The sequence below is a fragment of the Leucoraja erinacea genome, chromosome 4 (genome assembly GCF_028641065.1).
Source record: "Leucoraja erinacea ecotype New England chromosome 4, Leri_hhj_1, whole genome shotgun sequence".
Classification (NCBI taxonomy): Eukaryota; Metazoa; Chordata; class Chondrichthyes; order Rajiformes; family Rajidae; genus Leucoraja; species Leucoraja erinaceus.
Genome location: NC_073380.1, coordinates 21478365 through 21550453, shown reverse-complemented (window position 1 = coordinate 21550453; position 72089 = coordinate 21478365). Strand labels below are relative to the sequence as shown.

General features: G+C 44.1%; 1 pseudogene; it reads left to right on the top strand.

Moving 5' to 3' along the window:
* Positions 1 to 35518: 35518 nt before the first annotated feature.
* LOC129696829 (U1 spliceosomal RNA) lies at positions 35519 to 35672 on the top strand (annotated as a pseudogene).
* The last annotated feature ends 36417 nt before the right edge of the window (positions 35673 to 72089 follow it).

Here is a 72089-nt window from a genome sequence, read left to right as displayed (position 1 = left end):
TGGAGATGTTGCATTCAATTCCCTCGCCCAAATCATATATTGTAAATAGATGGGGTCCCAGCACCGAGCCGTGCGGTACCTCACTTGCCACTGCCTGCCATTGTGAAAAGGACCCGTTTATCCCTACTCTTTACTTCCTGTCTGCCAGCCAGTTCTCTATCCACATCAATACTGAACCCTCAATACCGTGTGCTTTAAGTTTGCATCGATGTTTTGTCAGTGGCAGGAACTGGGAAACTAGTCAACATCAAGGGTAAGATGAATGGAGGAAAGTACAGAGAAATCCTTGATGAAAACCTGCTCCAGATCGTTCTAGACCCCAGACTGGGGTGGAGGTTCACCTTCCAACAGGACAACGACCCTAAGCACACAACCAAGATAATGCAGGAGTGGCTTGGTGTCAAGTCTGTGAATGTCCTTGACTGGCCCAGCCAAAGCCTGGACATGAACCCAATCAAACATCTTTGGAGGGTCCTAAAATAGCTGTGCATCAACGCTCCCCATCCAACATGACAGAGCTTGAGAGGATCTGCAGAGAAGAATGGGAGAAATTACCCAAATGCAGGTGTGTCAAGCTTGTAGCGTCATAGCCAAGAAAACATGAGGCTGTAATCGCTGCCATAGGTGCCTCAACAAAGTACTGAGTAAAGGATCTGAATATTTATGTAAATGTGATATTTCAGTTATTTCTTTGTAATTACTTTGCAAAAATCTCTAAACGCCTGTTTCCGCTCTTTTATTATTAATGGGTATTGTGTATAGATTGATGTTTAAAAAAAATGAATTTAATCCATTTTAGAATAAAGCTGAAGTAACAAAATGTGGAAAAATTGAAGGAGTCTGAATACTTTCTGAATGCACTGTATGTGCTAGAAAATGACTGAAAAAAGACCAGCATGTCCTGATGGTCAGATGTTGGCACAACACTCTATGGCTGTGTCCTGTGTTGGTGTAATTACCTGCTGAAGACAAAGGTCCACTTGGATCGCATTAGATCCAGTACCATAGCTTCATGTCAAGTAGACTGCCATACAAATACTGCCGCTATTTGTTGTCAATGCCTGTGCGTGCATGTGTGGTGTATATGCATGTGCTTTTTTAAAGCATCATCTTTACAAGCCATTTTTAAATTGAAAAGAAAACTGTTGGTCTTTAGACTTTACTTTAGGCTTTAAAGATACAGGATGGAAACGTGTCCGTGCCGACCAGCGATCACCCCATATCCTAGCACCATCCTATACACTAGGGCAATTTACAACGACACTAAAGCCAATTCAACTACAAACCTGTACACCTTTGAAGTGGGGAAGGAAACCGGAGCACACGGAGAAAACCCACGCGGTCACAGGGAGAAAGTACAAACTCCCTAAAGCCAGTCAGGATCGAACCCGGGTCTCTGGCACTGTAAGGCAGCAACACTACCGCTGTGCCACTGTGATACCCCATTGTGGTAGCCTAGAAATCCAAAATAAAAACAAACCATCTTGGAAATATAAAACAGATGGATCTCTATCTGAAGATGTTAGGGAAGTCCAGGACAAGGGGTCACAGCTTAAAGATAAGGAGGAAATCCTTTAAAACCGAGATGAGAAGAACTTTTTTCACACAGAGAGTGGTGAATCTCTGGAACTCTCTGCCACAGAGGGTAGTTGAGGCCAGTTCATTGGCTATATTTAAGAGGGTTAGATGTGGCCCTTGTGGCTAAGGGGATCAGGGGGTATGGAGAGAAGGCAGGTACGGGATACTGAGTTGGATGATCAGCCATGATCACATTGAATGGCGGTGCAGGCTCGAAGGGCCGAATGGCCTACTCCTGCACCTAATTTCTATGTTCTATGTTTCTAAGATGAATGAAGGATTGGTCTTTCGATAGAGATCTTAAATAGAACTGAATGTTTTTTGACAATGACTGCCCCTGCCATCCTTGCACTGCTCACTCACATACTGATTGCAATGTGTATTAGGCCTTTTCTATTTTTATTTCAGACAGAATATCATAAGTCTATATCAGGGTGATCAGCTGAATCCTCAATGAATTTCACTCCCCTATCTTTCCTCAGCTTCAGATAGTTGCATCTAATGAAATGCTCCATTCTTTTGGAATGACTTGTACCCTGATCAATTCTTGCAAAGATGTCAGTGGATCACAACCTGACTTCTGAAATGGCAATCAAAGGACAACAGCAGAGAAATTGGTAGACTGGAAATTTAACTTGAAGGAGAAAACATTGAATTGAGATTGGATTGTGAGACCTCAAGTTTTTGATCAGTAAGCAATTCAGTTTTAATGAAAGATAAAATGTAAAGGAAAATTGGGGACTTTTTATGAGTGGCATGAAGCACACTTCATGCATCTCTCATGCTGTATTCAATGCTTTATTGAGCCATTTTGTTGACAATAGAATATTAATCAAATATAAATATATATATTTTTTAAATAATAATAAATATATATATTTATAAGTTTTATGTTTTATATATATATATATATATATATATATGTCATATAACTTATAAAACTTATAAATATATATATTTATTTATATATGTATATGTATATATAGATATAGGTATAGATATAGATATATATCTATTATCTTATAAAACTTATAAAACTCTGATCTTGGATGTGGATGTGTGTGTGTGTGTGTGTGTGTGTGTGTGTGTGTGTGTGTGTGTGTCTGTGTGTCTGTGTGTGTATGTGTGTCTTTTCATATGTGATTCACATCTCCATGAAAACCCGACGCAAAATGTTTACATATTCCAGTAGAGATTTACCTCTTGATTTCAAAAATGCCCTCATCTGAAAATTTGATTCATTATTTACTAAAATTGTTCACCAATCTGACATCTTTTTAAAATCTAACTGCTGAAGCGAGCAGATGACGTCATAATGCCTTTGCTCCTCGCGGCAAGCTGTGCAGAATTTTCAACGCGCTGCCTGCTGGGCACTGTTTTCCAGGAGTGATGACACCAACCTCACCCCCACTCCATTCTTCAAATTATGCAGAAAGCAAGTGGGCTCTGATCTGCTGATCCCAACGGCTTCCGAAGTCGCTTCCGAGAGCTTCAGAGCGTTTCCGAGTTCACCCGAGGTCACGGGCGCTAACGAGCACTCACGAGCTTCCTGGCTTGCTTTTCAAGAAATTTCTCCTCATGGCCTGCTGTGCGATGTTCCACGTGCAGAGAGTGAAGTCATCCCCCTCCACGTCCCATCCCTCCCACTGCTAACCTCTCCTCCCACTGCTAACCTCTCCTATCCTGCTCTGCCCCCCCCCACTGCTATCTCCTTCGACTCGGGTTTCCAGAGAGATGCCGAGAGTCGGACCCGGTACTAGAGCTTTGTCCCTCTCATCATGGGCATTCTCCCACTCTCCCCGGGCTCTCTCCGCTTTTCACAGCCCGCTCGCTTGCCCGGCTCCCCCCTCCTCCTCTCCCCCCTCCATCTCTCCCCCCCTCCATCCTCTCCCCCCTCCATCTCTCCCCCCCCTCTCCCCCCCCCCCCCCCCCCCCACTCCTCCCCCCCCCCCCCCCCCTCCTCTCTCCCCCCCCTCTCCCCTCTCCCTCTCTCTCTCTCCTCCTCCCCTCTCCCCCTCTCTCCCTCTCCCTCTCTCTCTCTCCTCCTCTCTCCCTCCTCTCTCCTCTCCCTCCCCTCTCTGTGTGTGTCTGTGTGTGTCTCTGTCCTCTCTCCCCCTGTGTCTCTCCTCCTCCTCTCTCCCCCTCCTCTCTCCCCCTCTCCTCTCTCCCCCCTCCTCCTCTCTCCTCTGCCCCTCCTCTCTCCCCCTCCTCTCTCCCCTCCCCCTCCACCTCCCCCCCTCGCCCCCTAATCCCCACTATCTCCCTCCTCTCTCTCTCCCCCCTTCCCTCCCTCTCTCCCCACCCTCTCCCCCCTCCCCACCCCCATCCACCTCTTGTATATGTATGTATATGTGTATATATATTATTCTTTGTTATTGTGACGTGTACCTCGGTACAGTGAAAAGCTTTACTAAATATATATATAGTGAAGAGCTACCTGGCGGGGCCGCCGAGAACAAAGGGTGGACCCAGTGGGGCGGCCACCAAAAACGGAAGGGGGACCCAGCAGCAGGTCTCCTGTGCCTCTGGGAGCAGAAGATACATTTTATTTGATGTAACTTTACTGGTGCCAGAAATTAGGTGACTCGTGTGCACTGTCTAGGTGAGGTCTGCTGTATGATTTTACTGTTGTATGCAAAACAAAGCATTTCACTGTATCCATTGAATCATCGTAGAAAATGAAATATTATTTTTAATTTATAGTTGTAGTACAGTCAATACCTGTAAACTGTAATGAAATGATGAAATAAATTAAGATACCAATCTGCTGCTAGGGTAAACAATGTGTTAAAACATACGTTCAGTTGAGGGAACATGAATGTAGATGATAGAACACTGTTAAAATAGAAGTGAAAAAAAAGTAGCGTCAGGATTTTTATCCACTAACAAAAAGCTAAGGATCATTCAATTAAACTACAGATTGGGAAAGAAACACTGTTTGCAAGGAAAGTACAACCTAAAATATGTACATTTTCTCTCATGCCATTAAATAAATGCATGCCCGAGGACAAGGATAAACAACTGCATGAAATATCAGATGGGTAAATGATTATCCCAGCTCTCTTTTGAAATTTTTACAGCTAATTCTTGTTCCCAGTCTCTTCTAATTCCATCTGTTGTGGGTATTTCTACGTTTAAAATGATATTATATAGGTACGATATTAGATTAGCTGATTCCGCCTTTGTCTTCATTGCTTCATCCAGTAAGTCGGAAGGCATATTATGATAGTCTTTTGTGTATTTTTTCAGATAATCACGAATTTGAAGATATTTAAAATATAGGTTATTTTTCAAATTATATTTCAGTTGTAGTTGTTGAAATGATAGTAATTTTCCCAATTCATACAGATCTTCGAGCGTTTTGATTCCCATTCTTTCCCATTGTATAAATGATTTGTCTATGGTCCCAGGTGCATAAATGTTCGATCAACGTACGACATACGCTCATCCAATTCAAAACTTTACATAGATTATATTATTCAAAAACTAAATTAAATAAAATCTTCCCGAATGTTTCACCAATCTGTGATAAATGTCTGTGTCAAGAAGCTAACATAGCGCATTCTTTTGTTTTTTGTACAAAAATCCAAAATTCTGGTATGAAATATTTGATATTTTTTCAAAATTAATCAAAATAAAACTGGTACCAAAACCAGAATGGATTATTTTTGGAATATCGCAAGGTAACCCTGAACTAAACGTGTTTCAGAAGAATTTATTCAATTACGGGCTAATAATGGGAAAAATGCTTATACTTAAATTCTGGAAAAATGCGCCCGCACCAACAATAAAAATGTGGATATCAAATATGTTTGAAATACTACATCTGGAAGAGATGAGATTCCTCTTAGCAGGTAAAGCAGACCAATTCCAAAAGACATGGTCTACGTTTCTGGACCTATTACAAGCATGAGGTGCAATAGTAATTAAAAAAATAAAAAAATAAATAAATGGTATCAGGACCTGGTAACGGGAGGTAAAACAACACAAACAGACTTGGTTGGTAGTCCCCTTTCTGCGGAGTTTAATGTTATAATATAGTGATTGTTCCTACTTTCTTTTTCATTCTTTTCTAGGGTCTACTTTCTTACTTTACTTCCTTCTCTAACTTCTTTTCTAAGGGGCTTTCTTTTCCCAACACTCTTGCACTTCACGACTCTTGCGCACTTTCTTTACTTTCCTTACTTCTATCTTTTTCTTAAAGATCAAAAAAAAATGAAGCGGTACAAAAAATGTATTAAGATATATGTGTTGTGTAGTATTGTAATTTACCGTACTTCTAATAAAAATAATTTAAATTAAAAAAAAAAAAAAAAGAAATATCAGATGGGAAACTATTGATATGAGAGAGAAACAGGGTATTGTCTACACATGGAATATATTATCTGAACATAGAAGGCAAAAGAATCATAAAACACAAGGTGTTGTGAGATATAGGGGGACCTTCAAAAAATTCTGTTTATTCAAACAGTTTCATACAGTTTTATGATCGTAGTTAGAATACAAAGTCAGCATCTGTTAATGCAAGCAAGTGGAGACACAACAAACCTCTAGGTTATTCGGGACACATTGACATAATTGATGATGTATGTCAGCAACACTGAACTGCAGTGAACGCAATTGGCTCAGAGGTTGTTGCCTGCCAGAAAGATTATGGCAAATTGCTGAACCATGGAAGAATGTCCTGAATGCGTACCCGAGGCAGAAGGATTAGGGCGGCCGATTAAGAGAGGTCGTGGAAGACACAAAGGTGTGCAGTTGCCTTCCATTCGTTCTGATTTGATTTGGTAATGTTCTACTACAATGTCTAATGCATTTGTTACGCAGCTGCCATCTTAGCTAGTCACATGACTCTGGAAGCAAAACACTGAGGATTCTGTGAGTGCAAAATTAAACAGAGAATGCTGGAAACACTCAGCAGGTAAGGCAGCACTTCTCAATTGAGAAATAAAGTTGATGCTTGTTCTGATGATCGCTCTTCCACTTTAAATGTCATCCATTCTTCCCTCCCTGCAGAGACTATTTGTTATTTCCAGTTTTTTCTCTGCTATTTTGCAACTGAAACTTCTTCTCAACTTCTTCTCATACTAAAAATATATAATTTTACTTCGGAGTCACGTGAGTGACTACGTGAAGAACCCCGCCAGGATGCATGCGTGTCATATCGCTACACGCATTGCAGCGAGTCACAGCAGGGGGAACGACGTTCCCCTTAGTGACAGAATTTGAAAGCCGGGAACAGCAGGTAAGGAGACTCTGCGTTCCTTCCACTTACCTTACAGGTGGAGGCATGGACCAGATCCACAAAGGCTGCAAAAAAGCTGGCGGGGGAGAACCGGGGAGTTGCGGGCAGCCGGCAGCAGCAGCCAACGGCACGCCAATCTCCCGTAATGGGAACAGCTGTGCCCGACTTCGCTCCCGCACCGGCCACGGCCGGGCGGTAGAGCGAAGCAAAAAACTAACAGTCGTTGACTCCGATGAGTCCGACTCTGAATAGCCGCGAGCGGCCAGTTCCCATGTGCATTGGGGCCGGTTGGAGCGGCTTCAGGAGCAGCAGCGAGCAGCCAGTGTCCGTGAGCATTGGAGCTGGTTGGAGCGGCTGGGAGGGGGGAACAAGAGCAGCCGCGAGCAGCCAGTGCCTGAGAGCATTGGAGCCGGTTGGAGCCGCTTGAGGACAGGAGCAGCCGCGAGTGGCCAGTGCCCGAGAGCATTGGAGCCAGTTGGAGCGGCTGTTGGAGCAAATACTCCAAAGTGACAGGCTCCGGGAGATGGAGACTAGTCACAGTGGGCAGCTAGTAAGTCCTACAGCAGTACCTCTTGTAGGGCTGCACAGTGTTTCTCCCTCATCAGAGGGGAGTACATGGGGTCAATTCTGGGCTGACCCTGAAGAGGGGTGTGCAGAACATACCCCTAGTGCACATGGGGTGCAAGAAAACCTATTGGATAAGGTGTCCCAGTTTATTCAACCCGACCAAACTGGCCAAAACATGGAACCTAAAATAGCTGCAAGAATCGACTACTTGTCATTCAACCAGCTATAAGGACAGGCATTATTGGACACCACAGCAACACACTTACCACCAGGGAACTGCAAATCACTGAATGTTCCCAGTGTCAACCAGTGTATTTGAAAACATGTCGGAGCCTCAATCAGAGCCAGGGACTTGAAACTACAGAACATTCTGAAAGTCCTAACAGCGGGAATTACGGTTTTCGACCGCACAATAAACGAAAAAGACATGACACAAGATCACCAGGATGCACTGGCTTTATTTTGCAACTACCAATACGAGTAAACAGCATTAGGAGGAGTGCCATCCAACAGGCTTTAGACCCTAATTTGCAGGCCTATGCAAACCTGGAACCTCCAAACCACCAATATTACTATTTGGAGGCAACTTATCAAAACAGGTACAAGAACTTGACTAAGAGGGTAAAAACCCTGGGGCTCATTAAAGCAACATCTAACAACTACTTCAGCCAGAAACAGCGCCCCTACACACCACCAGTCAGCCAAGACAAACTGGTGAAAGCTCGAAGGCCAGGAACCATCAACATCGGTCTTTTTTAGGCCATGGCCCAGACCGGCCTTCCTGGGAAATGCGCTAACCCTCAACACCGACCCAACTACAGATCCAGACACCGGCGCCTCAATGTCCACGGAGGATGCCGAAAAAGTAACAAACCTACCAAGTGTAACTATGGAGGTAGGTGGGTCTGGTTCCTTACGAGGTTGGTGGGAGATTACAATTCTATCTGGATGCATGGAATAAATTATCTACCAACACTTATATTTTCAGAAGTATAGGGTTATACCATAGAATTTATACAAAAACATAACCCTCCAGTTCAGCATGTACCGAACCGAATGTTGGTGCTTACAGGCAAAGAAAAATCATAAGCGCATGCTGAACTACAGTGCCCATATAAACAAGGAGTAATGGAGGAAACCCAACACGAATCTCAGGAATTCGTGTCCAAAATCTTTATCATAAACAAGATGGTGGTTACCACATCATCATAGATTTGACTAATTTTGAATACTTTTGTACTATATATTCATTACTAGATGGAAACCTTTGTTACTGCTATGCAATTGATTTCCTAAGGTTACTACATGGCAAGCATCGATTTAAAAGATGCTTACTATACAGTGCCCATTAGAGGTGACCACAGATGCTATTTAACACAATGGATCATCTGGGGTTCACCCTTAACTCAGTTCACATATCAGTGACTTTGCCGAAAGAAAATGTTACAGCCTTAATGGAGGCTTGCAGCAAAATTATTGACATCACAAAACCATCCATCAGACTGGTAGCAAGAATAATTGGTAAAAGTGGCTGCGTTTCCAGCCACACAAATCGGACCTTTACATTATCAAAAATTTCAGAGGGCTAAAATACGGGCACTCAAAAATTATGGTGGTCATTTTGACAGACCAATGAAGCTACCAACAGAGGCCATAATGGAACTAAATGGTGGAAAGATAACATTAGGCATTGTTCCATTCCGAACATTATCAGCAAACCCGTCTATGGTGCCACAAACTGATGCCAGTGCACTTGGTTGGGGTGCTACCAATCCATCTCCAGCTGTGGGGGAGATGGAATGCACAGGAGGCATCATAATTACAAACACTGGGCACTGTTGGGCCACACCCTGGTAACCAAACTCATGAGGGGCATTTTTAATGTTAATCCCCCAAGAACCAGGTACTCCCAAATCTTTCTGCATCTAGCCTGTCCAACCCCTTAAGAATTTTGTAAGTTTCTATAAGATCCCCCCTCAATCTTCTAAATTCTAGCGAGTTCAAGCCAAGTCTATCCAGTCTTTCTTCATATGAAAGTCCTGACATCCCAGGAGTCAGTCTGATGAACCTTCTCTGTACTCCCTCTATGGCAAGAATGTATTTCCTCAGATTTGGAGACCACAACTGTACACAATACTCCAGGTGTGGTCTCACCAATACCCTGTACAACTGTAGTAGAATCTCCCTGCTCCTATACTCAAATTAAATCATTTTGCTATGAAAATCCTTTTGCTATGGATAAGGGGTAAGCCATTTAGAACAGTATGAGAAAACACTTTTCCTCACAGAGGGATGTGTCTGTGGAATTCTCTGCCTCAGAGGGTGATGGAGGCCATTTCTCTGGAAACTTTCAAAAGAGAGCTAGATAGGGCTCTTAAACTTCAATAAAAATTTCAAGATGGCGGATGTGCAGGAGTGGCCGCCGTCAGTGTATGGCAGCCTGCCCGTGGTCCGTCTCTTCACCTTTTTTTATTTTAAGTCCTGTTAAAAAAAAATGTTTGTTAGTTAGTTGGAGGTCTTTTATGTGGTGGGGTGGGGGGCGGGGGGAAGAAATAAACTTTATTTCTTAGTCCCCTACCTGGTCGGAGAGGCAGAATCCCTCCAAGCTACTTCTTCGCCCCGACCTCACGGCCTGCCATCGAGAGTGGAGCGGCGTTTCCTGTCGGGACTGACCGGGACTACAGCTTCGGCGGCGGTGCAGCGCTGGGATACCAACAGGGAGTGGGAGATGCCTTACCGGGTCGCTGTGTGGTAAGCTCCGGAGCGCTGTGGCCGCCGACTCCCAACATCGCAGAGCTGTGGCTGCGGGCGTCCGGCCATGGGCGGCGCTGGATTTGGAGCGCCGCGGAGCCAGGAATCGAGTTCGCCAGGTTCGGAGCTCCAACTGGCGCGGCCTGAGGGCTACGAGTGCCCCGGTCTCCGGTCTCCAGGGAGGAGGCAGCCACTCAAGACTTTCCAAGCCGCTTGAGGAATTGTTTCACCCGACTCCCGTGTTCCATCTTTCATGGCAAGAGGGCCCTGAAAATCATCGGACTGGCTGCAAGGCCACAAATGGGCCCCGACCTCGGGTGTTTCAGAGGAAGAAGATAACTTTCTGGTGCCTTTCCCCACAGTGGAAATTTTAGATTCTGCTGTGGAGGGACGTTTGTGTTGAACTCTATAATGTGTTGTGTCCATTTTCTTTATTTTTTTGTTAACCTTTTTCTATGGTATGGAAACTTATTAGCTATTTTATGTAAAGCACTTTGGTGTCAATGCGAGTTGACTTAAAAAGTGCTATATAAATAAAACTTACTTACTTACTTACTTACTAAAGATAGCGGAGTCAGGGGATATGGGGTGAAGGCAGGAACAGGGTACTGATTGGGGATGATCAGCCATGATCACATTGAATGGCGGTGCTGGCTCGAAGGGCCAAATGGCCTACTACACCTATTGTCTATAGTTGAAGGGATCGTGGAGAGGATAAAATTGGATTAATGTAGGCTTGGCGTAAATGGAATTTAATACTTTATTGTCACATGTGACAGGTCACAGTGAAATTCTTTGCTTGTTCCTAAGGTATGCAAGTAGTCGCCCTTAAAGGACATTTACAATGTTACAAATTCCCCCAGCCATGCCGGGTCCTACTTTGTTCTTCTCCCTCCCTCCCTCACGGTGGTCTCCCCCTCCCCCGCCAGGTACTCATTGCTTTTCCCCCTCCCTCACGGCTGTCCCCCCCCCCATGCTCGATCATCCTTTGTTCTTTCCCTCGGTGGCAGCGTCCTCACTTCCGCGTGTCCGTCTTTCGCCGCCATCGCCGACCTCTCCACTAACGGTGCCAGGTTCTCTCCGGACGCCTCCCTAGCGCCGATCCAGTTCCCAGCCAGTGGGCTCCAAGACCCAGGCACCGATGGCCGTGGGCTTCGTTGACCCACGGGGTGCTGAACACGTGGTGCAAACTCAGTGGGTTGAAGGACCTTTTGGGTTATTTAACCTAACACAGTCCCTCCAGCTGCTGATATAATAATCTAAACTCCTGACATCAAAATGCTGACCTAAAGCCACACTTCAATCGCCAATCTGATAACTCCACTGGCAAACACAAAGCGCTTCACAATCCCCGGAAGCATGCTATTCTCTTTCAGCCATATCACAGTCTAAAGAAGGGTTTCGGCCCAAAACGTCGCCTATTTCCTTCGCTCCATAGATGCTGCTGCACCCGCTGAGTTTCTCCAGCATTTTTCTGTACCTTCTCTCCACTAACATCCTGGACTAACCTGTCATTGACCAAGCCCTCCATTTTCAATCGTATAAAAACCTCCTATGGTCCAATTTCAGGCAGCCAGACACCTGACACTTGTACCTTCCCCTCAGTCTTCATTCCCATGACTCTCCCATTTTACCATGTGACCCAAACATGGCCTGGATTTACCTGATATCTCTTGCAAAGGAGGGCCTCCTGAGAAGTAAATTTCTCATTGGTTGTTCTTTAAGCGAAACATCATTCAGCCTGCCACATACAATATAAATATTTAATGCACCCAAACAGATGACATTAAATTTATAAGGGTTAAATGTTAAAGTCGCGGCTCCATGGCAAAGTAAAAATACATTCCTAACAATTAAAATATTGATTGCCGTCTTGCAGCAGTGGGTTCTATAAAGGGCAGACAGTCCACTACCTCATGACACTACATGAGTGATGGTGATGATAACTTAGCCATGAGGAAGGCATCAGAAGGGATTAAGAGGCAATGAACATTTGTTTAAGAACCAGGCAGAGATGAATGATAATTCAGTTATGCTGAGGAAGATGCAACAAAGATGGTGAATCAATATTTAGTTTAGAGATACAGCGAGGAAACAAGCACTTCGGCCCAACGAGTCTGCACCGACCAGCAATCCCCACACATTAACGCTATCCTATGCACACCAGAGATATTTTACGTTTATACCAAGCCCATTAACCTACAAATCTGTATGTCTTTAGAGTGTGTGAGGAAACCGAAGATCTCGGAAAAAACCCAAGCGGTCACGTGGGAGAACGTACAAACTCTATACAGACAGCACCCATAGTCGAGATTGAACCCGGGTCTCCAGTGCTGCATGTGCAATAAGGCAACAACTCGACTGCTGTGCCACCATGCCAACTTTGCTTCAGATAATTACAAGTGATGGTGGAAATGAAATCTCGGTTCAACCAAAGATGATCGCACAAAATAAATAATAATTATGTTGCCAATGTAGTTATGTCAGAAAACCTTGGTTTATTTCTAAGACTATTTTGGAAGGAGGGAGAAAGAATTAATACAGGTCTGGCCTTAGTTTATAATTACTAAAAATTAGAACATCTGGATGATGGTTCTTCAGTTTCAGTTTAGTTTATTATCATGTGTACCATGTACAGTGAAAAACTTTTGCTGCATGCAAACCAGTCGACAGAAAGACAATACATGATTACAATCAAGCCATTTACAATGTATAGATACATGATAAGGGAATAACGTTTAGTGCAAGGTAAAGTCAGCAAAGTCCGATCAAGGATAATCCGAGCGTCACCAAAGAGATAGATAGTGGTTCAGCACTGCTCTCTGGTTGAGGTAGGATGATTCAGATGCCTGATACCAGCTGAGAAGAAATTATCACTGAACCTGATGGTGTACATTCTTTTAGAATCAGGTTCTTTTAGTATCAAAGAAATTTGCTGTGTGCCAATGTTCTGCCATACTTTATTTGCCACATGTGCACTTGACCAGTGAAATTCTCAATTTTCCACCCGTATCTGCATTTGGATAAAAAGGGGCTGATTAGGGATAATCAGCGTGGCTTTTTACATGTCTCAAGGAATCTGACTAAGTATATTGAAGTTATAACAAAAAAAACAGTTGACAATGGCAATGCCATATACATTGTATATATGGACTTCAGCAAGGCATTTGAAAGGTTTCTTATGGTAGGCTGCTCTGGAAGGTTAGATCACATGAGTTCCAGGGAGAGTTATTCAACCAGATAACTCAAGAAATTGCTTTGTGCAAGGAAGGTTGTTAGCTTAGATAGGGCATCTTGGCCGGCTTGGACAAGCTGGATGGAGGGATCTGTTTCCACGCTGTATGATTCTATGACTCTAATCCATCCGTGTGATTTTGCTGAAAAGAAAGGTACTGTGGCCAAAGATCAGTGTGGTCACTAAACCCCAAACCCACACTACATTCCAAAAGGAAGAAGGCTAATCGGTATTATCTGGTCCATTTCCTGCAGATTTCATTATCATTCTTGGTGGCTGACACCGTCTCTGGATAAGATAAGAATTCAACATACTGTAACCTTAACAGGCATTCTTATTCCAGTTAAAGTTTTTGAATTTGACTTCTGAATTACATGCATGTAAAATCTGAGCAGTAATGTCAAAGATATTGAGTTATATCACTGCTGTGCACCCAGCAACTCTTTATATAGACACAACATGAGAAACAAAGTCAAAGTCAAAGTAGCCTTTATTGTTATTCAGACCTTGCGGTCTGAATGAAATTTAGTTGCCTTGCAGTCCTACATATAGTAAAAATGATAAAAACACACAATAAACACAAATTAACATCCACCACAGTGGTTCATCAGGCACCTCATCACTGTGATGGAAGGCAAAAGACTTTGTCTCTTCCCTTCTTATTCTCCCTCTGCGCCGAGGCAATCCAGGCTTCGGATGTTGTGACCCCGCTGGGTGATGGTAAGTAATGTCAGTCCCGCGGCTGAATCCGAGCTCCGCGAATGGCCGGTTCAACTCTGCGGCCCAAGATGGTTGAAGGCGCCGAAGCTGCGGCCCTCCAGTCCAGCGGACGCAGCTGTTGCGGGAGCTCCGTAGAACAGGTCACCAACCTGTGACCTGCGAGCTCCCGACGATGTCGTCCACTGGGCCCGCGGCCGAGTCCACCGGGCCCACGGCCGATCCTCCGAGGTCGAGTCGCCGCTGCCGCAGCCACTGCCCCCTCCAAGGTCGGGTTGCCACTGCCGCTGTCCCAGCTCTGAGGTCAGGTCACCGCTGCCCGACCTCGGGGAGCAATTGCATGGACATCATTTTCCATTCCTTCTGCATATGATTGATCAGTTGATCAGTTTTAAACGAGAAAATCTACTGGACATGGTGTCCAACATCATACAGCCAGACCAGACTGGCAAAAACCTGGTGCAAACGCTTGCTGCCAGTATAGACTATATGTCTTTTAAACAGCTACAAGAACAGGCTGTATTGGACACCACGTCAAGACACCTGGCACCGGGCAACTGTATATCCCTGAATGTTCCAGTAGTCAATACTTGTAGATGGAAACATATTGAAATAGGAGTTAGAGGCATGGATGTCAAACTCCAAAAGCTATTAAAACTCCTAAGAGCAGGGATAACAGCATTCACCCGCACAGTGGATGAGAAGGACATGTCCCAGGACCAACAGGATGCACTGGCATTGCTTTGCAACACTCAATGCGAGATAAATAGCATCAGGAAGAATGCCATCCTACCCACTTTAAATCCGAAATTCGCGGGTCTGTGCAAACCTGGGAACATAAAACCACCAATACTACTATTTGGAGGTAACCTATCGAAGCAAGTCAAGGAGCTCGATGAGGAAGCAAAATCCCTGGGACTCATAAAAGGGACTTCATCAAAAACCCACTACAGCCACAGACAGCATCCCTACGCACCCACCAGTGGAACAAGACCGACTGGTGAAAGCTCGAAGGTCCGGTACACCAAATATGTGTCTTTTTTAGGGCATGGCCCAGGCCGGCCTTCTTGGAAGATACGCGAACCTCCAACATCAACCAAACCACAAAACCAGACACCACCGCCGCAACATCAACAAAGGATTTACAAAAAGAAGTAAACCCGCCACTGGTAACTATGGAGGTAGATGGGTCTGGTTCCCTACAAAATACAGGGAGCATGGAGGTAGGGGGGGAGATTACACTCCTTTCTGGATGCATGGAGCATGTTAACTACCGATACATATTTTAAGCAGAATCCAGGGATATACAATAGAATTTATACACAAGTACAGCCCTCCAGTTCAACATATACCGAACCGAATGTTCGTACTTTCTGGTAAAGAGAAATCAGAAGCGCATGCTGAGCTGTAGAGGCTTTGCGCAAAAGGTGTAATTGAAAAATCCCAACACGAACCGCTAGAATTCGTGTCCAATATATTTACCAAAATCAAAACAAATGGTGGTTGTCGCATCATCATAGATCTGACCAAATTGAATACATTTGTACAATATATTCATTTTAAAATGGAAACCTTTGTTACTGCTAAACAATTGATTTCTAAAGGTTACTTCATGGCTAGCATCGATTTAAAAGATGCTTACTATTCAGTGCCTATATGAGGTGACCACAGATGTTTCTTAAAATTCAACTGGATGGGACAGCCATGGCAGTATAGAGCACTGCCAAAGAGGAATAACATCAGCCCCTAGACTGTTCTCAAAAATTTTGAAACCAGCCCTACGTTTCTACGGAAATGAAAACACATGGTCATGGCATATCTAGATGACATACTTATTGTGGGCAATAAGTATCTCTTGTGCTTATTAAGACATACTTATTGTGGCAAAACTTTGGAATTGGGCAAACAAACTGTAACAGCCACAAAACAGTTATTTGAAAAACTGGGGTTTATTATCCATCCAGTTAAATCTAAATTAACGCCTTCCACTACTATGGACTATTTGGGGTTCACCATTGACTCAGTTCACATGTCGGTGACTTTGCCAAAGGGAAAGGCTATAGACTTAATAGAGGCTTGCAATAACCTCATTGACATCAGTAAACCATCCATCAGGTTGGTAGCAAAAGTAATTGGCAAAATGGTGGCTGCCTTTCCAGCCACACAATTTGGACCTTTACATTACCAAAATTTACAAGCACTCAAAATCAATGCTGGTTATTTTGATAGACCAATGAAGCTACCAATCAAAGCTATAATGGAACTAAAATGGTGGATAGATAACATTTGGCTTTGTTTCAATCCAATCATTATCAGCAACCCTTCAACGATGCTACAAACTGATGCCAGTGCACTTGGTTGGGGTGCCACCAATTCCATCTCCAGCTGTGGAGGTAGATGGACTGCTCAGGAGGCATCATTATTACTCACACTGGGCATAAACTACTTGGAAATATTAGGTGCATTCTATGGCCTAAAGTCATAATGTACTGGGTCATATCATCAGCATGTTAGACTACAGATTGACAATACCACCGTGGTAGCATATATCAACCACATGGATGGAATCAAATCGACATCATGTGACAATCTGGCTAATACAATTTGGAAGTGGTGTATCCAGAGATATATTTGGATATCAGCTACTTACCTACCAGGTAAACTAAATTTAGTGGCAGACACCAGGTCACGCAAATTTAATGAAAACACCGAATGGATGTTGAATAAAAATGTATTTGCTGATATTACAGCACGATATAGAACACCAGATATCGATCTATTCGCATCCAGGCTTAATCACCAGTTATCAAATTATGTTTCATGGGAACCAGACCCTGGGGCAGTGGCGACAGATGCATTTTCGCTACATTGGGGGGGAAATTGTTTATTTATGCATTCCCTCCTTTCTGCCTCATCAGTCGGGTATTAAGGAAAATACAGCAGGACTCTGCGTCTGGTATTTTGGTAGTACCCGATTGGCCTACTCAACCATGGTTCCCAGTGATACTGAACATGGTATTAGAACCATGTATCACCATCCCGAGTAGACCAGACTTGTCGGTTCATCCTGTAACAAGGGATAGCCACCCATGCCATAACTTTTTGAATTTATTCATTTGTAGAGTTTAAAAATACCTCTACTACAGCTGGGACTGACGGACCGAACAGTGAACATGATGTCGGCGGCCCATAGACAGTCCACCAAAAAACAGTATCTGGTCTATATGAGGAAGTGGGAGATGTATTGTAACAAAAACAGCATCACCTACAGAGATATGAACATCCCGTCTGTTCTGGAATACCTGGCAGGCCTTCATTATGATGAGGGGCTCAGTTATAGTGCTATCAACTGCGCCAGAAGTGCCTTATCAACTTATCTATGGCAAGGAACAGAGCATCACTCTGTTGGAATTAACCCACTGGTAACAAAACGTATGAGGGGAATTTTTAATACCAGTCCACCAAGAACCAGGTACTCCCAAATATGGGATGTGAGTATTGTCCTGAAGATGCTCAGGAATTGGTTTCCAGCAACAGCTCTGTCCCTACATAGACTGACATTAAAAACAGTCATGCTAATGGCATTGGTCACGGCCCAAAGGTTACAGTCATTACATAAATTAAGGCTGGACAACATGACTTCCTCATCTGAAAATATTACGTTTCATATTTATGAATTAGTGAAGCAGAACAGACAGGGATCAGTGGGCCTCAATATAGAATTTAGGTCTTACCCAACAGATGATCGTCTCTGTATAGTAAGACATTTGCCGTTATGCATGGAGAAAACTAAAATCATCAGAAGCAATGAGAAGGCACTTTTAGTCAGCCATAAGCAATCACACAAAAAAGTGACGGTCCAGACCATCTCAAGTTGGCTGAAACAGGTTCTAACACAGGCTGGGGTGGATACTGATATTTTAAAATCTCATTCCACCAGGGCTGCAACTACATCGGCAGCTATGCATTTGGATGTACCAATGGACCAAATCCTCAAGGTAGCAGGATGGTCAGACGAAAAAACATTCCAACTATTTTATAATAAACCATTCATGAAACCTGGAACATTTGCAGAAACAATTTTAAGTTCTGTAATTTAATTTACCCCATAAATAGGGGTTATAATTTATTTTAATAAATTTCATGGATTTTTTTATGTCGGATTCATGTCTAAATTATGTTGGCACAATTCCTCCTACAGTCATTAAGGCAGATGTGATGCATGGACTCATTCCCACGGCATGAAAGCACAGAGCTTTGAAATCTTCACGTAGTCACTCACGTGACTCCGAAGTAAAATGGTAAGATTAAACGAGAACTTACCAGTTCGAAGTTTGATCATTATTTTATGAGGAGTACGTTGAGGGAATACGTGCCCTCCGCTCCCACCCATGATCATATACTCAACTGGTATTCCTTTCTCTAATCTTACTATATTTAAGTCATTACAGTTATCTGTGATTTCACACCGCTGCTTTGAAGAATGACACGCATGCGTCTTGGCAGGGTTCTTCACGTATTCCCTCAACGTACTCCTCATAAAATAATGATCAAACTTCGAACTGGTGAGTTCTCGTTTAATCTTACTATTCTACAACCAAAACATATATACCAACACATCTACTTCCTCAGGAGATAGAGGAAGATCGGCCTGTCTCCAATAACTCTTATCAGCTTCAGAAGATGCACTGTGAAAACATACTATCGGGTTGCATCACAACTTGGTTTGGCAGTCACCATGGCATAGCGGTAGAGTTGCTGACTTACAGCAAGATGTAGCGCCGGAGACCCGGGTTCGATCCCGACTATGGCCGCTATCTGTACGGAGTTTGTATGTTTTTCCTGTGACCTGCATGGGTTTTCTCTGAGATCTTCCTCCCACTGGTTTGTAGGTTAATTGGCTTGATAAAAATGTAAAAGTATAAAATTGTCCAACTTCCAGTATAGTCCCTGGTGGACCCTTCGGAAGGTACATGGTACAAGGTATAAGGGACAAGGGAATGGCTCTGCCCCAGACCATAAGAAATTGCAGAGTTCTGGATGTAGCCCAGTCCACGAATAGACCTGCCTCCCCACCATTGACACTATTTACACTTCACTAATGCCTCAGGAATGCAGCAAATATAATCGAGGATATTTTTCACATTGATCTTTACCCATCTCACATCAGACAGAAGGAGCAAAGGCTTGGAAGCATTTACCACCAAATTTCAGAACTGTTTCTTCCACACTGTTATCAGGATACCGAATGGTCCTCGAACATGCTAGGATGTAGCCTTGATCGTACAACCTACCTCTCTGCGGGCCTGCTTTTTTCTCCTCTATAACTAACGCTACAATGTTATGAAACTATATTCTACACTTTGGGCTGGCTGTTTTAATTCTTATCATTTCTTCAGTAGTCTAAAGCAGTAAATACTTTACTGAGGTATCTCAATGCATTGGTTTTAAGATTTAGTACATTAACTCACATACTCTAGATTAGTAGTATCCTCTTGCGCATGTAGCACGGTGAATTATTTGGTGCCTACAGAGTTGGCACCTTAATGCAGCTGCACTTCATGGCCACCAAACAGGAATGTTCATAGTCAGAATGGCAAATCATCACTGACTTTAGCTCAACCAGATTCAAAAACAGTTTCTTCACCACTGTTACCAGACTAGTGAACAAATATCTCATCAGCTAAGGGTGTAGTTGTGATTTCCCAACCCACCTTATTGCAGCCCTTGCACTTTTATTCTTTTTTATCTGCACTTTCTCAATAGTTGTAACATTGCAACTCTGTAACAATATATTCTGCATTCTGCTTTTTTTTTCTTTGCATTAACTGTTGTACTCGTGTATGGCTTGAATGTACTTATGCATGGTATGATTTGATTTGACTGCTTAGCACGCCAACAGAAGTTTTTTACTGTATGTCCATGAGAATCAGTAATAATGAAACAAAACCAATATCAATACACCTAGGGATGGGATGGTATCACAGCCACCTGCGCCAAGAAGAGATTGTGTACTTTCTGCTTTCTAATGATATAGTACATAGCTTTTTAATTACTTTTGAACCACAGAGAACTACAGGAAATTAAAATGAGAATCTAAAAATTAAGGATTCTCCTTGTGATCTGTTAGGAAATAATTCAATTACCTATAAACATCACCATGACTATCACAGTTATGTCTCCTGCTGTGAAGTTAAATGAGGTTATAAGAACTCTTGCCGAGATTTTAATAGACTGTTTCTGCTTATCTGAATAAATTATTAAAATAATTAATTTTGAGAATGAACAAGACTAAAATTTATTTGCAAAAACGACGTTATCTGTTCCTGCCATTACTGCTCTTCTCTTGATCTGAGATCGTAGAGAGACCCATAACATTAGAGAATGGCCCATCCATCAAACAGTATATGTACAACCAACATACCATCACATATATGTATGAAGGAACTGCAAATGTTGGCTTAAATCAAAGCTGAAGAAGCGTCTCGACCTGAAACATCACCCATTCTTTCTCTCCAGAGATGCTGCCTGTCCCGCTGTGTTACTCCAGCTTTATGTGTCATACCATCATATATCATGTTATTAATCATTTCCTGTTCTTATTTGTTCTTACAGTCAGTAACACAGATAACTGCGTAGAATGGAACAGCAGATGCTGGTTTATACTGAAGATCGAGAAAGACAAAGTAACTCAGTTGGTCAGGGGGCATCTCTGGAGAAAAGGAATACATGACGTTTCAGGTCGAGGTCAAAACTGAGTCAGGGGAGAGAAAACTAGAAATATGGAGAGTTATAAAGAACAAATGAATAGAAGGTATGCAAAAGGACAAATCAATGACAGCAACGATGATCAAGTAAATGTGGAGCCCACAATGGTCCATGGTTGGGTGTGGAGAAGGTAACAATGAATGATACACACAGTGAAACTAAGAAGGACTAGACTAAATGGGACCTGTTGGGTCCCAGCATCACACGGGAAGGCTGGTCCCCCAATGCAATATTCCACCTCTCCACCAATTCCAATATTGGTGGCCAGTGGAGGGGTGGGAGGGGGCGCACTTTCTGGAGTGCTAGTATTGGTGTTGTGGGCTGAAGGGACTGGTTTCCAGAAGGTTAGTATGGATATTGTGGGCCGAATGGATTCTTGGGTTGGCGGCTCAGTCACCCAAGCCTGTTGTGCTGGCAGCTCACTCACTAATGGCTGGTAGGCTGGCAGTTGAGTCATGTCTATTCCTTGAAATTCCATTTCAAGCAGGGTGCAAGGTCACCAAATTCAACTGCAGTTTCTTACCATTTCAAGCGGGGTGCAAGGCCACCAAATTCAAGTACAGTTTCTTACCATTTCAAGCAGGGTGCAAGGTCACTACAGACAGCGCGTCGTGACCTCTCCCTCCTCCATCTTGCAGGCCACGCCCACATTTCTGGGTTTTATTGTCCCTCCCCCTCCCACCAGAAGGGGCGTGGCCTTCATGGCGTGATTGACAGGAGAGAGAATCTCAACATTTTTAAAACACTAATAACTCTTTTATTTTTCATCGATGGAAAAATCCTCGGCACCTGATGAGCGGAGGGGGACTTAGTAAGATGGCCAAAAGTCTACATGACCCCACTGACGAGCACCAGGCCACCATCTCCAGCACCATCACCAACTTCATCCACTCCAATGCCCTACCCGACCGAGCCTCCAACCTCATCGTTCCCCAGCCCCGCACAGCCCGATTTTACGTTCTCCCTAAAATCCACAAACCTGACTGTCCCGGAAGACCCATTGTCTCCGCCTGTTCGTGCCCCACCGAACTCATTTCCAAATACCTTGACTCCATCCTATCACCCTTGGTTAAATCCCTCCCTACCTATGTTCAAGACACCTCAGACACTCTCCGTTTCGCCGAACACCTCCGCTCGGTCCGCAATAACCAAGCTGACCTCCCGGTGGCTCAGCACTTCAACTCCCCCTCCCACTCCGTCTCCGACCTCTCTGTCCTGGGTCTCCTCCATGGCCACAGCGAGCAGCACCGGAAATTGGAGGAACAGCACCTCATATTCCGTTTGGGGAGTCTGCACCCCGGGGGCATGAACATCGAATTCTCCCAATTTTGTTAGTCCTTGCTGTCTCCTCCCCTTCCTCAGCCCCCCTGCTGTCTCCTCCCATCCCCCAGCCTTCGGGCTACTCCTCCTTTGAGGCCTTTCTTTGTCCCCACCCACCCCCCGCCCCCGATCAGTCTGACATAAGAAGGGTTTCGGCCCGAAACGTTGCCTATTTCCTTCGCTCCATAGATGTCCTGCTGCTCGCACCGCTGAGTTTCTCCAGAGTTTTGCACATACCTTCCATTCTCCAGCATTCTGCAGTTCCCTCTTAAACTCTTGAGTATCTATTCACTTTTGACATAATTGCCTCATATTTATTCATTGATTTTGATTTGAATTAATCTGGATGGCATGAAACTTTCACTGGAAGGACTGCAAATAAGTAGTAATGGGGAACAAAGAAGTGGCAGACAAACTGAATACATTTTTTTGTCAGTCTTAACTGTGGAAAATCCCAGCAATGTCAGACATTCAAGAGAGTCAGGAGTCAAAAGTGAGTGCCTGCGCTATTACTGAGGAGAAGGTGCTTGGGAAGCTATAAGGCCTGAAGGGAGAGTGGGCAAAGAAGTGGCAAATGGAAAACAGTGCAGCAAAGCATCCGGTCAGGCACTTTGTTAAAAGGAATAAAGAATAAAGATGTAGACTTCTTTCTAAATGGGGAGAGCAATCAGAAATCAGAGAGACTTTAGAGTGTTGTTGAAGGATTTCCAAAAGGTTATTTTGCAGGTTGAGTGAGTAGTAAGGAAGCACTGTTAGCATTCATTTCAAGAAGATGAATATAACAGGAATATAAAATCAAGGATGTAATGCTGTTGCTTTATCAGGCACTTGTCAGGTTTTGTCCCATCCCTACTTCTCAGCTCCAGATTTCTCTCCTATTTTGGGTAACAAGCCAGAATGTCATCTGTCCATTTCCCTCCACAGATGCTGTCTGATCCACCGAGTTGCCTCAGCGGTTTGTTTTTTGCTCATTACATACTGTGTTTTCCTGATGATATCTCTGCATCGTCATTTTAAATCTATGCCCTCTTGTGCTTGACCCTTTGTTGATGCCAGCAATGTCTCTCTATCTAAACCTGAAATGACCATGTAAACCATGATCAAACTTCTATTAACCTGCCCTGCTCCAAGGATAACAATCATAGAATCTCTTGTCTATCCTCTTCCCAGGACTAAAATCTTTCCTGAAACTTCCTAAGACCCATCACCACCTTCCCAAGTGCATGCTTGGGATTGAGTTTAATGCCCCAACTTTGGTCCAGTAATAGATTTATTTGCATTACTTTCAACTTCAATGAATAGATAGGAAGCTGAACATCAGTCAGGAGAGAAATTTATACAGTTCCCTTCCCTGATACAAAGCAGATGAGGACCTCAAACTGGCATCCCCACCTGCGACTGGATAACTCAGCACACATCCTGAATCAAACCAAGCTTCCTAAACTACCCAAATGTTCACCTTAGATGGGAAATGTTGGTCAGCATGCACAAGTTGGGCCAAAAGGCCTGGTTCCAAGATGGCATCAAACCCAGGCGACTATTTGCATGCTAGCCACAGAAGCAGATCTACAAACTCATATTACAAACACTCCACACTCTTAAATCTCTCTTAACCTTACACTAAATGTTATTCCCTTATCATGTATCCATACACTGTAAATGGCTTGATTGTAATCACGTATTGTCTTTCCGCTGACTGGATAGCATGCAACAAAAGCTATTCAGTGTACCTCGGTACACGTGACAACAAATTAAATTGTAAACTGTAAATTGTTTCCATGCTGTATGACTCGATGACTCTAATTGTAAAAGATATTCCATCGAAAGCGTGTGGTTGGAGTTTGGGAAGATAACTGCTCAGAATTTTTAAACTATGTTTTAAAAATAGTAATGTCAATACTAGGAAATGATCAATTAGATTGTGAGATAAAAAGCAGTATTTGTTTTTAAAGCTAGGAAAATGTAGCAAACTCCATTTTATAATTTAAAATCTATGGAGAAGTATTAACTAGAAAAATTAACTCTCTTCTCCCTTTTTGGATGTTGCCTGATCTGTTGAGTATTTCCAGTTCTTCACGTTATTCATTATTTAGATATCTGGCGTGTACAGTTTTTAAAGAGACGAGGAACTGCAGATGGTAGAATCGAGCAAAACACAAGGTGCTGGAGGAGCTTCAAAATAAAGCCCAATTTTCCATTGGCCTTGTTAATTGCTTTTTGTAGATATCTATTAACTTTAAATGATTTTGGAATTTCGATACTCATATCACTTAGGTCTTCTGCAGATTCTACTCTGTCACCATAATTTTCTTAAATTCTAAGACAATGACCTTCCATTTGTCAACATTGGCCATGGCCTGTAAAGGTTTTGTCCTTTCATTTAATCTGCCAATCATCTAATTCTTAGTATATCTGCTTTAAAGGACTTGAACAAAAGGTGTCCTGTCTCTTAACTTAATTCACATCACAAATAAAAAAAATAATTCTATCCCATCTCCTTTCATAGAAACATAGAAACATAGAAAATAGGTGCAGCAGTAGGCCATTCGGCTCTTCGAGCCTGCACCGCAATTCAATATGATCATGGCTGATCATCCAACTCAGTATCCTGTACCTGCCTTCTCTCCATACCCCCTGATCCATTTAGCCACAAGGGCCACATCTAACTCCATCTTAAATATAGCCAATGAACTGGCCTCAACTAACTTCTATGGCAGAGAATTCCAGAGATTCACCACTCTGTGTGAAAAATGTTTCCCTCATCTCAGTCCTAAAAGATTTCCCCCTTATCCTTAAACTGTGACCCCTTGTTCTGGACTTCCCCAACATCGGAACAATCTTCCTGCATCTAACCTGTCCAACCCCTTAAGAATTTTGTAAGTTCCTATAAGATCCCCCCTCAATCTTCTAAATTCTAGCGAGTACAAGCCAAGTCTATCCAGTCTTTCTTCATATGAAAGTCCTGACATCCCAGGAATCAGCCTGGTGAACCTTCTCTGTACTCCCTCTATGGCAAGAATGTTTTTCCTCAGATTAGGAGACCAAAACTGTACGCAATACTCCAAGTGTGGTCTCACCAAGACCCTATACAACTGCAGTAGAACCTCCCTGCTCCTATACTCAAATCCTTTTGCTATGAATGCTAACATACCATTTGTCTTCTTCACTGCCTGCTGCACCTGCATGCCTATTTTTAATGACTGGTGTACCATGACACCCAGGTCTCGTTGCATCTCCCCCTTTGCTAATCGGCCACCATTCAGATAATAGTCTACTTTCCTGTTTTTGCCACCAAAGTGGATAACCTCACATTTAAAACATTATACTGCAAGTGCCATGCATTTGCCCACTCACCCAGCCTATCCAAGTCACCTTGCAGCCTCCTAGCATCCTCCACACAGCAAACACTGCCCCCCCCCCCAACTTGGAGATGTTGCATTCAATTCCCTCGTCCAAATCATTAAAATATATCATAAATAGCTGGGGTCCCAGCACTGAGCCTTGCGGTACCCCACTAGTCACTGCCTGCCATTGTGAAAAGGACCCGTTTACTCCTACTCTTTGCTTCCTGTCTGCCAGCCAGTTCTCTATCCACATTATTTCTGAACCCCGAATACCGTGTGCTTTAAGTTTGTATACTAATCTCTTATGTGGGACCTTGTCGAAAGCCTTCTTAAAGTCCAAATATAACACATCCACTGGTTCTCCCTTATCCACTCTACTAGTTACATCCTCGAAAAATTCTATAAGATTCGTCAGACATGATTTATCTTTCGTAAATCCATGCTGATTTTGTCCAGTGATTTCACCACTTTCCAAATGTGCTGCTATCCCATCTTTAATAACTGTTTCTAGCAGTTTCCCCACTACAGACGTTAGACTAACTGGTCTGTAATTCCCTGTTTTCTCTCTCTCCATTTTAAAAAGTGTGGTTACATTAGCTACCCTCCAATCCTCAGGAACTACTCCAGAATCTAAAGAGTTTTGAAAAATTATCACTAATGCATCCATTATTTCTGGGGATACTTCCTTAAGTACACTCCTTCCTGGGATGCAGCCTATCTAGCCCTGGGGATTTATCGGCCTTTAATCCATTCAATTTACCTAACACCACTTCCTGGCTAACCTGGATTTCACTCAGTTCCTCCATCTCATTTGACCCCTGGTCCCCTGCTATTTCCGGCAGATTATTTATGTCTTCCTTAGTGAAGACAGAACCAAAGTAATTATTCAATTAGTCTGCCATGTCCTTGTTCCCCATGATCAATTCACCTGTTTCTGACTGCAAGGGACCTACATTGTTTTAACTAATCTTTTTCTCTTCACATATCTATAAAAGCTTTTGCAGTCAGTTTTTTATGTTCCCTGCCTGTTTTCTTTCATAATCTATTTTCCCTTTCCTAATTAAGCCCTTTGTCCTCCTCTGCTGGACTCTGAATTTCTCCCAGTCCACTGGTAGGCTGCTTTTTCTGGCTAATTTGTACGCTTCATCTTTTGTTTTGATACTATCCCTGATTTCCCTTGTTATCCACGAATGCACTACCTTCCCTGATTTTTTTTTTTGCCAAACTGGGATGAACAATTGTTGTAGTTCATCCATGCAGTCTTTAAATGCCTTCCATTGCATATCCACCGCCAACCCATTAAGAATCAATTGCCAGTCTATCTTGGCCAATTCACGCCTCATACCCTCAAAGTTACCTTTCTTTGAGTTCAGGACCCTTATTTCTGAATTAACAATGTCACTCTCCATCCTATAGAAGAACTCAACGATATTATGGTCACTCTTGCCCAAGGGGTCACGCACAACAAGACTGCTAACTAACCCTTCCTCATTACGCAATACCCAATCTAGAATAGCCTGCTCTCTCGTTGGTTCCTCTACATGTTGGTTTAGAAAACTATCCCGCATACATTACAAGAAATCCTTTTCCTCAGCACCCTTGCCAATTTGATTCACCCAATCTATATGTAGATTGAAGTCACCCATTACAACTGTTTTACCTTTGCTGCACGCATTTCTAATTTCCTGTTTGATGCCATCCCCAACTCCACTACTACTGTTAGGTGGCCTGTACACATCTCACACTAGCGATTTCTGCCCCTTAGTGTTTCGCAGCTCTACCCATATCGATTCCACATCCTCCAAGCTAATATCCTTCCTTTCTATTGCGTTAATCTGCTATCTAACCAGCAACGCTACCCCACCTCCTTTCCCTTTCTGTCTATCTCTCCTGAATATTGAATATCCCTGGATGTTCAGCTCCCAGCCTTGGTCACCCTGGAGCCATGTCTCCGTGATCCCAACTATATCATAGTCATTAATAGCTATCTGCACATTCAACTCATCCACCTTATTACGAATGCTCCTTACATTGAGACACAAAGCCTTCAGGCTTGTTTTTACAACACTCTTACCCCTTATACAATTATGTTGAAAAGTGGCCCTTTTTGATTTTTGCCCTGGATTTGTCTGCCTGCCACTTTTACATTTCACCTTGCTACCTATTGCTTCTACCTTCATTTTACACCCCTCTGTCTCTACGCTCACACATTTAAGAAACCCTTTCCCTTTAACTCCATCCTGAACTATCCCATTCGACACCCCCCTTATTCAGTTTAAAACCACCCGTGTAGCAGTGGCAAACCTGCCTGCCAGAATGCTGGTCCCCCATCTGTTAAGATACAATCCATCCCTTTTGTTTCATTTGAGAACTGGAGTTTGACACTTTATCTAAAGAATCAGATGCCCAGGTCAACTGACGTATGATAACATACGCCATGTGGAGTGATCTTTCTCCTCTGAATTAGATTCTAAAAATTAGAATATGGGTAGGATATTGACATGGATAGAGAATTGGTTGGCAGACAAAGAGTAGGAATAAACGGGTCCCTGTCATAACAGTAGGCAGTGGCGAGATGTGTGCCCCAAGGCTCCGTGCTGGGGCTGCATCTATTTTCAATATATATTAATGATTTAGATGATGGAATTAAAAGTAACACTAGCAAATTTGCAAATGACACAAAGCTAGGTGGCAGTGTGAACTGTAAAGAGGATGCCTGGAGGTTGCAGGGTGACTTGGACAGGTTGAATGAGTGAGCAGATGCATGGCTAATGCAGCAGGCAGTGAAGAAAGCAAACGGCATGTTCGACTTCATAACAAGCAGAGTTGAGTATAGGAGCAAAGCGGTCCCCCTGCAGATGTACAGGGCCCTAGTGAGACCGCACCTGGATTATTGTGTGCAGTTTTGGTCTCCAGACTTGTGGAAGGACATTCTTGCTATTGAGGGAGTGCAGCGTAAATTCATGAGGTTAATTCCCGGAATGGCACGACTGTCATATGCTGATAGAATGGAATGGCTGGGCTTGTATACTTTGGAATTTGGAAGGATGAGATGGGATCTTATTGAAATAATATAAGATTATTAAGGGTTTGGACACGCTAGAGGCAGGAAACATGTTCCCAATGTTGGGGGAGTCCAGAACCAGGGGCTATTGTTTAGTAATAAGTGGTAAGCCATTTAGAACGGAGTTGAGGAAAAACTTTTTCACACAGAGAGTTGTGAGTGTGTGTAATTCTCTGCCTCAGAGGATGGTGGAGGCTAGTTCTCTGGATGCTTTCAAGATAGAGTTAGATAGAGCTCTTCATGATAGTGGAGTTAAGGGTCTATGGAGAGAAGGCAGGAATGGTGTACTGATTGTGGATGATCAGCCATGATCACATTGAATGGCGGTGTTGGCTTGAAGGGCCGAATGGCCTACTCCTGCACCTATTGTCTATCTATGTCTATGTAGTTTAATGTAGATAAATGTGAGGTTATCCACTTTGGCGGCAAGAAAAAGGAGGCAGATTATTATCTCAATGGTGTCAGATTAGGAAAAACAAAAAGTGCAACAAGACCTGGGTGTCCTTGTACACCAGTCACTGAAAGTAAACAAGCAGGTACAGCAGGTAGTGAAGAAAGCTAATGGCATGTTGGCCTTCATAATGAGAGGATTTGAGAAAAGGAGTAAAGTGGTCATTTTGAAGTTGTACAGGGCCCTGGTGTGGCCACATCTGGAGTATTATGTGTAGTTTTAGTCACCTACTTTGAGGAAGGACATTCTTACTATTGAGGCAGTGCAGCGTAGGTTCACAAGGTTAATCCACGGAACGGCAGGCAAGATTTAAAAGACTGGCTTGTATTCACTGTAATTTAGAATGATGAGAGGGGATCTTATAGAAATGTATAAAGTTATAAAATGATTGGACATGCTAGATGCAAGAAAACGTTCCCAATGTTGGGGGTGTTCAGAAGCAGGGGCCACAGTCTAAGAATAATGGAGAGGCCATTTAAAACTGAGATGAGAAAAAACCTTTTCACCCAGAGATTTGTGAGTTTGTGGAATTCTCTGCCACAGAAGGCAGTACAGGATAATTCATTGGGTAAATGTAAAAGAGAGTTAAATGGTGCTCTAGGGGTAGGCAGCCTTCCGCCCAGTAGCTACCCGCCGACAACCACCTCCACCGGTTGCTCCTGTGCCAAAGGACACCGTGGCTGGCTGGCGGGCTGGCAGAAGGCACTGAAGTCCATTGTCCGGGCCTGAGTTACTTCCCTCCCTGGCCACAATGCGGCGGCTCTGCGCCCCAAGTGCCGCAGCAGCGTTGAGTGAGTGAGTGAGTGAGTTGCTGGCATAATTTCTGACTCCCTCCTTTTCAACGCTCTTGACCTTCCCGCAACTTTACCCCTGGTGGCCAAGCCTAGTTACATTTTGTGCAGCCCAGGCCATGCCAATCACAGCCAGAATCCCCCAGACTGTGGAAATTTAAAAGACTCTAATTTAGAATGATGAGAGCGGATCTTATAGAAACGTATAAAGTTATAAAATGATTGGACATGCTAGATGCCCCCCCCCCCCATGTTGGGGGTGTTCCCCCCCAGGGGCCACTTTAAGAATAAAGGGGAGGCCATTTAAAACACCCCCCCCTGTGGCATATCTGAGCGTTGTGGAATGCTCTGCCACAGAAGGCAGACTGATGCATTGGTAAATTTAAAAGGAAAATTTAAAAGAGAGTTAAATGGTGCTCTACGGCTTTGCCAGCTCTCCACTTCCTCCCAGTTTTCACCTCCATCCCTGCCTGAGCCACCTTGGGCTCGCTGAAGTCCCTGTACAGCATCACCTCTCTGGCCCGAGTCACCTTAAACTCCTCCTCCAGGGACTTCAGGGGCAGCTGAAGCTTGATGTTGTTTCCGTAAAGGGCGATGCTGCTATGGCTCCTGGGCCTTTTCCCAACCGCAACTTTCCTGGTGGCCAAGCTAGTTTGACTTTGTGCTCTCAGGCAATGCCTCTCAGACGACTTTCCCCAGATATTGGAAAGGACTTCGTAGACAAGCTGGCCAGAGTATCCTTGGCAGGATACCCTGCTGGTAAATCCATGCCTTGAACTTACCGGGAAGCCTCGACCAGTCCACTGCTCTTAACTAACTCTCCAGCTCCTGACAGGTTGCCTGGACAGATGCTGTATCCTTCAGGCTGCTGTTAAATACCTTGCCAAGACTCTTCACTGGCCTTTCGGAGACAATTGGGATTGGTGTCCCTTCGATGCTGAAGCGGAACCTGTCCATGACTTTGCCCTTCTTCAGCACCAGTGACCTTGATTTTCCTAGCTTAAACCTCATCCTTGCCCATCCAATCAGTTTCTCCAACCCCAGCAGGATCCACCTGCCTCCTGGCACTGACTCAGTGACAGATAACAGCTAAGAGGAAGGATAACAACCAGTGGCCAGAAATGCTGGTGTGTGCAAACATTTATGATGCATATCTAGGTGTAGTAATATTGTAAAATATTTCTTGAAGCAAATTTATTATAAATATGGCAATTTTTACTTTATATGGGTTTACTTTTACGTTATACATTCATTTGTTACCATGTGTGTGTCCTCCTGATAGAAACACAGCGTTAGAAAAAGCTTCATATTGTTTGATGCATGGCCATAATTTTGCTTTATAAAATGTATTTTACACTTCAGCTGTCCACCTAATGTAGGGTCTATGCATGCCATTAATGTCACAATGCTGTTTCTTAAATGACGCGTCTAACAGCTCAATCTCACATCATCTTTAATCTCCTGGTGCTCATTTACTGTAACTGGGACTGAAGAGCTTTTAGCAGAGAAAATGCCCAGCTGCCTAAAGCAATTTAGTTGCTCTGTTTTACTGTTAATATGCTGTCATTTAGAAAATGCACACACGTAAAGGCACACATTTTCTTTGCGTCAGACTTATTTGTATTAGAACTATAAACCTATTGATTTTAAGGTATTGAATCTTGGAACACTGCATTATGCTTTTGAAAATGGAAAGCTTACTGCATAATTTTCAAAAACATGAGTTAAAAAATTATTGCTGGTATGTGACCTTCAGATTCCTTGTTTGAAGTACTGTATATCAGCGTGCAATATGATGATGACCTTGTTGTAGTCAACTTAACCAAGGTTGTACACAGACTATGCATAAACACTGCATCAACCATGGCTCCGTTGAATTAGCATCTGAATCAATGGTTTCTGTGTTTAAGTACTGCTCCAGTAAAGTAAGCACAAAGCAGCAAGTTAACAGTGCAGTATTGAGGGAATGCTGCGCTGGTGGAGATGCTAACTTTTAATTAAAGAAAGCTCAACTTTTCACAAATGAAACTTTGTAGCTGTATTTTTACAAATGGCATTAGAATAACAACAAATAATAGAACCTGATAGGATTTTTAGTGGTCTTAGCAATTATACTGCAGCTAATGCAATAGTGAATGAATCCTATTGTGAAGTTCAAGAGTCAAGAGTCAAGAGATTTTATTGTTATGTGTCCCAGATAGAACAATGATTTTTTTTTTACTTGCTGCAGCACAACAGAATATGTAAACAGAGTACACTGCAAACAATATAGTTGATATTGCATCTGAGTTTTCTTGATCTTTGTTGCTGTGTGCAATATTGACCAAATGTAATTTTGGTCCTGGTAAATTATGCAACTAACCTTCCTCCAAAATGTAATTAATATTTCAGCACTGAAAATTGACTAAATAAAATTAACTTGATATGCAGGGTGACCCCCCTGCTTATTACCAATAAATAAAACATAGTTTAGTCCAATAATGCTGTAAGTCAGTACTACAATGACATGCGAAGAAGCTTTACAGTTCATGAGGGAAGGCTTTATCTGGTTATTAGATCAGGATTAGAATAGGTGGTATAAGGCAATAGTCCATTTTGTTCACAGAAAAATATATATATTGAAGTTAACATGTATCTTTATGGCAGATAGGAAACAATTGTAGTAACAAGTGTCTGTTGAAATTTGCTTCTGAAATTAATGTAGTTAATAGTACCGAATTTCAGAAGTGGAGTTCAATGCATAAACAATATGACTGCATGTTGATTACACCACAGAGCAGTGGATTTCTACCCCAGTGAGGGCATGCATTTATACTTCAGTAGGACCTCCCTCCCCCATTGTTCTCTTCCATGTGATCAAAGTCAGTAATTATGAGCAAACACCATCCCCTTCAATGGAACAAAGACTGAATCTTTATTTTCCCCACAGTAGAAATGTCAGACTAGCAGGATAGCTTTCAGGTGAGAGGGGCACAGTTTAAAAGAGATGTATGGGGCCATTTTTGTTTTACACAGAAAGTGGTGGGTGTCTGGAACATGTTGCCATTGGTGATGGTGGAAGCAGACACTATAGTGGCATTTAGGAGGTTTTTTGATAGGCACATGAATATGCAGGAAATTGAAAGATCTGGATTATGTGCAGGCAGAGGAGATAGTTTACTTGACATTAATTTTGGCACAAAAATTGGAAGCCAAAAGGCCTGTTCCAGTGCAGTACTGTTTTATGCTCTCTATGTTGTTTGAAATGTTATTATGATAGAAATAATGTGAATTACAGTCTTCAGTTTCACTTCAATGTATGTACCAGTCATCTGAATTGCAGTCATAAAAATCATTCTACGTATCTTCCTCAAGAAATAAGAGACTCTGCCCGTGTACATTGTTCGTTCTCATAGATATCAACTCTGCATATTACAGCTAATGATTCAAGAGTGCTGCCTTGCTATTTTTCTCTCTCTGATAGGAACAGATGAATTCCTCTTCACTGAGCCAGAATCAAGAATCCTCAAAGGAAATGTATTCTGGAGCTTATCCACAGGAGAGTTTTAAACAAATATGCTGATACAGACTAGTGTGACACCAAACAGAGAAAATCTTTTGTAACAGCATGGGATTGTGCAAAGAAAGAACTTGCTCTTCTGTCAGTAGAGACCTGCGTAACAGCCTCTTCTGTGTTCAATTCCTTCGCTATCTCTTATAGATTTTCTCCCATTATGCAAGGGCTGACTCATGAGCAACTGACATGCATTGATTGTGAATAGGGCATCTACAAGATCAATGAGGTCAACTGTGCATGGGGGCACAGGAGATGAGCAAGATGTTAAAATAATATTTATCAACTGTATTTACTGTGGTGAAAGACTTGGATATGAGGAAAACGCTGGGAATGTGATGATGTTGTCCTGAAGACAGGTCACATTATAGAACAGGGGGTGCTGAAGGTCTTAAAACACATTCATATAGATAAATATTGAGGCCCTGCTCAAGGGTATCTGTTTGGAGCTGGGGATGAAGTTAAAGGACCACTGGCAAATATATTTGTATCATTGATAACCAGGGGAGTAATGCTGTGTCTATTTAAGAAAGAATCTGGGAACTAAAGACTGATGAGCCTTACATCAGTGGTTGGTAGGTTATTGAAGGGGATTCTGAGATATGGGTTCTGCATACATTTGGAAAGACCAGGACTGGTTAGGGGTGGGCAGCGTGGCTTTGTGTGGGGAAAATCATGCCTCACCAAATTTGTTTGATTTTTTAAAAGACGTGACCAAAAAGACTATTGAGAGCAGTGAGGTAGTTTCTGTCTACCTGGACCTTAGCAAGGCATTAATGAGGTACCAAATGGTTGACTGGTCTGGAAGATTAGATCACATGGGATCTAGGGTAAGCTAGCTAATTGGGTTCAGATTGATACAACATTGGCTTGAGGGTAGGAGAAAGGGTGGGGTAGAGGGTACTGGAAACATGCAGAGTTGATATCTATGAAAATGAAATATGTACAGATATGGAGATCAGTGCTGGGTCCAATGTTGTTCATTATTATATTAATGATTTAGGTGTGAATGTTGGTGGGATGGTTAGTAAGTCTGTAGATGACATCAAAATTGGTTACAGACAGAAAATGCTGGAGTAACTCAGTGGGTCAGGCAGCATCTCTGGAGAGAATGCTGCCAGACCCGCTGAGTTACTCCAGCATTTTATGTCTCCCTTCGATTTAAACCAGCATATGCAGTTCTTTCCTACACGTCAAAATTGGTGATATAGTGGACAGTGAAGAAGGCCCTATAGGCTGTGGAATAGGAGATGGCATTTAATTCAGATAATTGCAGGGTATTACAGTTTGGAAGGATGAACCATGGTGGGGCTTACACATTAAATAGTAGGGCATTGGGGAGTGTTGCACAACAGAGAGACTGAGGGGTCCTGTCATATAATTCCATAGAGGTGATGACAGAGGAGGATAGGGTGGTGATGATTGCATTTGGCATGCTTACCTTCATTGATCAGGGGTACTGAGTACAAGAGTTCAGGCATTGTGTTACAGGTATACAAGATGTTGATAAAACCACATTTGGAATACTGTGAACAATTCTGTTCACCCTGCTGTAGAAAGCATGTCATTAAGCAGATCGGGTGCAAAACATACTTACAAGGATATTACTGTTTTCTGAACAAAAATCCTCAATTATCAATCTATGATCTATCTATTACCATGTCTCCATTCCATTTCTGCAAATTAATCTCTCAAATGTGGTCTCGTATTGTGGCACCTTGCATCTCATGCCGAAAATTGCATGGAGGCACTAATGATGATTATCGATCTAAAGGCTAACTCAAAAATGGACCAAAAAATCTAAAATCTATACAATAACATGAAAAGAACTAGTTGCCATTTCTAGTCTGCTTTTCCACTGACTTCACATTTTATTGGGAAGTTTTGGGCAAGAAGTTGACATGGTGGGAGATGTAGTTGAGACGTGAATGAAATTGGGGTCAGCAGCAGAAAGCCTTGGTGTTTTCTTAGGGATGGATTTCAAGGCATTTAAATTGTGTGCCTACCCATCTCTTTTCAACGAATGTCATGACATGTCAGAGGTTACATGAGGCGTACATTTCTGTATCATACCTGTCAAGAATGTAATCGAGAGAAAAGGCCATCTATTCCTTAATTAATTTTAGCCTGCCACTAATCTATCTGACAGGGGAGAGACCGTGATCAAAAAGGCAGTTCCAGGTCGAGACTATTCCATTGCACTTTTGGTGTGCTGACGCCTGCGATGTCCCCAAATGCGGATACTCCACTGCGACATTTGTGGTAGTGGGGGGACGTTCGTGTTCTAAAATTGAAGGGCAGCACGGTGGTGCAACGGTAGAGTTCCTGCCTTACAACACTTTCACCGCCAGAGACCCGGGTTCAATCCTGACTACATATGCTGTCTGTATAGAGTTTGTACGTTCTCCCCATGACCGCTTGGGTTTTCTCCCAGATCTTCGGTTTCCTCCCACACTCCAAAGATGTACAGGTCTGTAGGTTAATTGGCTTGCTATATGTGCAAATTGTCCCGAGGATGGTGTTAATGTGTGGGGATCGCTGGTCGGTGTGGACTCATTGGGCCCAAGGGCCTGTTTCCGCTCTGTATCTCTGCACTAAACTAAACTAGAATGTGCACCAATCAGATCTTGTGGCTTAAATAGAACAAGGTGGATCATACAAGGCAGTAACTTAGCTGCAGTACAATGACCCTTGATCAGTGCATTTTTTGATTTTAGGGCAATCTGAAGGAGCTGTCTATAACAGAATGCTGTTGTTATGCACATGTTAAGGAAATGTGATTGAGCTTGGCGCATCCATCACAAAGACATCTGTAAGACATCTGTTTAAGGTGGTTTTGCTATTTTAGATGGAGAGGCCGGAATCTGAGAAAAAAGAACTTCAGACTGCTTATAGATTGCATACAACAAAAATAATAATGAAATGTTGTCATGATATGTAAATAGAATGGCATGACTTGTACTGAATATGCTGATTCAATATTCACTACAATATACATTTGAATATTTTCTGAATTATATATTTTGAAAAATAGGAATTAACTACGTGTTGTTAGTTAACACCTAGTATTTGAACTTTAATTTGAAACTGAAAGGTAGGATTATCAACTAAATACATTTTCAAACTTTTTAAAATCACTTTTCATCCCTTTTATTCCATGAGTAAATTTTCATTGACGTGAGTAATGTAAATGGTGCTAAAAGGATTTGTCAATCTGTGACTGTATCAGGTATTGTTGGTTTTAATATGGTTAGGCTTGGATGGTGAATACAGCAATGTTTTATGCTCTCTCAATGTCTTGGAAGATGGCCCTGCTTTATATTACTCAGCCATGACATATTAATTATTTTTGTGAGCCATTGATTAACTTTAATGCTAATTTATTGTTGAATCCTTTCTGCCTCTGTTGATGCTCATTAAGAGCTAAACTGAAGCTTAAGTTCTTTGTTTCACAGTTGTTTGGGCTTTACATACACTGAATCATTTCCTGCATGGCCAACTTTAAATGATGCCAACCATTCAAGTGATGAATCTGTAGAATTCATTGCCACCGATATTTGTGGAGGCTGTCAATTGATATTTTTAAGGTTTTTAAGGGTCAGGGGTTAAGGGCCTGTCCCACTTACGCAATTTTTTCGGCGACTTACCGGCACCCATCTTAGTTGCAGCAGGTCGCCAAAAAATTTCAAAATGTTGAAAATCTAGTGGCAACCAGGAAAAGGTACGACTCATTTGGCGACTACTCATGACCAAACAGGAGTCACCCCGCGACATGTCTTTGAGAAGACATTACAATTGGAACTAAAATTAAATACTTAATGACCAGTTTCCATTTTTCTCTCCCCCTAGCAACAGTTAGATGTGACCTACATGATTGGCAAACTTTCTCAATTAAGTACTCTCCAAATTCAGCATGACATGCTGCCTACTAAAATTCAGTTTGGAGAAATGCATTCTAAACACACATTAATTTCTGTCAGTGAGTAAAATGTAATCTCATTGTTCAGAATATAGTGAATTCTAAATATACAAAGTTAACCTGCATAATTTATGACAAAAGAGCAATCTAAATCTGCAGAATAGATATGGTTTTAGTATGTAGAAATTTAACTCGATATTGGTCTATGAATGGAAAAGATAATAAAAATATACTTTCAGGTTGCCAAATTACACGTTACTAGTTCATTCATCCAATGGAACAAGATGGGGGAGTCTAGCTAACAAGGTGGGGAGGAGGGGAAAATGACAGGGGTCCCATTATCTAGGTACATCACTCTCCCCCACCTAGTTCCATTTATCCTTCTACCCATCAAACAGGGTTTTTTCTCCCCTTCCTCCTCCCTTGGCACCTGTATTCCTTTCTCTCTGCTTCATAATATCTAAAATAAATTGGTGTGGCTATGAAGTTATGTCATATTTTATAGCCAGCATTGAACTAAAATCATCAATACTTTGCATTAGTATAAATTGACTTGTACAATCGGCTGAAGATGTTGAGGTAAAATTGACAGCTCCTTTGCAGTCTAACAATGTACACAGTTCATTGCCACAAACAAGTGAGTCATATGGTATCGGTTAGAGCTGAAACTCTGGTTACATGTTGTAATTTCATGCTTTACAAAATAATTTCACGCTTCCTGGATAAAGTATTGAGACTGGTCAAACTCATTTAAGAAAGGTCGTTTCTATTCTTCCTGTTGCCTGTTCTGTTTTCCAGGGCAAAGCTCCTTCTGAAGGTTGTCACAAACTTTCCTGTTTATTTATCGAATGTTCAGTGAGCAGCTGTCAGTTAGGGTAGCTGATGACCTGACCTCTCAAACATGCCCTGCCTTGCTATATGATCATGGCTGATTTGAGTTGGCCTTTTCTCTTCTTTTGCGCCTGTTCCCCAAAGCCCACAATTTCCCTAGCATTAAACAAATGTATCTACTGAATCTTAAATTCTTTTAATAATCTAGCCTGGGTTAAGGGGATTCCAAAGATTCATCGCTCTCTGCAAACATGCATTTCTATGCATTTAAATCGTGACACATTAAATTCATCTGGTAAAGATTGCAAAAAGGAGATTAAAGCTACACAATAGGTATGTGCAGGTCATTGTTTCTTTAGGTGGAGTGCAAACGCACATTATTGGCATTTGTGGTGTTCAAAAAATTGGATAGGATTTGCACACTGCACTTACGCAGAGGACCAGGTGACAGATCAGATGGGACTTGAAATCTGAAGTTATAAGAATCAGCAGAAAGTTCAGTCAATGACCCAGTTCAGGCATGGTTGAGACATATGGAATATAGATGAAGAGTGTATGGGGACCAAATGAAGGAGTCCTGGAGAAAGAAGTTATAAATTATTCAGGTAATAGTTAAAGGAATTTGCATCTTTTAAGATGTGCCAGCACTTTGAAATAGGTTGCAGTACTTTGTTACATCTGTTCTACACTTACTTTCTGGGAAACAATTGATGCTGGGAAATAATCGGGCAAAAGGAATTGAAAATGCATTCAACTGTACTTGAACATGAGCCATTTAGCAAAGATTTAAGGCATTTCATGATAACTAGAATTATAGCACAAATTCTATTTTACTTCGGAGTCACGTGAGTGGCTACGTGAAGACCCCGCCAGCAGGTATGCGCGACATATCGTCTCTCACATTGCGCAAACGACAGGCTGTTGGAGCTCTCTTCCAACAGCTCGGACCTGAGGGTAAGTTTTTAACTTTTACAAGTCTCTTTTTTACTGCAGCAAGCGTTCAGAGCTCCTGCTGGAGGTCCGAGGTCGAAACCCCAGCGCCACCTGGCTCACTTCTGCAGGGACGGCTGGGGGGGATCCCGGCTCTAATTGCGGGGATATCCGAATCCGACCACAGAGTCGCGGGGAAGCCCTTTTTCAGGGACCATGAGGGAAACCCCGTTTACTAAGCCACGCCGGCACGGGGGAAGCCCAAAACCGAGGGAGCATTCAAAGGGGAAATCCCGGCTCCTGACACCGCAAGGATACCTGCTACAAGGTTCCATAGATGCTGCTGCACCCGCTGAGTTTCGCCAGCATTTTAGGTCCCAACTACAAGGGCCGTGGGGAATGCCGACCGCAGGAAGAAGCCTGGCTGCGGGGAGCACGGAACCTCAGAAGACTACAGGTAACCTGCCTTCCGGGACCGGGGGAAGACTGCGGGTAACCTGTTCTCCAAGACCGCGGGTACCCGACTTCGGAGACCGCGGGAAACCACAGATAATTCGACTTCAGAGACCACGGGAAAACCACGGGTAACCCAGCTTCAGGGACCGTGGGAGGACCGTTGATAACCCAGTTTCAGGGACCGTGGGAAGACTGCAGATAACCCAGCCTCGGGGCCATGGGAAGACCACGGATAACCCAGCTTCAGGGACCATGGGAAGACTGCGGATAACCAAGCTACAGGGACCTTGCGAAGAACATGGGTAGAACCGTGCTTGGGGGAAACCTCTGCTATGGGGACCGTGCAAAAGCTGCGGGGAGATCCGTGCATGGGGGAACCCTCAGCCATGGGGACCGTGTGGAAGACCGCGGGTAGATCCGTGCTTGGGGGACACCCCAGCTACAGGGACCGTGTGGAAGAGACGGCTATGACCGCAGAAGAGCGGGTAGCCGGCGGCGAACTCAGACTCCGGCTGCCCGAGGAGGGTAAGAGCTAAAACAGGAGACTGAAAGGCCTAGACTGAAGTCAGGCCAGGAGGGCCTCTCTGATATGCGTTCGTCCTCGGACGTTTTACGCATCCTAATTGGCCAGGGAGGGCCACATCAGCGCAGGTCTCCTCGAGAGCCGTGCCAGCACCCTTTTCAGGGCTGCCTACAAAACTCCCTTCTGCAAAGGTGAGTGTGAGGAGTCAGTTGGCAACTGACTCCGAACTCGGAAGCATGTCCGAGGAACAGGTGCCGGCTGGGAGTTACCATGCACCTGGGAAGACATGGGTCCACATACACCAGCAGCCCTACGACCCAATCAAGGATGGAAATCGAACCAGCATCGGGGGCCTTTTGGGCTTACCATAAAGCCACCGGTAACCATGACAGTAGGTGGGTCTGGTTCTTTCCGAAACATGGGGTTGTGGACCATTTACATGAAGGTTGGATGAGATAGTTTATACTGCACAGTACAACCGAGACAGTCTAGGAATATGGCTGGAGTTGCGTCTTTAGGCAGGCTCGCTATTATGACAAATGAGGCCTGTTTATTATCAACAAGCCCAACTCGCATGTGCAGTATAGACATTGAAACTTCGTGACTATTAATTCCCATGGGGTCAGCTTCATTCACAGGGCACTGGAAATATCTGAAATTTAACTGGATGGGGCAATGATACATTTAAAACATTGTAAAACTTTGTATTTTGCTAAGTTAGCTGTATCAGCCACAAAACCCATTTGAGAAATTGGGTTCTCATCAGTCCAGATAAATTTAAATTGATACCAACTGAATTTATTGATGATTGGGATTACCTTTAACTCTATTTAATCGTCTGGGACTCCGCCCTGAGGTAAGGGATTGGAATTAATTGAAGCCCGTAACAAAATTGATCAAGCAACCTTCTGTTCATCAAGTACAATTGGCTTACAGCTGTGCTATTTAGGCCTTTGCACAATCAGAACTATACAGCATGCAAAAGAAGTAAGCATTCAAGTACCATGTGGTCATTGTTACCAGCTCTATGCTATTCCACTAAATCAGTAAATCTTCAGTTAAATTACAAACTGATGCTATTGTTCAGGATGAGAAATTGCTCATGCCATCTAGTTACAGATGTGGATGGGAGAGTTACCAATTCCTCAGTTACATGGTATCAACTACCTATTGTAAAAGGACTTACTGCACACACACAAGTCTTTTACTATAACTATTTATTAGGTCACTGTTAATCACTATGCTGTAGCTGTCCGTGGTCATCACTGGAGCTAGAGAGCGAGCTAGAGGTGGGGACACTACAATTATACTGGAGACAATGGGGAGTGGTTAGTAATACGGGAGGTCACTATGGTTAAAGGAACATGCACTGATCTACATCCTTCCTCTGGGAAACAAAAGCATGGCAGGTACTATACAGAGTGACCACGGCTCATACGCTACGAACACCAACCGCACCGGCAACAGTACAACACTATGCGAATTCCCCGTAGCGGACAGGCGGCCTGACCAGGCGGCCAGAGCGGGTGCGTAAACCGCCCTCCTCCTCATCGTCGGGAACAGAAGGGACGGCAGCCGGGGGATGGGCAGGAGAGGCGGGCGGAGGAGAATGCGGGGCTGCGGGTGGAGAAACAGGCTTGGCAGGGGAGGGAGGTTTTGCGGGCGATGCTGGCTTGACAGGCGAGGCAGGGGAACGGGCGGACAGTTGTGAGGGGAGGGTGCGTGGCATGCGAGGCGTAGACGGGGCCTGAGGGGCCACGGGAGGTCTGGAAGAGATGGGGGGGGGTGAGAAGGATCCGCGGGAGGCGGAGCGGGCTCATTCACAAGGAGTAAGTGCTGGCGGGAGCGACGGTAGATAGCCCCCTCGTAGTCGACGAAATAGGAGCGCGGAGAACCGGCGTCTCCGACTACGACTGCCAGGCGGTAGTGGCCAGTGGGGGATTGCATCCGGACAACCTGCCCCGGGAGCAGACGTGGAAGTAGGCGGGCAGATTTGTCAAAAGAGCGCTTCTGGGTGTCCTGTTTTTTGGCAATGCGCTCAGTGACAGTGGCAGGATTTTGTACAGAGGGCTTGAGGGACTGCTGGGAAACCGGCAGGGGAGGTCTGGTGGTGCGAGACATGAGGCGTTGGGCAGGGGAACCGAGCGCAGGGTCGCGGGAAATGTTGCGGAGGTTAAGCAGGGCAAGGTGGAAATCGGCACGGAACAGGCGGCAGTGTTCCAGCAGCTCCTTGGCACTACGAACGGCCCGCTCAGCAAGTCCGTTGCTCTGAGGAAACTCGGGGCTGCTGGTGATGTGGTGAAAGTTCCAACGGGCAGCAAAGGTCTTGAACTCGTCGCTGGAGAACTGGCTGCCGTTGTCGGACCGGAGGGTCACCGGGGAGCCGAAGGTGGAAAAGTGACGGCGAAGTTTCCCGATGACGGCGGCAGAGGTGATGGAGGTCAGCTGGTCGACCTCGAACCAGCTGGAATACGAGTCCACCAGGACCAGGAAGTGCTTTCCGCGCCACTCAAAGAGGTCGGTGGCAACGGCCATCCATGGGAGCTCTGGAGCCGGCGGCTGCAGGAGAGGCTGGCGCTGCTGATGGGGGTGCAGGGTGTTGCAGGCAGCGCAGGCGGAGACCCTGTCACGGATGTCCTGAGCCATGCCAGGCCAGTAGAATTGGCTTTGGGCATGGGAGAGGGTAGCTTCCACCCCAGGGTGGCCGCTGTGAGCAGTCTGGAAATAGTGATCCCGGAGTGCGGCAGGCACCACGACTTTGTGACCCTTTACCACCACGCCGGCGTGAAGCACCAGTTCGTCGCGAACGAGGAAATATGGTGCCGCGCCAGCAGGCAGTTCGGAGCGACGGTCAGGCCAACCACGGCGGATAACGTCCGCAAGTTGTTGCAGGGCAGGATCATCAGCAGTATGTTGGACCAGGGACTGCATTTGCTGTGAAGGAACAATGTTGACGTTTAGTACCAGAAGGTCGGAGGATTCGTACGGGTGGCGGACAACGGAAGGCAGCGGAGCACGAGAAAGAGTGTCAGCTACAAACATGTCTTTGCCCTTACGGTAGACGATCTGGAACGTGAAACGCTGGAGCTGCAGCATCATGCGCTGCAACCGGGAAGAAGCAACATGGATAGGTTTATTAAGGATTGTCACCAACGGCTGGTGGTCAGTCTCGATGGTGAAAGAGTTGCCGAGGATGTAGTCTTTAAACTTGGAGCAAGCGAAGACCACGGCAAGCAGCTCTTTTTCAATCTGGGCATATCGCTGCTCGGCAGGGGTCATGGTGCGTGAAGCGTAGGAGACGGGCAGCTGAAGGTTGTCATAAAGCTGCAGGCAAGCGGCACCGAGACCAAACTTCGAGGCATCGCAAGTGAGGATAATGGGTCGGTGCAGGTCGAAAAATTTCAAAGTCGGGGTAGCGGCAAGCTTTAGCTTCAGAGTCACGAAAGCTGACTGGTGGTGCGGGAGCCAGACCCACGCGGAGTCCTTTTTGATTAGTTCCCGAAGGGGGGCACTCAGTTCACTGAGGTCGGGTATGAATTTACCCAGGTAATTGACCATGCCCAGGAAACGCTGCAGGCCAGGGACGTCGGTAGGAGCGGGCATGTCAGTGACTGCTGACGTTTTCTGGGGGTCGGGTTTGAGACCCCCAGCCGTGAAGACATGGCCAACGTAAGTGACTTCTGGAACCCGGAATCGGCATTTCTTCGGGTTCAGCTTGAGGTTTATCACCCGCGCCCTGTCCAGGACTTTGCGGAGGTTCAGGTCGTGCTCAGCAACGTCCCTCCCGTACACCAGAATGTCATCCACGATGATGGCGCACGGTAAGCCGGCAAACAGTTGCTCCATGGTGCGCTGGAAAACCTCGCTGGCAGAGTTGATTCCAAACGGCATGCGGAGGAAACGGAACCGGCCGAAGGGAGTGCTGAAAGTGGTGAGGAATGAGGAGCGTTCGTCCAGAGGGATCTGCCAGAAGGAGCTCTTGGCGTCTAGGACTGAAAAGACAGTAGCAGGGCCGACCTGTGCAGCAACGTCCTCTACCGTCCGCATGGGGTAGTGGGGGCGCTTGATGGCAAGGTTGAGGTCCTTGGGGTTAATGCAGATCCGAATCTCGCTTTTGTCCTTTTTGGCTGCGACGACCATGGTGGAGACCCACCTGGTGGGAGCGCTCACCTCCTTGAGGATGCCCATGGTCACCATATCGCGCAGAGTAGACTCCACGCGGCCCTTCATGGCAAAGGAGACGCGGTGTGCCGGTCGAATCACCGGGTCGACGCTCGGGTCGACAACAATCTTGTAGTCGCAGGGCAGCTTGCCCAGAACGTCATCAAAACGGTCGGGGTATTCAATAAGTGGGTCCATGGGAGCCTGCACCAGGTGAATGCTGTGGTGGAATGAGACTAGCCCCAAGTCCTGACACGCACGGGCGCCCAGCAGGGTGACGTTGTCAGAGTCCAGCAGGTGGAAAGTGAGGGGCCGAGAGGTCTCTAGAACTGTGCAGATAAGAGTTGCCTTACCCACGGGAACCAGGACGCCCCCCCCGTAGGCATGGAGGCAGGTGTCGCCAGGGAGTACTTTCTCACCAGATCTGATCTGCTTGAAAAGGCTTATTGACATAACATTGGCGAAAGCGCCAGTATCGACCTTGGCTGAAAAGGAATGGCCGTTCACAGTAACATGCACAGAGGGATCCGTAATCAGAGCAGGTGTACCCAAAAGTGAAAAAATAGTTGGATCTTCACGAGAGGGGAGTGCATCAGAGTCTTGGAGCTCCTCCAGCTCGTACTGAGGAAGCAGAGCGCTATCAGGGAGTGCAATGTTGTTTAGTTCGGCAAGGTTGTTTAGACTCCTTCTTGGAGCAGGGACTGGCTTCCCACGGGAACGGCAGGCGGCAGAAAAGTGGCCGAGTTTGCCACAGGAAAGACAGGTCTTGCCCTGTGCGGGGCAAATGTTTGAGGGATGAGCCGTAAAAAAGCAGTTAGGGCAGCGTCGCGGGACAGTGGAGGTGGCGACTTTCATGGGGAGAGCCGCGGGGTTGCGTCGCGTAGTCAGGCGACCGGCTTGACCGGTGAAGTTAATGTCCTGGGGAGCCTGTCTGGACACGGAACCAACGGCTTCAGACATGCGTGCAGAATACATAGCATCCCGCAGTGTCAGATCGGGTTTAACTAAGAGTTGCTCACGCAGTCTATCGTTGCGGAGACCATTGACCAGGACGTCCCTAATTAATTCGTCAGGGGTGATTGTGTCAAGGCGGCAGCGCTGAGCCAGGTGATGCAAGGCGGCAATGAAAGTGCCGACAGGCTCGCCTGGCAGCTGCTGCCTCTGGAAGAATTTGAAGCGTTCGATGATGTTGTTGGTAGGAATATCACAGAGGGCAGCGAACTTATTAAGGAGACATACCGGGTCGTTGCGGTCCTCTCCGGCGGCGAAATGGAACGATGCATACTGATCCATAGCTGCAGGTCCCGCGAGGTTAAGCAATAGGTGAGCCTGTACAGCAGGAGTGGCATCAGGATGGGCGATAGCAATGTAATGCTCGTAATCGCGCTGGAACACGGTCCAGCGATGGACAATGTCCGTGTCGAACACCAACTGGTCTGGTCGACGACAGTGGTGGGACATGATAAAAGAAAGGAGGGAAGGACTGGGAGAAAGAAATGATAAAACAAAAACCGATGAACAGGAGACGCAAGTCTACCGCTATGACACCATGTAAAAGGACTTACTGCACACACACAAGTCTTTTACTATAACTATTTATTAGGTAACTGTTAATCACTATGCTGTAGCTGTCCGTGGTCATCACTGGAGCTAGAGAGCGAGCTAGAGGTGGGGACACTACAATTATACTGGAGACAATGGGGAGTGGTTAGTAATACGGGAGGTCACTATGGTTAAAGGAACATGCACTGATCTACACTATAGACCCTGGGTACATTCTGTGGATTAAAGGGTTATACGAATATGCCTAATCTGCATGCTCTAGTCCAAGTTGATACACTTCGGTGGTGGCAAATGTCTGTTTACATGGGTGCAAACAAGTCAAAATATCCGGTGAAAGTTTACCGAAACCTCATTACGGTACACAATATGGGTGTTGGATCACAAAGTCTTAAAATACATTGTGAACATTAAAGACCAAAAAGCTTGCATCCAGGCTCAATCACCAGTGGAAAATATGTGACATATCGGTAGCGTTGGTTAAATTCTAGCTACACTAAGGAGGAATGTTCTTTTATGTCTTCCTCCATTTCTGCCTCATCAGACGGGTTTGCAAAATTCAGCAAGTTCCCGCCTCAGGCTTTTTTATAGTGCCTGCCGGGCTTAGCCACCCATGGTTCCCACCGATGTGGGGAATGATAAAACCACATATGGTTATTCTAGACACGAGTATTGGTCTATCTGTGACGCGAGAAACCGTCCTCAGCATGATATAATCAATTCTTTGACTTACAGAGATTGAGAAGACTGTTCCTGTGGCTGGGGTTGTTAAACCAACCATGAACGTGCTCGCTGCAGATCGCAGGGATGGCAACAAAAAATATCAATATTTCCTCATAAGGTGATGGGGGGTATTTGTTTTATAATTATATTACATATTCGGCACGGATGACTGACGTCTTGTAGTTCAGGCTCATATGCTTGACAAATCATGATGTCTAAAGTGCCATCTACAAACCTAACTGCTTCATCATGCTGGCTGAGAATCTTCCTGCATCTAGCCTGTCCAACCCCTTAAGAATTTTGTAAGTTTCTATAAGATCCCCTCTCAATCTCCTAAATTCTAGAGAGTATAAACCAAGTATATCCAGTCTTTCTTCATAAGACAGTCCTGACATCCCAGGAATCAGTCTGGTGAACCTTCTCTGCACTCCCTCTATGGCAATAATGTCCTTCCTTAGATTTGGAGACCAAAACTGTACGCAATACTCCAGGTGTGGTCTCACCAAGACCCTGTACAACTGCAGTAGAACCTCCCTGCTCCTATACTCAAATCCTTTTGCTATGAGTAGAATCCACTCTGGGGGGGTCACCCTCTGAGCTCTAGATTATGAAGGAAATCTGCAACTCGAAAACTCCCAGGCCTAGGGACGCAGAGATATGGGGTGTTAACGTTGTGCTACGTCGCTTCACTGAAGGGCTCCAGCTACATCCCTGTCCTTGGGCTAACTCACTTATAAGTGGTTCTGCTCATAGCCCTGCATGCAGCACTACGGGTCCAGTCATTACATAAACGTTGACTGGATAGGATGATTATATCTTTGGATTTGAGTATAGGAGCAGAGAGGTTCTACTGCAGTTGTACAGGGTCTTGGTGAGACCACACCTGGAGTATTGCGTACAGTTTTGGTCTCCAAATCTGAGGAAGGACATTATTGCCATAGAGGGAGTGCAGAGACGGTTCACCAGACTGATTCCTGGGATGTCAGGACTGTCTTATGAAGAAAGACTGGATAGACTTGCTTTATACTCTCTAGAATTTAGAAGATTGAGAGGGGATCTTATAGAAACTTACAAAATTCTTAAGGGGTTGGACAGGCTAGATGCAGGAAGATTGTTCCCGATGTTGGGGAAGCCCAGGACAAGGGGTCACAGCTTAAGGATAAAGGGGAAATCCTTTAAAACCGAGATGAGAAGAACTTTTTTCACGCAGAGAGTGGTGAATCTCTGGAACTCTCTGCCACAGAGGGTAGTTGAGGCCACTTCATTGGCTATATTTAAGAGGGAGTTAGATGTGGCCCTTGTGGCTAAGGGGATCAGGGGTATGGAGAGAAGGCAGGTACGGGATACTGAGTTGGATGATCAGCCATGATCATATTGAATGGCGGTGCAGGCTCGAAGGGCCGAATGGCCTACTCCTGCACCTAATTTCTATGTTTCTATGTTTATCTGCAGGCTAAATAACACATGTTATGACTTAGTCAAGCAATGTAGACCAGGGGCAACATGACCTCAAACTAGATGTTCACATATCCCATGAACCTTCAATTGTGTATGGTCACACTTCTACACCAGAATGTTAGATCACTAGAGCCTAGAGACTCTGAACTAGCAATATTGTTAGTTACATCTAGCGTCAAAAGAAGGTATCACTTCAGACCATCTTCAGGTGGTTATGGGTCTGGCTTATACAGGAGTAAATACTGACATTTCAAATCACTCCACCAAGGTTGTAACAACCTCAGCAGCAGGGTTATGGAAGTTAGCTGGACCATATCCTAGTGGTTGCAGGATGGTCAATCTAGCAATTTTCCACACATTTAGTACTAACCCATTGCCAGATGGGGGGGTATTTACGAACTCTATGTTAAGTTCTGTTCATAGTTCCTCCCGGGTAAGGGAGGTTACTATTGTCATTATTCATATCTGAATATGATAACATACTTCCTCCCCTGGTCAACTAAGGCAGTGAGTGAAGCATGGACTCATTCCACGGCATGAAATCACAGATCTTTAAAATCTTCATGTAGTCACTCACGTGACTCCGAAGTAAAATAGTAAGATTAAACGAGCTTACCAGTTTGAAGTTAGAACTTTATTTTATGAGGAGTTACGATGATGGATTACGTGCCCTCCGCTCCCGCCCTCTATCATAAAGATCAACTGGTATTCTAGTTCTTCTTATCTTACTATGTTTATTTCATCTACTGTTGTCTGTGATTTCACACTGCTACTTTGATGAATGTCGCGCATGCGTGCTGGCAGGGTCTTCACGTAATCCCTCATCGTAACTCCTCATAAAATAAAGATCAAACTTCAAACTGGTAAGTTCTCGTTTAATCTTACTATTTTGATGGGCACAAATGGTCAGCCATTAAAGTGAAATTAGGCATAAAATGGTTGTGCATTCATTTTTTTCTGTCTGTCTACCCCAGCTCCAGAATCAGCTACATCATCCTTCTTGCACTAGTTCAAATGCCTAGGTACTTAACTGATACCTGGTGGGACCTATTGCTCAATGTCATAAGACATAAGTGATAGGAGCAGAATGACGCCATTCAGCCCATCAAGTCTACTCCGCCATTCAATCATGGCTGATCTATCTCTCCCTCCTAACCCCATTCTCCTGCCTTCTCCCCAAAGCCCCTGACACCAAATAAGTGTCAGAAAAATCATAGACACAAAGTGCTGGAGTAGCTCAACGGGTCAGGCAGCATTTCTGGAGAAAGGAATAGATGACGTTTTGGGTTTGTCAGTTTCTTTGTAATCAGAAGAATCAGAGACAGAAAACCCACGAAGACAGTTTGGAGACAGAAAACCCATTTGTTACCACTCTTCAGCTGCACTAACCTGCTGTCCCTTATCCTTAGACTTCATTGTTTGTCAGAAATCTGAGGACCTATTCTGGTGCTGCTGCATTTAGACATCATAACGTGGAATAGTTGCTCTACCTCATTGTTATTTTGACTGAAATATCGCATCATTATGCAATAAAAATATCTCTCTTCTTGCATCAACAGTTAGTTACATTTTGAAAGAACAGTTGAGCATAATAATAGTTCCAAATGCATATTTTGCGAAGGGTGGTGGTTACATGGAATGTGTTGCCAGAGATGGTGGTGGAAGCAGATACGATAGATAATCGAGACCCTTTTAGATAGGCACATGGATATGCAGGTAATAGAGGGACATAGATCACACGTAGGCAGATGAGATTAGTTTATCTTGGCATCATATTCTGCACAGACATTGTGGACCAAAGGGCCCATTCGCCTGCTGTACATTTCTATGTTCATTGTAGCATTGACTGGTCAAGTTGGTAGTTGACTATTTATATGGTATCAAATGATACATTCATTGGAAAATCACCATAGTGTTTGAAAAGCTGCCTTGCATGGTTTAATAAAGCGTGATCTGATACAGGATAGGTCTCAGCAAGTCTTTTAGAATAGATCAGTCAGTGGCGTACATTTTGAGTTTGTGTGCTACATGAATTTTAAAATTAGGTGATAGGGAATTGGCTGTGTTTTAGACCTCTCTGTTTTCAACTGGACTTGAAGTCACAGGGAACTAAGCAAATTAGCTCAGGGCAAATGGAAAATATGTTTAAAGATCTTAAGACCCAAGTTTTGAGTAATAAATTAGGTCTGGCTGGTTCACCAGTATTATTATTTCATAGACTAACTGGCTTTGGCATAAACACTGCCATTAATCAACAGAAATCCTAAGCAGCATTGATTTTAACTGTGATCAGCATGATAAGAATGATCAATTATCTTGCCATCAACACATGTAACATCTTGGAGTATGTTGGCCTGTGTCGCCTCAGCGCAGAGGGAGAACAAGGAGGGAAGAGACAGAGACTAAGACTTTTGCCTCCATCACGGTGAGGAGGTGCTTGGTGAACTCACTGTGCTGGATGTTAAGTTGTGTTTATTGTATGTTTTGTTATTTATTATTATTGTGTATGACTGCAGGCAATGACATTTCATTCAGAACGAAAGGTCTGAATGACAATAAAAGGAATCAAAATCAAAAGTAAGTAATGGCATGAACTGGAAAAATCATGATTTCCAATAAACTGTGCGTCATACAGTGGGCCGTATACCTCACCAAGGTGCAAATCATGAGAACATTTTGACAATAAAGTGTAATGGAAAAAATTAGGAAATGCAACAGGTCCATTGGAACACTATTGAGACCACTGGATATAATATTTCCTTATTTCTGGGTAACCTAATTTATTCTAGTGAGGAAAATGATGTTTTGTTTTCTTCAGCATTAATAACCTCATCGGGAGTGTTAGTTTGCGTTGTATACAAAGGATAGATCCCAGTGTACCTTTGCTTTCACCACTATTTGACACAGAGAAGAGCTTAATATTTTAAAAAGGATAACATCCTAAATAAATTGCCAAGACAGGGGACTTCTTACCAACCGGTTAAATATTCATCTTTTAGTATTTATTTCTTTTGACAATACAAGTTTTTAGAAAACTATATTGGAGAAGATAGCAGCTAAATATCTTTATGAAGATAGAAAGATTACAATGAAGGACGTAAAGTGCTGAAGTAACTCAGCAGGTCAGGCAGCATATTTGGAGAACACGGATAGGTGACGTTTCGGGTCAAGAATCTTCTTCAGTCTGAAGGGTCCTTTTCTGTATTAACCAGCATCAGCAGCTTTCATTTCTAGATAAAGTTTACAATGGGATACACTTGATATAAAATAAAATGTTAAAATATTCAATTTCTCTAGCGGACTACCTCACTTCCAAAAGATCAAAGACCGTCTTCATCTTGGACTTTTTTGGAGGTTCACCAACTGAATTGTTTTCACCAAGTGCATTACCTACATACTGATGGACTAATTTCTTGATAAAACTTTGCTCTCTTTTATATTTAACATAACCCGAGAAGAAATATGTTAAATGCTAACATCTTGATCATAAAATAACCATGCTGTGAATTATTGTCAATGGTTAATAACCACTGTATGTGCCATTTCCCAACAAGCATCTATCTGAATAACAGCAGATGTTTGTTGGGACCATGGAAATTCCCGTAACTTGTTTTGAAAGGTGAGCGGATTATCCAATTGCGACAAGTCAAGATGGAGTTGGGATTTGTCTGTTGGGAATTTATATGGGGAATTGTGGTCAGCAGTATTCTTAGATCACTCCCATCGCTGTTTGATCCAAACCAGACAACGTTTAATAATCAAGAACATTATTTATTGTATTAAGGAATAGAAGTGAATTACAGATTAGCCATGATGTACAAAAACAAATACATGTGAGGTTATCCACTTTAGTAGCAAAAACAGGAAAGCAGATTATTATCTAAATGGTGTCAAGTTTGGAAAAGAGGGAAGTACAACAGGATCTGGGGGTCCTTGTTCATCAGTCAATGAAAGTAAGCATGCAGGTACCGCAGGCAGTGAAGAAGCAAATGGCTTGTTGACTCTTCATAACAAGAGGAGTTGAATATAGGAGCAAAGAGATCCTTCTGTAGCTTTACAGGGCCCCAGTGAGACCACACCTGGAGTATTGTGTGCAGTTTTGGTCTCCAAATTTGAGGAAGGACATTCTTGCTATTGAGGGAGTGCCGCGTAGGTTCACAAGGTTAAATCCCGGGATGGCGGGACTGTCATATGCTGAGAGTATGGAGCGGCTGGGCTTGTATAGACATGCTAGAGGCAGGAAATATATTCTCAAAGTTGGGGGAGTCCAGAACCAGGGGCCATAGTATAAGAATAAGGGGTAAGTCATTTAGAATGGAGATGAGGAAACACTTTTTCACACACAGAATTATGAGTCTGTTGAATTCTCTGCCTCAGAGGGCGCTGGAGACCAGTGGAAGCCGGTTCTCTGCATACTTTCAAGAGAGAGCTAGATAGGGCTCTTAAAGATAGCGGAGTCGGGGGATATGGGGAGAAAGCAGGAACGGGGTACTGATTGTGGATGATCAGCCATGATCACATTGAATGACTGTGCTGGCTCGAAGGGCCGAATGGCCTACTCCTGAACCTATTGTCTATTGTGTAAAATAATATGCATTTATTAAGCATTTGTTCATCACCTCAGATCATGACCTGCAGCCAATGAAGTACATTTAAAAAATGGCTGATCATTGTTCTAATGGACAAAACACAAGATAGCGGGCACTGGCATATCCATTCACATCCACTAGATCGCTCACAGTCGCTCGGAAAAGGCTCCCGCCATCCCATCAATACTGGCAAATCTATCCCATTGGACATGGGACACCCGGGTTAATTACCTACAGCTGGCCAGCAGAATGCCCACAGAGATGGCTGGCAATGTCTAATCATGTTCCTTGCACTCCCCTGGTCTCCTAATCGCACCTGAATATCACGCGCAGCCGCTGATGGACAGCCCAAGCTGCCCGGCAGGCAACAGGAAATCCATCCCCATGCTAACAATTTCTCCTGCAAATTATGCACCACAAACTGTGGTACTTTTCAATAAAGTATAAAGCTATAAAGTATAAAGCTTATGAAATTATGTACCTTGCAGTCATGACAGAGAATAAAATAACAGAACACACAATGAACACAGTTTAACATCCACCACAGTGAGTCTACCAAGAACCTCCTCGCTGTGATGGAAGGCAAAAGTCTTAAAGTCTTTATCTCTTCCTTCCTTGTTCTCACTCTGCATCGAGGCGATCCAGGCTTTCGATGTTGGGCCCCCTGCCGGGTGATGGTAAGTCCCGCGGCCGAATCCGAGCTCCGCGAAAGGGCCGGTTCAAATGCCGTGGCCCGGGGCGGACGAAGCTGCCACCCTCCAGTCCAGTGGATGAAGCTGTTGTTGCGGGAGCTCCGGAGAATCGGTCACCAACTTGGGACCTGCGAGCTCCATGCGAGCTCCCGATATTATCGTCCACTGGGCTTATGGCCGAAGCCTCCGAGGCTCCGAGGTCAGGCCACCACCGCAGCGCCACCACAGCCCCGAAGTCAGCCAGCTTCGCGATGGTGAGTCCTGGCTCTGCCTCCGGAGCCTCGAGGTCAATCCCATTTGGAGGCCGCCAGCTCCGCGACTAGGCCTCAGCGCAGACGGAGACGGAGATGGGGATACGACAAAGAAAAGGTTGCATCCCCATGAAGGAAGAGACTAAAACAAGTTCCCCCACCCCCCCCACACAAACACAACTAAAAATAAACTAAAACATACGTCCAACAAGACAAAAGGACACAAAAAAAGGAAAAGACAGACGGACTGCACGCGAGCCACAGCTGCATGGCAGCGCTGCCACTTCCGGAGCATGCTCCCTTATGCATGTATATCATGAACCAAATCGACAGATGTGATAAACCAGTACTCACTCCGCTCCTTCATCTTACCCTTTCACGTTGGGATATTCTCCTCGCTGTGGGCTGCGTCCTCCGGTGGCTGTGGCTGTGCCCTCCGACAACTGTGACCATCCCCTCTGGCCGCTGCTGACCGACTCAGGCGCCGGGCGAGGCGGGCACCGCCAGTGACTGACAGCCGCCGGTGACTGTGGTGCTATCATGTACCATTTTTTGTGCAAATAGAAAGACAACGCAAACTGGAAGATAACAAGATCAGAATTATATATAGATAACAAATCGATCGGAACAAAACTTATTGCACTTGCAGCACAGGAGAATGGTAAGGCGGCGAAAAATCATAGCACTATCATGTACCGTTTTTGCGCAAATAGAAAAACAATGCAAGTGTGTGTGTGTGTATGTATTCCACTCTGACAGTCGCCTTTCCAGTTCCCAGTTTCTCAGACGACTGCCGGCAACTTGACAGTCACCAGTAGACCACTGAAAAATCGCCCAAGCGGGACAGGCCCATTACTCAAACTCCACGCAAACTGTTCGGGCACCCTGCAACCCGACTCTCCCTCCCTCCCTCACTCGGGCTCAGCCGCCGCTCGGCCCATCCTGTCCTTCCACCTGCTGCTGCCACTTGGCCCATCCTGCCCTACCCGCCCATCTGCTGCTGCCACTCAGCCTTTGCCTGCCTGGTCACTGCTGCAGCGGGGGGGGGGGGGGGGGGGGGGGGGGGCAGTCATGTTTGTCACAGTGGGCACCATGTGTTTTGATGAGCTGGTGGAGAAGATCTCCTCCAACTCGCCGTGAGGGTGAGTTACCACAACGGCGGCGGCGGAGGAGCCAGAACCGGGGAGATGGGTAGACGGGACCGCCATTGCCGCAGAGGGTGGGCGGGGGAGAGGGGTGAGTGATGAGGGAGAGAGAGACGGGACAAGGTCCTCCACTGGACCTTTACTGAACCTCCACTGAACGCCCCCCGTGGCTAGCGTCGGTGGGGGGAGACGATAGACAAGTTACTGTGAGGAGCGGAGAGTGGAATTTGTGAGTGAAGGGGGACAGACCGCCACTGGTGGGGCAGGAAGGGGCATCACCATCCCGGTCGTGGCATTGACTGACAGGAAAAGAGACCAATTGAATGGCGCTTACCGAAGAAATTTGCGCAGCGTGGTTATTAAGATTTTTAAACATCGATACCTTTTACAATACACCACCGATTGGAATGAAACTTGTTGCACTCGCAGCACATGTGAATGCTAACTAACCTGGCGAAATATCATAGCACTATCGCATACAGTTTTTGCACAAATAGAAAAACCTCGCAAATCGGAAGAGCACAAGATCAGAGTTTTAGTTATGTATATATAGCTGTAGATAGAAGATAGCATCTTAAAAAATAGTTAGGCTTGAAATTGTTCTATATTATTTTTATTAGCACGTATCTCCTCAGAACTATGTTGGCAGAAGTAGCTCTTTCTTGCGCTGTAGCTTAGACATTTATGAATAGTTCAACAAACACCAATAAGTTTGGAAGATAAAGACTAACTGGGATATGTCAAGGTTTATTCCAAAGTGATAAACATGAAAACATGATTTATTTGCAAAGTGATAAAAAATAAACGGGGTACTGAGTGTGGATGATCAGCCATGATCACAGTGAATGGCGGTGCTGGCTCGAAGGGCCGAATGGCCTACTCCTGAACCTATTGTCTATTGAAATGCACTCTGTGAAGCAATTGTGTTCTTTAGTGGCTCCAAGAGTCAGGTTGAATGTTGAGAGGGTTAAGGTATGTTTAACATTACCCACTACGGAAATTAAAAACTGCTGAAAGCCATTGCCATTACCTAAGTTTAGGACTTAGTTTTGGACCTCCTTAGTCCACTATTGGTTAATAGCAGGAGCCCTTTGAAAACCCAATATTTTTCATGTTTGTAGATTCTGTTTTTACAGAAAATTATTATTGAAGTTTTTGCTTTACCTTATATTTTGTCACGTTTGCTGTTTTTTTATGTTGCAATGAGATAGTCGGAATAAAAGTGAATTAAAGATGTATTCCTCAAAATGTCCAGTTGAATTATTTCACAAACATTGCTGCAGCTTGATATATAAATTGTATTGCTTTTTGTTACTGTTTTCATATGATCTTCCAACAGGATGTCAACATCACTACTGTGATCAAGCTGACAGTTCAGAGGCAACTACGTGCTATACTGATCTTTCATGAAGGTGTTGATCCTTTACTGAAGTATTAAATACATAATCATAGTCGTACAGGACAGCAATAGGCGCTTCTGCCCAACCCTCAGCCCACAAGTTCATGCTGACTAAAAAGTACATCTAAGCTAGTCCCATCTGCCTGCGTTTGACCCATGTCCTTCAGATTGATCTTTAGTTTTCCTGCATTTAATAAATATGGGATGTTTATTTGAATGCAGAAAACCAAATGGATCAACCACTTAGCAAGTTAGGCTGCCTATGCGGAATTAAGTAGACAGACAATGTTTCAGGTTGAATCCTTTACCAGCCTAATCTATGGTTTCTAAAACAGTAATTTCACCGGGCAGCATTCCACAAGCATGCTTTCAGTACCACAAAAGTCAAATGTCCTTACAATTAGCAGGGCAAAACTGGTATCATCTCTATGTAATAGATATGGACAGAACCATTTCTTGTCCTTCACCAGCATTCCAATCTCAGTTGCTCTATGCTATATTTGTTTTCTAAACTAATCACGTCACTGTGAGAACTCAGAAGGTCATGACCCAAAACGTAATTTGTTCATGTTCCCCATAGATGCTGCCGGACCCGCTGAGTTACTCCAGTATTTCATGTTTTCTTTTTATTTCGATCTTCTGCTACTTCTGAAACCCTAATGACAGGTTTATGTTCGTGTGGGAAGCACCAAAGGCCTTTCACTCGGTTGCTGAACGCACATACACTGTACGATACTTTTCTGCTAAATGTTCATGTTATTTTCTATCAGTACTGATGAACGATCTTTGTCTTAAAAAGTTGATTCAGTTTTACCTCTATACAGATGCTGCCCAACCTGGTTGAATGATACATCTCTATTTCAAAGTCCTTTAGTTTGCTCTTCTGTATTTGGCATACAGGAGTGTCATTTTTTATTGCTTTTTATTTCCACATGGCCAGATGATAAGGGCCTTATCTGCCTTATCTGCAAAACAGAAGCTTTTAACAGGAAAACCTTCATAAGATCAGTTGAATAGGCTGGGCCCTGTCCCATTGATTGTCATTATGGCCCTTGATGTCAAATGCATGGATGTGAATGAACAGATTGTCAGATAGACTTGAGTTCAGTTGCACATAGGACTTGAGAATTTCTATAAATCACCAGATATTCTGGCATGTGTCCACAGTGTGTTCCAGAAATGATTCATACCTTTATTGGTCACTAGACCAAGTGGGGCCCATTGGGTCTGTCCCCTCGATGCGCAGTTGCGGTGGGTGGGGGGGGCTTGTGGTGTCACGCACACACTAAATACTGCCCCCCACCCCGACCCCCCCCCCCCCCCACCCCCACTACAGACACTAACCAATCCCTTGATATTATATTAATATTATTCATTCACTCCTTTTACCTCATCCCCGCCCAATCCACTCCCCAACTCACAGGCGCACCTAGAGAGGGAGGGGGGGGGGGTGTTGTAGAGAGAGGGCAGAGAGAGAGTGGGCAGAGACAGACAGAGAGTGGCAGAGACTGAGAGGCAAAGAGAGAGAGGGCAGAGACAGAGAGAGCGGGGAGTGGAGGGAGTGGGGGGTTGAAGAGAGGGGGGGGAGAGGGGGGGGAAGAGAGGGGGGGAGGGGGAGAAAGAGCAGGGAGAGAGAGAGAGGGGGAGAGATAGCAGGGGGGGAGAGGCGGGGAGAGAGAGAGGGGGGAGAGAGAGTAGGAGAGAGAGAGTAGGGGAGAGAGAGGGGGGAGAGAGAGGGGAGAGAGAGAGGAGGGGAGAGAGAGAGGTAGAGGGGACAGTGGGAGAGAGAGAGGAGGGGTGAGAGAGGGGGCAGGGGGTGAGAGAGGGGGAGAGGGGGGTAGAGGGGAGAGAGGGGGGGGGGGAGATAGGATGCGGTGGAGAGAGACGGGGGGGGGGGGAGGAGGGGGGGGGGAGAGGAGGAGAGGAGAGGGGGGGGTGGGAGAGGAGAGGAGAGGAGAGGAGGGGGGAGAGGAGGAGGGGGGGAGAGAGAAGGAGGGGGAGAGAGGAGGAGGGGGGGAGAGGAGGAGGGGAGCCAGGTGGTTGAGCAGGCTGTGGGTGAGCAGGCTTCTGGACCCATGGTGAGCAGGCGGCGGAGAGTTGAGGGAGGCCACGGGCGGGTGCGATCTGGGTGCGATCTGAGGGCGATCAAAAGCAGTGGAGGGCCAGCCGATCATGGCTTCCGCGAAGGGAAGCACACCCACCCGCATGACAGGTGATCAGACAGGGGAGATGGAGCGAGGTCGTCGCTCGTGATGGCCAGAGATAGCCAGGTGGAATTGGGATCACCAGCGAGGAAAAGGCATCACGATTCCCCGAGTCCCTGCAATCGACAGAGGAATCGCAGGTCTCCATAGACGGCCTCTCCCAGAGGGAGTAATGGCTGCCACGGCCACCTTCCCACTTGGCTGCCCCACGCCAGCACAGTGATAACGACCGCCGACGCCATGTTCTAGAACTTCAAGGAGCCCAGCAGAATGCACAGCATGACCTGAGCAGCAGTTTAAAACCACTAAGTGACAAATTTAAAGAAGTGAAAGTTAAGAAGCCACAAAGTACAGAAGACAGAACAGGGGTGACGTCACTCGCAGCGCAAGCAGAGGCAGGCAGTCAGATCCATTGTGACATCATCAGTGAGACCATCTCGTTTATTTTCGATGTTATTTGAATGAATGAATGTATGAATGAATGAATAAGTTTATTGGCCAAGTATTCACATACAAGGAATTTGCCTTGATGCTCCACCCGCAAGGGACAACATGACATACAGTGACAGTTAGGAATGACACATAAAACATTAAACATTAATAATAACACATTATTGATTAAACATGTGAATTAAGTAAAATATCAGAGCAATAGGAGGCTACCGATTTTTGGTTATTGAGAAGAGCTACTACTCGTGGAAAAAAGCTGTTTTTATGTCTGGCTGTGCCAGCTTTTACAGTCCAGAGCCGCCTTCCAGAGGGAAATGATTCAATGAGTTTGTGGCCAGGATGAGAGGCGTCAGAAATGATCTTACCCGCTTGTTTCCTGGCCCTTGCAGTGTACAGTTCATCAATGGAGGGAAGGTTTCAGCCAATAACCTTCTAAGCTGGTTGGACAATTTGCTGCAGCCTCCAGATGTCGTGCTTAGTGTCTGAGCCAAACCAGACCATGATGGGGAAGGTGAGGACAGACTCTACGTTGCTGGTATAGAATTGGACCATCATTGCCTGTGGCAGATTGTGCTTCCTCAGCTGCCGCAGGAAGTACATCCTCTGTTGTGCCTTTTTGACTGTATAGTCGATGGTCACCCCCCCACTTAAGCTCCTTGGAGATGATGGTTCCCAGGAACTTAAAAGACTCCACAGATGTGACTGTAGTGTTGTTGATGGTGAGTCGGGTGAGGGAAGGGGAGCTCTCCTAGTCTACAATCAATTCCACTGACTTAAGAACATTGAGCTCCAGGTTGTTGCCATGGCACCAGGCTGCCAACTGTGCCACTTCCTGTCTTTGGGCAGATTCTTCCACACCCTGGATCAGTCCAATCAGGGTTGTATAGTCTACAAACTTGAGAAGCTTGACAGAGGAGTCAGTGGAGATGCAGTCATTGGTGTAGAGAGAGTAGAGGAGAGGGGAGAGTACGCAGCCTTGCGATGCTCCTATGCTGAGTGTTTGCGGGTCCAAGACATGCTTTCCCAGCCTCACATGCTGCTTCCTGTCTGTCAGGAAGCTGGTGATCCTAACCCAAAATGCATCCACAGAAAATATGGATAGGTACCATTTTGTGTCAGGATTTTTCTTCAGATGAAGGGTCTCGACTCGAAACATCACTATCGAAACTATCCAGGGATGTTGCCTGACCCATTGAGCTAGTCCAGTTTTTTTTAAATCTTTCCTTGGGAAACCAGCATCTGGAATTCCTTGTCTCCATATAAAGGAGCCGAAGTAGCTCATCGCGGCCATGTTGACTTGTCGATGTAGCCGTCCAAGTGGTCCCACACTGTGATATCTCTATTGTCTATACTATTTTTCCGTTGAATGAACATTGTGTCTAATTCTGAATATCATTATTGCATCTAATTTAATAGCTAAATTATTAAATGAATTCACTCATATTTTCCTCAGAACTAGAGAGATAGTAATACAGAGAGAAGGCTGGAACAATGGACTGCATTTGGATGATCAACCATGATCATAAAGAATGGCATAACTGGCTTGAAGTCCCAAATGACTTACTTTCAGATTGTTTGGTGAAATCGTAAACCCTGGAATAAATTACAAAACTACCTTTGAGCATTCATAATGATTGAATTCAGATAGGATAAATGGCCTACTTTATTATAATTAGCTTGTGATCTTAAAAGCCAAGCATTCTTCTGATGGTAGACCTGCTGCATGGAAACATCAAAACCAACTGCAATAAATAAGATTTACAATATACTAAGTAATTCCAAAGTGCTTCTCAGGAAGATAATTAAGCAAAACGTGACAACAAGCCACAGAACAAACGAAGGTCTTGCTTAGAAAATCATTCTTTATGAAAACAATGTTATTTTTTTTCTTTGTAGGTAGAAATGTAAAGCTAAGGATGCAATGGAATTGTACAATTTATAAAATAATTTTTCAGTCACAGTCAGGGACAGCTAAGTGTTTCACAATCTTTGAACTTTGAATGCATCTCAATGCCTATTCAAAGTGTGTTTTCGCCTCAATTTTTTTCAGGACTATAATGGTAAGATGAAAAGCATGCTTTTAAATGATGACTGTCAAACCCTTTCCCAAACTATCAAGTCTCTCTATTTGTACTATTTACTAGACAGTGCCTTTACCTTTCCAACAAGGAACTGGTTTGTAGTTACAGTATATGCATTCGCTAATAGATATTACATCCTTTTGAGTACAATACAATACCGTTTATTTGTCATTTAAACCTCACATGAAGTTGAAATGAAATTTGGTTTCTGCAGTCATACAACAAGAAAAGAACCAAGACACACACCAACACAATCCACACAAACATCCATCACAGCGAATCTCCTCCTCACTGTGATGGAAGGCAAAGTCTTGTCTCTCCCCTGCTCTCCATTCTTCTCCCGGTCAAAGTCAAAGTCAAAGCCCCCGGCGGGCGTTAGAAAGTCCCGCGGCCACTTAAAGCCGCGCCGGGCGATGCAAGGCGCTGCTCCGGGTCCCGACGCTGAAGCCCCCGGTGGGCGCTAGCAAGTCCCGCGGCTGTTTAAGTAAGAAGGAACTGTAGATACTGGTTTAAACCGAAGATAGACACAAAAAACTGGAGTAACTCAGTGAGACAGCCAGCATCTCTGGAGAGAAGGAATAGGTGATGTTTTGGGTCGAGACCCTTCTTCAGACTGGTTAGGGATAAGGGAAACGAGAGATATAGATGGTGATGTGGAGAGATAAGGAACAATGATTGAAAGAAATGCAAAAAATGAATGCTGATAAAGGCAATAGGTCATTGTTAGCTGTTTGTAGGGTGAGAATGAGATGCTAGTGTGACTTGGGTGGGGGAGGGAAAGAGAGAGGGAATGCTAGGGCTACCTGAAGTGAGAGAAATCAAAATTCATACCATTGGGCTGTAAGCTGCCCAGGCGAAATATGAGTTGCAGCTCCTCGAATTTGCGTTTAGCCTCACTCATCCTTTGGAACTCCCTCAGTAACAATCAATAATAATAAAACACAATGGACGGCCTATCCCCTGCAGCTATGCTGAAGCTGCCATTGTGTGGGACTTCCAGATAATCGCTCTAGATTATGAGGAGTTTGATGGCAGTTAACAGATCATCTCAATTATTGACCACCGCATCATGGTTTAAAATGTGCTTTGGTATGCCAGCAACAACAGTCTTCATTGTGCTTAATTTCACTATTTCAAAAATAAATGTTTAAAAATATCCAACAGGTGCAAATCTCAGTGAATGAAGGAAAGTGATAAAATTTGACATTTAAAAATTATTCAGTTATCTCTTCCTAGAGACTGGAGCATAAAAAAAATCTAGGTTATTTCTCCAGTGCAATTCGAGGGGAGACTGCACTGCTGGAGTTGCCATCTCCTGGAAGAAAGATTGAACCAAGGCTGCATCTACCTCTTCACGTGAATGTCAAATATCATTTGGCATGATTCAAGATGTGAAGAACAGGAAAGATATTGGGCCTGTTAATGGGTCTGTAAAGCAGCAGCGAGTAGAAATGTAATTGTTTTGTTGCCGGTACATATAACAATTAAGCACTCTTCACTCTCAATCTTCTCTCAATACTTAATCCTCAACCAACAAATATTTTTTTTAAGTGCTTATACCGTGAACCAGTCTGCTTTCTATATTGCAATGGTAAGTTTGTTTTCACAGAAGTTCCTTGGCACTGCGGGCCGAGCATCGAAAAAGCATCTAGAATTTAACTTTCGTGACCCATGTCTGGTATCTACCTAAAACTTGGCACAAATTTAGATAAAACTAGACCAAGTGTGACACGTTAGGTCCTGTCCCCACAATGCGCGGTTGTGGGGGGGGGGGGGGGGGGGGGGGGGGTGGGCGGCCTGTGGCGTCACACACACACTAACCACCACCCTTGATATTATATTAATATTATTAATTTGTTCCTTTTACCCCCATCCCCCACCCTATCCACTCACGCATAGCCCCCAACTCACAGGCACAGCTAGAGAGGGAGAGGAAGAGAGGGCAGGGGGCAGAAATAGGGTGGGAGCAGAGGGAGGGTGGGGGCAGAGGGAGGGCGGGGGCAGAGGGAGGGCAGAGCAGAGGGAAAAGACAGAGGGCAGAGACGGAGGCAGAGACAGAGGGCAGAGGGCCGAGGGCAGAGGCAGAAGCAGAGGGGGCGGGGGGGCTGAGAGGGAGGGGGGGGGGGCAGAGAGGGAGTGGGAGGGGGGCTGAGAAGGAGCGAGCGGGGGTGGCAGAGTGGGAGGGGGGGAGCAGAGAGGGAGGGGGGGTAGAGTTTGAGGGGAAGGGGGGAAAGAGAGGGAGCAGTATAGAGTTTGAGGGGTGGGGGGAGGGCATGATGTCACAGGGGGAGCTGGTTCCCGAATGCAATACTCACCCGCTCTAGCTCCAGCTCCAGCTCCAGTCGCCGGGCTCGGCCTGTGGCAGCAACCTCCCCACCATGCGCCGACCCAGGATGAGTACAGGGCCTGACTTGCTCGTTCTTTCTGCGTCTTTTGAGGAGGGGTGACGTCACTCGCAGCACGAGGAAGACGGCATGCAGAGCAGACCCATTGTGACGTCATCAGCGAAAGGCAGTCATTTTTTAATTTAAAGTTTTGAATTTTAAAAGGATTTTTGAATATTTTCAGTAATCTCGAGAAATAAAGCATGAAATTTTCAGATAAGGTTGATTTTGGACTCCACGGAAAAAATGTCTACCGAAATATGTAAACATTTTATCGTTACCACGTAGAGTTTAGTTGAATATGTAATAACAGAAAAACAAATCCACATACAAGATCAGACTTTTAATAGTTACTAGACTAAGTGGGACTGGCATCACATGGGAGGGCTGGTCCCCCAATGCAATATTCCACCTCTCCACCAATTCCAATATTGCTGGCCAGTGGGGGGTGGGGGACTTTCTGGAGCGCTAGTATGGGTGCTGTGGGCCAAAGGGACTGGCTCCCAGAGGGTTAGTATGGACATTGTGGGCCAAATGGATTCTTGGGCTGGCAGCTCAGTCATTCAGGCCTGGCAGCACAGTCACTCAGGCCTGGCAGCTCAGTAACTCATGCCTGGCAGGGTGGCAGCTCAGTAACTCAGGCCTGGCAGGCTGGCAGCTGAGGAATTTTAGACATTTTAGACATTTTCATCTTTTTTTACAGATGACAACAATGAAGGAGGAAAGTCTATCCTTGCGTGGATCTCTGGAATGCTAGTATGGGTGTTGTGCGCTGAAGGGACTGGTTTCCAGAGGGCTAGTATGGATATTGTTGGCTGAATGGTTTTGTGGACTTGTAGTTCAGTGAGTCATGGCTGGTGGGCTGGCACTTCAGTCACTGACAGCTGGTGGGCTAGCAGTTCACTTGCTCATGGCTGGTGGACTGGCAGCGCAGTCACTCATGGCTGGTGTGATGGCATAAACTGAGTCACCCCTCCTCACTTCACCTCCCACTCTGCTCCTTGCCATTCCCCTCCCTCCCATGCATTCAGTCCATCTCCCCTCAACCTCCCCCCATTGGCTCTCCGACAGTGCAGCCATTCCTGCCTATTAGGTTCCCATTGTGATGAAGAACATGCAAGCATGGGAAGTGGAAAAAGGATTTATTAAAGTTTAAAATGTGAATGACTCTTAAAATATAACAACAATTTAAATGTTAAAGTTGAGATTTATTAAGTTCTTTCTTGTTGTGGCTATTGTTGTGTTCTGCTGCTCATGGCCTCTTGATGATGCTTTGCTGTTGATTTTAAAAAAAAGACAATTTTAATATAGAGAGATTTGGCGGTCAAATTAAAAAAAAGAAAATCTGAGAATTTGCCTCCAACATCATAATTCAGTGCAGGCCTGCAATCCAATCTCACAGCACTTGAAGCAGAGTGCAGGCAGCAAGTCCAACCTCACAGCACTCCAAGCAGAGTGCAGGCAGCAAGTCCAACCTCACAGCACTCCAAGCAGAGTGCAGATAGGAAGTCCAATCCCACAGCACTCCAAGCAGAGTATAGGCAGAAAGTCCAACCTCACAGCACCAAGCGGAGTGCAGGCCAGCAAATCCAATTTCACAGCATTTTAAGCAGAGTGCACACACATACGTTCACACACACACAGACATACACTCACACACATACACATACACTCAAACACACAGACACAGTCACTCACACACACATACACACACATACACACACACATACACTCACACACACACAGACACTCACACACACACACACACACTCACACACAGACACGCACAGAGACAGACACATGCACAGACAGACACACGCACAGACACACGCACAGACACACAGACACACACACAGCCACACACAAAGACACACTGACACTCACACAAACACAAAGACACACACACACCATATATATGGCAATAAACTTTTTTCAATACTCAAACTGCTGAGCGCGGCATCTCCACTTGCGCCTTCCGCAGTCAGCAACACTTCCGCATTCAGCACAACCTCGGCAATCACCGGAAATGACGAAATCAGCCTGACCTGTCCACTAAGCGGAATTCACGAAATGAGCGGGACTTTTGCAGTAAACACGGTCGGACCTAATAAAGCGTTTATTCCTGCCAAAGGCGCACAGTTGCAAGAGCCGCACAGTTGCAATAGCCGCACATTTTCAATAGCCGCACATTTTCAATAGCCGCACAATTTACAATTAGCCGCACAGTTCCAATAGCCACAGTTAAAAGGCAGTTTAAAGGCACCGTTTAAAGGCACAGTTTAAAGGCACATTTTAAAGGCACAGTTAAAAGGCACAGTTAAAAGGCACAGTTAAAAGGCACAGTTAAAAGGCACTGTTAAAAGGCACAAAGGCACATAAAAACATTTATTCCTTCCAAACACAGTTCCAAATAAACCACATAAAACCACATAAAACCACACTCACAGTTTAGTAGACATGCGTTCAGTGTTCAGTTGATTCACAGCTCAGATTGAGAGTCGTGGCCTCTCCCTCCCCATCTTGCAGCAACTGAGGCACGTCCACACTTCTCGGTTTTATAATCCCTCCCTCTCCCACCGGAATGGGTGTTGCCTATGTGGCGTGATTGACAGGAGAGAGAATCTCAACATTTTTTAAACATTAATAAGTTTTATTTTTCATTGATGGGAAAAACCCTCTACACCTGATGAGAGGGAGGGGGACATTGAGTAAGATGGCCGAAAATCACAGCCGTAAGCGGGAGTGATTTTTTTCTAAAATCAATATACAGCACAAACAGGAAGAGGTCAAGTTTAGATTATATTAATTATATAGCTGTGAAATCCTAATATTGTTAATAAAATATCCATGAACACAATGTCAAAATATTTTTCCATTATTTCATTCTATATTAGTGTAATACAATGTAGTGCATACATACCTACATATTTAAATTCAGCCGATAAGTTGGTCAAATAACATGCAGACCTTCTTGCTTTTTTTTGAGACATGGATTTTAAAATTGTGAATGTCTCATAATGACACATTTGTGGGTCAGCAGTATATTGCACCAACCCCCACAATTTCAAATAATTCTAAATTCATAAACAAGGAAAACACTTTTTATTTCCGTCATTCATGGTAATATTTACATAATTTACATCATTTTTGTGCACGAGATATATAATAATAAATACATCGTCATTTGCACAATTGTATGTGGGTAATGGGAATTTCTCATTCTTCCTCTTGAGTAACCTTGAGAGAGCGAGAGAGAGAGAAACAGGAGAGAGAGAGAGAAGGGAGAGAAAAGGGAGAGAAGGGAGAGAGAAAAGGGCGAGTGAGAGAAGGGAGAGAGAGAGAGAGAGAGAGAGAGAGAGAGAGAGAGGAGAGAGAGAGAGGTGAGAGAGAGAGAGAGAAGGGAGAGAGAGAGAAAGAGAGAGAGAGGAGAGAGAGAGAGAGAGAGAGAGAGAAGGGAGAGAGAGAGAGAGAAGGGAGTGAGAGAAGGAAGAGAGGGAGAAGGGAGAGAGGAACGATGACATGTTATAACGCGCAGCTGTCCCATTCTGTCTGCCGCCGAACCCCCCTCCCACCATTGCACCCTTCTTCACGATGGCCCTGTGATGTCTCAGTTCTGACAATTCGAGGGACCTAACCAGTGACAACACTAAGTGCAGCCCGGGCCTCGCTCCCTGACTCAAATCTGAGCTTGAAAAATCTGGTGACGCGCCTGATGTGTCCCGTGGGCCATATTTTGGAGACGCCTGCCTTACAAGAACAAAAACAAAAATGTACAGAAGTACAAAAATTGATGACGATTATTGTGGTAAGTATAGATCTATTTTTTTAAAATCTAATAACTTTCTAATGTACCGACAAACCTAGTTTCCCAATGACCATTGATGGGGGAACAGAAAGTAACATTTTCAGGACAGAATAATATCGACAGAAAACAATAATATTTCCTCACCTTTCTTTGTTATTGGGGAACCTGAAGAAAGACAGGTAGGGTCGTCTACATTGGCGATTAGAGCAATTTATAGCAGAACAGTGGGCTCTGGATGTAGATGTGGACGCCATGATAGTATTGAGGCAGCCCATTAAAATGGCGTGATCACCCATGACGTACTACGCTTTTTTCGCTGAATGGCGTATCTTGCTCCACTCTATCATCTTTGGTTAAAATCTCTTGTACTATCCTTCCTCTCCTCCATGACCCCAGAGTGCTTTCTGCCTAGCTAGCCTGAAACATAGCATGTGATAGGTCAATAGACGTCCGACTCAATGTCAAACGTGCTTTGATTGGACAATTACTACGCGGTATTTTAAAAAATATGCACAGGTTTTCTTCTTGACAAGTTTCAGGTATGATTTCTATAATATTTTTACACAATGTTATAAATGCAGGGAGATATGGGATGTGGGTCACAAAATGAAACGAAAAAGCACCTCGGCCCACGGTCTAGAAACCAAACTTTACTATTTTACAGTGTGCAGAAGTTATACTGCTTTTAGTCTGGATATTCTTTTGGGGTGACAATTGATAACAACCCATCCATAGCGGAATTGTACGCTATGGTGGTGCAGCGGTATAGCTACTGCCTTACAGCGCCAGGGACCCGGGTTCGATCCTGATTACCGGTGCTGTCTGTACGGAATATGTATGTTCTTCCTGTGACATGCATGGGCTTTCTCTCAGATCTTCAGTTTCCTCCCACACTCCTAAGGTGTACAACTTTGTAGGTTAATTAGCGTAAGTGTGAAGAAAAATGTCCCTACTGTGTGTATAGGGTAGCGTTAATTCTCAGGGATCGCTAGTCTATGCAGACTCGTGGGCCAAATGCCCTGTTGCTTCGCTGTATCTCTACACTAAACTAAACTAAACTAAAACCATTTACTCACTCCACTGGGCTACTGTGCATACTAGTATTGGTTTTTATCAGCTACATGATGCACTGCAACAATTCAGCAATGCTCCTGAGACAGCACCTTCCAAACTCAAACTTCTACCAGCTAGAAGGGCAACACTTAGAAATTCCTCTCCAAGCCATACACCATCCTGACTTGGAATTGTATCGCTGTTCCTTCATCATCGCTGGGTCAAAATCCTGGAACTCCTTAGAAGCTGTTTTGGGTATGCTCATACCTCAAGGAGTGCAGCTATTGAAGAAGGCAGCTCGTGACCATCTTTTCAAGGGCAATTAAATGCTGGCTCAGACTGAAACCCCCAAAGTCTTTGAACAAAATAAAAAACCTCACTATAGGTAAAAGACACTGGCTATCTACCCTATCCATGCCTCTCATTATTTTATATATCATGTCACCTAGTAGGAAGGAACTGCAGATGCTGATTTACACCAAAGATAGACACAACATGCTTGAATAACTCAGTGGGACAGACAGCATCGCTGGAGTGAAGGTATGGGTACCATTTCTGGTCGAGACCTTTCTTCAGACTGTGAATCAAGGGAGAGCGAAGCTAGAGATGTGGAAGAGTAAGGTGTGAAAATTATAGATCAAATCAAATGTTGAACAAATGAATGTTATTGTCTGCTTTGATCTGTCATTTTCACCTTACACTTCCATATCTCCAGTTTCCCTCTCCCCTGACTTTCAGTCTGAAGAAGGGTCTCGACCCAAAACGTCACCCATTCCCTCACTCCAGAGATGCTGCCTGTCTCGCTGAGTTACTCCCGCTTTGAGTATCTATATATCATGTCACCTGTCAAACCCCTTTGTTCCAGAGAAAACAGACTAAGCTTATTTAAATCCTCCTGATAACCCAAACCCTCCAATCCAGGCAACATCTTTACAAATCCTTTTTACATCCTCTCTAGCTTAATCACGTCCTTCCTTTAGAGTGACAACCTTAACTGCACACAATACTCCAAATGCACCCCAATAAGTGTCCAGTCGAATTACACATCATGTGGGATTTGAAAGGATTTTTTTTTTCAGAGCAAATAGGTCCAATGTCCTTGCTTATAACTTGCTTATAAGTGCATAACTACTTCTTTCACTTGACCAAGCTATTGAACATAATAAAAAGACCCTAGTTTCAAACAATAAAGAATATTGAAATACAAAGTTATGGAACCTCTCCTTTCGGCTCTAAAGGCTGTAAACACCAATGAATAGCTACTTAACTTTTCATGTCATATTAATTGTGATGATTGCCTGAGCTGTGCCTTTCATTTATATTTATTAATTAAAAGAATAAGATTTTTAGTTTGCTTCCATTAGAAAATTAAAGAATAATTCTTCAGTCAATTTTCATGTGCCTGGATAGTGCAGAATGCCTTGCTCCAACAGGGCATTCATAAACTGACTTTTCTTTAGAGTCACATTTCATTGCATTTCCTTAACATTGTTACTTTTCATCAAATCTGTCACATCTATTGCAATTCTGGAACTTCACACAGAATTACATACGCAGATGGCACATTTATATGCATTGGTCTAGAAATTGCTGGAATAGTGCATGTTGTGACAAATGTGTTGAGATGCACTTTTTAACCTCGTCTTTTAGTTCATATTATTTTTGCACTGCAAATTGGTGAAAATACAAATTGATCTTGGCACAATAATGTCAACTTTGCATTTGAGATCTCCAGTGCTACTTGCCCTCTGAGCTGCTTCTTTACTTAAGGGATTTAAGGTTAGAGATGAAAAACTGAACAAAGAGGCTTACTATGAGAAGGAAATAATCCAAGTCTGTCCAACCTCTCATGGAGAGTAGTGAGGTTATGCTGATATTCTAGGGCATGTTGATATCAATAAGGAAGAGGTGAACTGGGTTGACATTGCTTTGGTGCTTCTTCTAGCCATATTACAAATGTATATATTTCATTGTCCAACATTAATATAGATATAGCCAGTGGAGTGTATTTATCTATTGTATGCCCTTCATCCCACATTGCTGCAGATTATTGATCCTTTCCATGTTTTCTGTCTGGTGCCAGAAATTTGATCCCCAGTAAGAACATTCTTAAAAGAACCAGTTATCTCAAAGTGCATTGGGGAATGGTATTTAAATTGTTTCCAATATTATGTTTCACTACAATGGACTCTGGAGCATCAGGTGAAATTGTTCATTTGCTACTTAAGCACGGCAACATGAAATTAAGTCGATTTAAAAAAAAACCACATAAGAATGTTGTACTTTTTAAAAATAATTTGAGTCAAATAGCACCAAGCAGGCCTTTTGGCCCACCTTGGCTATGCCAACCATCAACTATCCATCTGTATTCCTAGATATGTGGACAACACATTTAGTACTTTTGAAGTCTAGATGCTATCATGATGCAAAAAAAAAGTGCCTGTAAATGTCAAAGCACCAGATATATTAATTACATTAATTAATTGAAAGTCGACAAAACTCCTCATCCATGATGATGGTCAAAGGATAAATATTGCCCAAGGCATCGGGGAGAACTTAGCTATGCCGCTTTGAAAGTAGTCTGAGCTTTATACTGTACATCCATCTGACAGGACAGAAGCAATTTGGACCTCAATGCTATCCAATTTAAGGTTTAATTATAGGTGTAAAGTAGTTCTTTCTAATTTCATTGCTGAATGGCTCAGCTTTAATTTAAAAAATATATAGTTCTCCATCAGAAAATATTCTTTCATTATCTGACTAATTGAAAAGCATTTGCATCTTCTTGTAGCACCTCCATGAGATCACTTCTCTTCTACTCTCAGAGGGATACAAACAAATCAAACTTAGTTCAAGCCTCCAAAATCAATTTTCTTTGTTCTTACTCTGCAAGGTAAAAGTAGCCCCCCAGGTACCATGGTCCAAAAATAATGCTGAACTCTGACTTGCAAACATCCAACTGAGGTATCATTGTCTGTTTGAAATAATTTCAATGTTCCATTAGCCTTTCCTTTCCTTTTGTACTTCTCAACTGGTTTTTAATGATTTTTGCACATTCTTAGTTCCTCACCATTTAGTAGAAAAAACTCCCATTGTCCATAATCGATGAGCATAATCTTCCGAGGTCAGTTTGCTGCAGATTTGCCTAGTTATTTAAAATGGCAATATTCCTTTGCAAGATCATCTTCCAGCTCCATTTCTTACTGATCGTCCTGAAATAATGTCTATACTTTACTTTAAAGATACAGCGAGGAAACAGGCCCTTCTGCCCAACGAGTCCGGGAGCGGTGCTCCTGGAGAAAACCCATGCGGTCACAGGGAGATGTACAAACTGTACAGACAGCACCTGTAGTCAGGATGTCTCTGGCTGTAAGGCAGTGATTCTACCATTACGACACTGTGCAACCACAATCATCTGGATATGTTATATTTCCTTTAAAATCCAATGAAAACAATTATATTAAAATATTAGTTATGTATTCTAAATAAATTCTCAGTAAAAAAACCCGGTTCAAATCATTTTTTTTTGTCATTAACATTCTCAGGAGGCCTCAGGCACAAGATTAATCTACTGTTTGCTTAATCAAAATGTTACACCATACCAATATAAATCAAGGAGTTATGCGTATGAAAAGGGTAAACATTTCTAACATTTAAAGTTTGCCATATCTCTTTGATTACTATTGACGCTTGGTGACAAAGACGAATTAGCTCTCCAATTTTTACTTGTTATTAAATATCCATTTATTAGATTTTTTTTTCAAATTATAAATACAATATTCTTTGAAATCAAAAGTTTATACAGTGAAGTTTTTATCAAAATAATTCCGTTAGAACGGCTTATCAAAATTCGCAAATTATGATTTCCAATTACTGTGTATTTAACATTTTGAATTTTTTATATTTCATCCCTGACAGCAACAAGATCAACTTGTATTTATTTAGAATTGCTAACATAATAAATTGTATTAACCCTTTGGACAAAATTATTAAATACTTCCTCTGGAACTTTGGCACGACATTTGTTTCGAGAGGTTTGTCATGACTGATGTTGATTTTGTTTGGTAACAATAAGAATTTAAACAGTATCT